The 72,089-nt window shown below is 35.3% G+C and overlaps 2 long non-coding RNA genes across 2 annotated transcripts; both read left to right on the forward strand.

Annotated features, from left to right (window-relative positions):
- The first annotated feature begins 31,413 nt into the window (after positions 1 to 31,413).
- Positions 31,414 to 50,625, forward strand: LOC149784243 (uncharacterized). Its single transcript, XR_016414116.1, has 5 exons — positions 31,414 to 31,542; positions 48,354 to 48,480; positions 48,819 to 48,908; positions 49,750 to 49,946; positions 50,474 to 50,625. It is a non-coding gene; the product is annotated as an uncharacterized LOC149784243 (long non-coding RNA).
- Positions 50,626 to 50,824: 199 nt separating this feature from the next.
- LOC149784244 (uncharacterized) lies at positions 50,825 to 51,497 on the forward strand. The gene is made up of 2 exons (XR_016414117.1): positions 50,825 to 50,934; positions 51,387 to 51,497. It is a non-coding gene; the product is annotated as an uncharacterized LOC149784244 (long non-coding RNA).
- The last annotated feature ends 20,592 nt before the right edge of the window (positions 51,498 to 72,089 follow it).

A 72,089-nucleotide genomic window follows, 5' to 3' on the forward strand; every position in this document is an offset into this window, starting at 1 on the left:
CTTTTGCATAACTACGGTGAAATGGAAACCCATTATTGTGCAGCTATCATTGTTTCAACGAATGAAACTGGAAGCTAACCGAATGTGAGGGTGATGTACAACGGAGTTATATGCCTTATTCGAAATGCGTCTCCCTTCATTAATTAATTGTTATTTAGGTTCGCGCAAGAAAGGTGATTCCAAAATATTGTTCTGACCGTATACGACAATTATGCGAGGTGACAATGATAAATGAGGTAAAATTATTAGAATAAGGTACAATAAACGGTCCAGACATGAGTTATGTTATGTTGTTACGTCCCAAGAAACTTAATGGATTTCCCAAAACAAAAATTAGAAAAAATAATTAACAAATTTATTGAGCTGGAAACATATATATATATATATATATATATATATATATATATATATATATATATATATATATATATATATCTTTATAATGCTTGTAATATGATTGTACATTTTGTGTGCATTAATTTGCTTAATTACTAAATACATTGTTTTCTAACAGACAATCACTAATGTGTCATAAGACACAAATTTAAAATTACTGCTGTTGGATATTCAACGTATTACGTGAAATTTTTAACATTAGAAAAGGCGTTAGATACACCACTTTTACATAAAGGTATTACAGTAAAAGGTTAGTTTTATGAAACTGGCAGCGTGATATTATATGTTGTACACATACAATTGTTAGTCAATTATTATTTGTTGGAACGTCGAATGAAATTAAATTTACCTATTTATAGCAAGCTGCGATTATTAATCGTTGCCCTAAATTGGTACACCTGTGAGGTCTATGTTATTAAAGTGCTAAAACATAGAAGTTTCTTAAAGACGGTTCTATTTTACCTTGTAAATATATATTTTTTAAAATATCTTAAGAATTAAATTGGTATCTAAATTAGTCATCAGAACTATCATATTTTGTATTTATCACTTTTGTTGATTCGAGCATTAAAAATGTCGTCTGATAGTTGATAATACAATTAATGGACGGTGCATTCCACATAGAAAAGGTATAAGTAATTCATTGATAACTGGAACATAATGATAATAAAAAGTTGTGTATGAAGCTAATTAAATAATATGATCTACACAGTGATTCAAAATATACGCTATGATTACAAAACTGGATTTCATGTCCACCATAATATGTTTCAGTATTTCAATGAGAGAGTATACATAAATAATTACAATAACAATAAAAACACATAGTTTAAGATATACAACATGAATATTTCAAATAGTACGAAAGACAACTATGGTAAAAGTGATTATATTGCATTAGGTGTATTACCGTACGGAATAGTGCAAAATAATTAAAAACATGGCGATGACGACGTTGCTATAATACATAATCTGCGATAGAATTAATAATTTTCAGTTAAATAAGTACAATTCCACAAAACAAATGGATGAATTGTTTATGTCATATATTTTATCTCTCTCAACAATATTAAAAGCTGTATTTTCGGCAAATCTCATGTTTTACTATTTAGAATATATTTGAAGATACAATAATGACCCACCTTAAACAGCAGAGGCAAAGCAATCTCAAGAACATCACATGCATCCTCTGCAAATCAAAAGTCATTGTCTGAAAACACTTTCATTGCATTGTATTTACTGATCCGCTGTCCAACAACAGTTTCTTAATGACTGTAAATGTTGGACTGGGAATGAGGGTGTATACAGCTTCCCAGAGAGCAATTTAATATATTATAAACATGCAGCTACAATGTTGTATTAAAACGATAATATCAGGTTTATTTTTCTTAACAACCTCAAAAAATGTAAAAACATGCGAATTTCAATCTGCAAACTATAACGTAGGATAAACATATCATACATTTTGCTATTCATTTGCATTTTAAATCAAGTGATTAAATAAGCAATTTTCACTATTGATTTCAACCTATTTTTATTTTAAATAATATGTTTAGCTATTCCAGTATTGTAGCTCTAAAGATGATAAAGGTTAGGATTTAAATAGCACAGTTCAAATTGTTAATCATGCTATTATTTATATCATTTCAGTATTTATATCTGGATAAATACAATAGGTTGCAATATTTGTAATATAATCTCAAAGGTTGAAGTGATTTATTAAAAAATCGTATATAAGATACTATCTAAATAACGAGTACACACACATGTATATATATATATATATATATATATATATATATATATATATATATATATATATATATATATAATTTCCACCAATATGATAAAGTGACACAATGCCATATTTGTAAATAACCCCATCAATACGCGTGTACCACCACATACAGACAGAACAAACTGGTGTTAAAAATGTAGAGGCGTCAACGACTACATTGTAAACGTCAATCAATACAATGCTTGCAAATTTTTATATCCGGCTGGTAAATATATTAAATGTAGTACGTGTAAATGAATAACGCACAAGTGGTCAAAGATGTGAATGTAATTGCCGCATATACCTTCCGGTACCCCTGCCATAATAATGCAAAATGATTTGTATGTATATCTGAGGAAAATGTATTCTAAAACTAATGTATTTAATTATGGATATTGATACATGCATACCATTATATTTGACATTAATAAATTGAAGAACGACACCATATGCTAAAAATATTGCTTCAAGGGATGTTTTCTGAATGCAATGCATTATTCCTAGTTTTAATTTTCAGAGAAATTTTCAACAGTACATCTTTATGTAAAGCTGACATAAATCTTCGCCATATTAAAATTTATATTTTCTAGAGTGCTCTATATCAGGCAGAAAGAATGCTCCTTATATAACCGTATGGACATTTTCAATTACAATACTAAGATGCATATGTCTTAATTCAACGAATATGTACATTATTACATTAGGCACGCTAAGAACATACGTTCTTTATATTTCTGTTAAATGAGAATATACACTTTACCATGACAAATTGTTTTTTTTCTTAGACTACATTGCTACAATAACAAAATCTGTAATAGATAAATATACGACGTAGTCTCGTCGAAATCTTCACAATGCTTTATCAATGCATTAGTGTCTAAATTATCATAAGTTAAACATATACTCTGTATATACGAAAACGTTCATGAAATAAGGATGTTACTGCCAACTACGACATATTTGACAGGAAAGTATTTTAGAAATAACAGAATATGACTTACCTTGTTTGAGAAGTAGCCAGGAATACTTGTTCGGGTTTTCTGTGTAATGTCGTTTATACCTCTTAGCCAGTAACCTATGTTTCTTTAACCGTAACCAGGAGGCATAAGAGCTACACATGCCACATTAGCTCGTTATCGGTGCGGATTATGTAATATTGCCAGCATTAAACTGAATGCACATTGTTATTGGTATGTCGACGACCCGGTTAATTCCAAATGTTTTAAAGTTTGAGGAGTTCGGGGTCAACATAACTTTGCAAAGTGACCGAAGAACATCACAATCCCTGTCCACGGTCATGTGTAAGCAGTCAATTACGAGTCAATCACCCTAAGCCCAATGATTATGGTGTTGTTAAAATATTCGTGTATTTTTACTGTGAAAGAATAGCTTACATGGATGAAGTATCAGAATATCTATCTGATATATATATATATATATATATATATATATATATATATATATATATATATATATATATATATATATATATATATATATATATATATATACTATTATTTAAGGTGGGTCGTGGGCAGTTTTGTCGTCCTCGGACTGGTATCGTGGGCAGATGGAAATCTGCCCATGAAGCACGTCGTCCTTTTCTGCGCTCTTGCCACAAATATCAATAAAATAAATGCATATTTACGCTGCTGAATGTTAAATATTCGATAAATATTCATCTGCAAAATAAATAACTGCCTTTTTACCTATTTATTTCCATTTTTTCATTAATGAATTGAATTGAATAGCACAACTTGAGTTACCTCCCATTATGTACAAGCATTTCTTGCATGGTAAAAATAGATTGACCCGGAAGTAGTATGTTTCAAATTTACTGCCCATGATGACAGGGGGTCGTTACAAAGAAAATCAAGGGATGGGGTTCTAACCTGTGACAATATAATATGTTAATATTGTTAAAGGTTAGAACCCACATCTGTTGATTTTCTTTGTAACGAGCCGCTGTGCCCGTGATTATTATTGAGAGAGATCACAACTGCCCGGGAACCAGGATGTGGAGTGAATAATCTGCCAATGTCGCCAAAAAGCACCATACATATATACTATTTATTATGATATCTAAGAAGTTTTCAATAATGCTAATTAGTAATGTACATGTACTGTTTAAGGTACAAAACTGTTTTGCATACTTCATAACTTATTTATCTAATAGTGCAAATAATAGGAGACAGAAGACATTTATAAAGAATTAATTTGTCAAAATAAGTTAAATATCAAGATTAGTTTAATGGACGTTTGAAAATTTACTATTAAAGTAAAATTGCCTATTTTTGAGAGAAAAATCCTAATAGTAATACATGTACTTTTATTTAAATTAGCAGTAATGTAGAGGATGCTGATTTATTTATGAAATATACCATATACGTGTGTTTCATGTTCATTACTCCAAAGTAAAATGCCCAAGAACCACCTCAGAAAATCAGTAATGACATATTCATGTAAAACACAAAACACAATTCTAAAAAAGTGTTGGAGATGCAGTTATCAGCTGTGAGTCACATAGCTAACACATGTTGAGTAGCAGACTGGATGCTTGGTATGGTAGGAATTGTATTTGCCTTGTCAGAATAGTTGGTAAAGATTGTAAGAGGACTTCCTGGTTGGAAAAAAGTGAATTTGAGAAATGTATTATTTTTTTCATCGTATGTGTCCTTGTTTCACTTCATTAATAATAATGATATGACTTTTGACAAATCTTTTTGTCTGCGTGACTCAATGCTGATATGTGTAAAAAAAATGTCGAGGCTGCGACAGATGTGTCCTCTGTAGAAATGGGTGTTTATTAAACTAGGTCAAAATTAGGTAGTGTAAAAATAGGAAGTGGAACAATACACAATATGGAAAACGCTCGCTGTGGAAGACATTGGGCGGACATACAGACACATCAAGATGTACTTAATAAGATTCATACACATATTATATACTGTTGTATAGCTCTCCTTGTATGCTTCAGATTTATACTATTAACATTGAAGTTTGTGGTACCGAGGCAAACGGCAATGGTAGATGCACTTATCAAGGATATAAAGATCGTTAAATTCACAACCGATACAGTCAAAAATACCAAAAATTTCATATTGCATTTTCTTACATTTCTACTATCACAGATCGATTTAGACTGATGCGAAACCTATCAATTTATATCAAATTTGTCAAAATCGGGGTTTATTTACTATTGTTATGAGTTATTCACCTGTATGGAAAAAGATCGTATAGGAAGACATTAGGCGAAATGACAGACAAAGGAAGACATACTTAATAAGATACATACACATACTATTTGCAGTTGTACGGCTTTAATTATATGCTTTAGCTATATAGCAATAGCATAGAAATATGTAGTACGATCGCAAAACGGCAATGGTAGATTCACGTAGCAAGGACATGAAGATCGGTAAAGTCGCACCCGATATTCAGTAAAAAGAACAAAACCTTCTATTTTGCATTTTCACACATGTCTATTGGCACCGATCGATTTAGTATGATTAGAAACATATCAATTAAAATCAAATTTTTCATCTGATATCAAATGTGTCAAAACCTTGTTTTTGCGATTGTTATGACTTACTTGCCCATATGAAAAACTTTCGTATAGATCGGATCTAGGCGCACGGACAGACAAATAAAGACGTGCTTATCAAAATATATACACACATTTTATAATATTGTATAGTTTTAATTCTATACATCAGATCTCTGATCTTAGCATCGAAGTATGTGCTACAATCACAAAACGGGAAGGGTGTATTAAAGTAGCAAGGATATGAAGACCGGTAAAGTCGCACCCGATATTCCGTAAAAAGTGGAACTTTTTTATTTTGTATTTTCACACACGTCTATTGGCACAAATCGATCTAGGTAGATGAGAACCTATATATTAATATGAAATTTGTCAAAAGCTGTGTTTGTTTACTATTGGTATAAATTATTCACCTATATGGAAACCGTTCGGATAGGAAGGCATCGGGTGCACAAACAGACATATTAAACCGTACTTAATAAGATACATACACATATCATTTAATGTTGTACATCTTTAGTTATATCATTCAAATCTATAGTATTAGTATTCAAGTATGTGATACTATCGCTAAACGGGAAGGGTAGATGCACATATCAAGGATATGAAGATCGGTAAAGTCGCAAGCCATACTGAGTCATAAATACCAACTTTTTTATTATTAATTTTCTCGACTTTTTTTGGCACAGATCGATTTAAACTGATGGGAAACCTATACATTGATATTATATAAATTCGAAATATATGGTTGTTTAAGATTGGTACAACTAATTTACCTATATGGAAAATGTTTGTGTTGGAAGGCATTTGGCGCACGGAAAGACAAATGAAGACGTACTTAATAATATATGTAAACATGTTATATGCTGTTGTTTAGCTTTAATTTTATGCTTGAAATCAGTAGTATTAGTATCGAAGTATGTTGTAACCCCCCTCCCTTTAGTACGCTACTGCAAGCAGACTTTGTCAAATGCTAAGAGACACTAACTTGCTGGAAAATTATAATTTTAAAAATATTTATGGACTCGTATATTATAACCTTATAATGCGCCTTCATTTTCCATCAGGTAGGTCTCCAGGTCGAGTTGTCATGAAAAACAGGAACCAGTATCGTACATTCTTTTCTAAGCGACTTCTCCGATGGTGCAATGTGTCTATAGAGCGTCCGCCACGGATGCGAGTGGTCGCGTATTCAAACCCCGGCCGAATCATACTAAAGATATAAAAAATGGTACTAGCAGCTGCCTCTTTTGGTGCCGATCATTAAGAGGTTAGTGTTCGGATTAGTCGGCCTGGTGTCAGGATAGTGTGACTGGGTGGGACAAGTTTGTCTTGTGTCCGCTAAAATGCAAAAGCCTACTGAACCAAGTCGAACAGGATACGTATTATACAACTTATTTTCGAGGTTTCAGCACCCCCCCCCCTTTAAATGCGTACATATATTATCAGCATACCTCCATACGCAAGCCTATGCATTTGGGTTACCCCCTCCCCCCTCTATGCGTACATACTAAATGGACGGCCCCTAACCATTCATGAGATGGTATTGATTTAAATTTATGAGTGCGATTGTGATGTACGCATTGCCCTACACAAACACGGGATGGTATTATTCAACCGTACATGTCCACAAAACTATATATATTTATAGATATATGTATACAACCATGGTACAGCAATTAGGTATCTAATTACATAATGACAGTGTAGTGGTTAGCAAATTTGAGAAATATACTTTTTTATTCAGACACCATGCCAGAAGGAAAGAACTAACTTACAGTTTACGCTAAACTAAATTAAATTTGCTATTTTTGTTTCCAGCATGGTCGGAATACGTTTAAATCTTTCATATTAGGAAACAATTTACATTATGGCTAAGTATATCTTAGAAGGAAATAAGATGTTCTTACAAACTCTTATTTTGTTGGTGTATTGGTTACCTCTCAACATATGAACCATTCTTTGCCATCTCACGATTATAATCCGTATGTACTTATGTGTTGTCTCATTTGTAGTATTAATTTTTAAATGTATACTTTGCTTGTAAAATGATCCCACTTTATATAAATGTACAAACACCGCAATCGTGATGTGCTTACAGGAATACATTCTTCTGAGTTCTACTGAAGTCAATTATTCAGTATAATTTGTAAAACGATATGGACTGATTGATAAAAGTGACTGTTTTCATTACTTTGGTTTGTCGCAATATTTTTCTAACACAATACTAATATACACTGGTCACACATGACGCCCCAAAGAAGCAGTTGTAGTTAATTCTTTTTCCCCTGTAGTAATGGGATTTTTACAATATATGGCAGTGGCAGATGTACGTCGATTATCAGACAATGGTCGGGTTTTGCATTATTCACTTATTTCCCTACTTCGAGTGCGGACTGATTGACCGTTAAGCAAAATCTCAATTAATCTCTGCGATTTATGTGTTATCGTTTTGATGCAACGTACGATATTGTCCCCAGTGTTTATTTAATTCCATCATCGTTTAACAAATCTTCTTTTCTTATCCACTCTAAATCAACTTTTGTTGACCAAAGACAATACATTTTATAAGCAAGGCAGAACGCAAAATCACATTGCCCATCCACGAGTACAATGAAAATATGTAAACAAAAATGGTTAATAAAATTCCAAGGTATGTATAATATTGTAATATATTTTGGAGTATGCGCATTTGTTTACAGCTCTCCATTTTAAGGATTCATTATATACTTGCTTGAATATGGGAAGTAGGTGCTGGGATTATAGTCTTTAGACCGAAATAATTAGCCAATTACTAGGGGCAAACGTTACGGAGTGAAGTGTAAGTGAGTTTCAAGATGACATGGTTTACTTTTGGTGAATTCAGGTCAGAGCCGCATGAGTGTCCCTGTCACTCAGTAGTCCCTATTCAAATCTAGTTGCGTGAATTGATCGTGTGACTCCAGGTGCAGTATTTATGACTGGAGATTGGTAAATTATACAATGGAATCAACAGGAAAGGACTGTTCCGCCGTCGGCAGGCGCCATTTATTGTTGCTATGGTGGTAAATATGTTACAAAGTTACAGGCGAAATTAAGCAAAAAATCATGATTTAAATGGCCTAAGGTGGTGTAGTAAAAACGGTTCCCTGTATTATGTTGTTGAGTTGTATAGTTTCACGGCGTGAAATACTGGCGGTAAGTTACGGAAAGTTAACGAAGAGAAGCTTTGCAGTTGTGACCTTGACATTCAATTGGGAAGTTGGGATTTGTGGTCATGTATTAATTAGAGTAACATTGTTGATAGAATGGACGCGTTGGACTTTCCAGTTTGCAGAAGTAGTTGTACAGGATTCCTTTGAATCAGGGGAAACTTATGACTCGTAGCGGGATTCGTGCAAGGGCTTGACATCGCTCGGTCAAGAAACCCCTTTGGTTGATACAATATTTCTTGCGTGAGCATACCGCAAATATGTATACTGGCTTGCACTGTTTTCAGCTATGATGTACGATGTTGAGATCTCAGTCGGTCAGAATATTCTTTAACAATGGTATCTTTTATCCTAACACGTCTTTCAATACGGTTCCATTTCAATAGGGTACCATTTACCCCTTGCAATAAAGTATATCAGTTGGAGGTTGAGGATGAACTAATCGATATTGAATTTCTCTAAGTACTGTTTGGTCAATGTTCGGATCTCATTATCTTGTTATTGCAAAAAATATATATTGGTTATAATCAATTACACCTTTAGTTTTATGATTATTTAGACATTCTATTTAAATCCAGCATGGTATTAGTTAATATTTCGACGATATTATTATATGTGACCAGTACATTTGAACAGGTATGATTCTAAACAGTAAACATAGGCATTTAAACTGTAGGAAAAAAAATTCTACTGAAAAATGTTTCATCAGCATAAAAAACTAAGGATTGTCAAATCCGAGACTAGACAACATTTTATAGTACCTATATTTGCTCTTTTCAGGCCAAGTTCTCACATAATGGCTTGTTTAAGTAGATATTTGAATTCACTTGCTTGTTTTTGTGTGGGTTTTTTTGTGCTCCCACACAAAATGCGCATGCGCGGAATTTAATTTCCGTTGCCATGACGTATAAAAGTTACCGGCCATGCACCAACAGTTTTCTTTTTGCATCAGATTTGCATAACATGATTAAAAGTAGTTATACTTGAACAAAAAGAACCCAAAAAAAACTATCAAGTGTACAGAAAAAATAATTTAATTTCTCGAAATAAAAGTATACATCACTGTTACTTAGCTACGATTTTCCACCTATAGAGGACGCCAGCAGGAAATTTATCCCCACAAGACGAAGTACTGGGTGGGGGTGGGGGTGGGGGTGAGGGGCACCAGACAGATTCCCCCCACTTTTCCAATTATAGTGTTGTATGTGCATTTATCCCCCCCCCATGTGTTGTATGTTTTATATTATGCAAAAGAATTTAGGTAAAAAAAATTTAATTCTAATTTTTAACGGGGTATTTTTTTTAAACTTAGTTTTATCTATAGGGTTGTTCTTCCGAGTAGGTTTCCATCTTTCCATCACCTGACTTGAAATCCCTTCCCTATACTCTTGGTTGACCTTGGCTAGAGGTCGCCTATATCCCGTGTGTGCTATATGTATATATGCTATAGTTTGTGTATGCTATATTTTGCTTCCATGTTGGGATAGCCTATATTTTTTTTCTCAGATCTCCCCAGTAATCTTAGGACCTTATAATCGGATCAAGAATAGGTTTATTTTTATTTATTTAATATATTTTGGAATTTTGGCGAAGTACGGTGTATTATAATTTAATTAAGAAAAAAAAACTTAATGTGTTCTGTGTGCAAATATATTGTGTCATTATTCACATATTGAATTTGTAAATTGAAATCCGCTGTACTCGAGTTGGAGTCCATACACTTTTTTATTTACTTGTATTTCTCCCACCTAGAGTTAGGCCGTCTCAAATTATTCATTGGATTTCTGCCAAAATCTCTAAAAATGGTTGTTCTTCCCCCCCCCCCCCCCACACACACACACAGTGGGGATTTACCGTGCAGTGCGAGAGCTGCACATTTAGAGCGAATAGAATTAGAAGAGAGACTTATTAGATCCTTTGTTTTCGTGTTTGTATGTAAAGTTTCCTATATGGGGTGTTTTCCCCGACTCTTTCATAGCCCCATGACGTCATTATCTCGTACTTTTCCCATATAGTTTCTCTGTCCCGATAATTAAGATTTGTGATAGGTTGCGTAATATAATTAAAGTCTATTTAATTATTTAATTTTAATTTTAACGGATAATAAAAAGAAACTGAAGCTTTTTAGGAAAATTTATAAGAAATTAAAAGGGTGGCGGCTACAGCAGATTCCAATCCGGGGTGGGGGTATGGGGGCAAGGGTTCACTTTGTGGTGGTCCCCTTTAAGGGGAGACTATCCATTGCCCCATCTCCCTCCCCTTCTTTTCATCCTTTGCAGCCCCGTCCCTCCCATTCACAAATCTTCCTAGAAGTTCTTTTTTCTAATTAATTTGAAAGGATTACAAAAAATTGGCCTATTCATTTTTTTATGTTTATGACTTGGTCACATGCCATCATGGTTTTAGTTATGTAATCTATTATTTTTCCTATTAAATTTTTGTTAAAGTTGCCGTCTTGATATAAAATTTGGTTTCTTCTGTATTCTTATTTCTTGGATATCTCCATAATAATTGTATCCTGTCTTGTTTCCTAAACTCGCACTGTGCTATCGCATGATATTTTGTGGAGTTCGCACATTTGCACATGAGATATTTTACATGGATACGTATCATTCTCCTTCGGAGTGCCACTTTACCAGTCAGCCATATGTCGTGTAGATATTTGAATATCAAGCTTTGTATTTTTGGAGAGCCGATGTTGGTCCAGTACCTCCAAGGTCTGTCCCAATTAACCGAGATATTTCCTCCTCTACTTTATTTTTAATTTTAGAGGTTAAGTTTTCCCTTATCCAAGTATATGTTTCCTTAGTTTCAATTCCCCAAAGTTCCTCATTTTCCCTATATTTACATAAAAGTTCCTTTATACTTCTAAAGGTCCTTGGTTTTTCTAGTCTTTTTACCAGTTTATTATTTTTGTAGATGTCATTTATGTTTTTCATGCTAAAACCAAACCAGTCAATGTATAAAGCTTCCTAAGGGGTTTTGGGTTGGATATTTACTTCTTTTACATTATAAATGAAATGCTAGAGAGGAGGCCTAACTCGAATCGGGAGAAACACAAATAAATAAAGAAAGAAAGTGCGGACCCTGACTCGAATACAAACTGCCTCATTTTGAAAATAGATTTTAATGTGAGAAACGCCACACCATAGTCACTCACATAAAACAATAGGTTTTATTTTAATTTCAACTGGTAGTATACCGTTCATCTCGCCGGAAGTCTAAATTGCAAATTAATTCAAAAGCAACTAAATTTATACCAGGACAAACAATTAAATTTGAAAAGTCCATAGAAAAATATATATTTAGACAACAGGGACAAATTTGACATAGTATTGCTGTCCCTATACACAGACTATATAGCATACACACACCATAGCATTGATACACATAGCATACACGGAACATAGGAAATCTTTGGCAAAGATCACTAAAAATCAAGGATATGAAATCTGAAAATGGGAATAAGACCCATGTTTCAGACTACTACCCTTTAGAAAACACTAGGACTAATTATAAACTAAACGTTTGATCAAAATTCCTTTTTTAAAACTTTAAACAAGCACACACATCTTGGGGTATACAAGAGTACATGAAAACACTTTATTTTTTGTGGTGGGGGGTGCATCTGTCTGGTGCGTCCCCTCCCCACAAAAAAAAAAATAAATAAATAATAATACTTTCGTAACCCATACTAGCGAAGATTATCATTTGCAGTCACATTGTATGTTCTTTAAAATAATGATTTTTTTTTTATTTCCGAGATATCGTCGTATAGTTAACCTGGATACAATACAATCTTGGTCCGTTTGCACCTTGTAACTTATCATGCGTGAATGGCAGGCGCCTTCAAGCAATCTGGTGATATTTTCGTTTCTTTTGCGATATTTTTTTTTATCAGCGATACACACACAGTAAGGATGCATACGCATGCCGGCATCCGCTACATTTACGGAGTTCGTTGATATATTTTGTTCTGTAAATTTCGCATGATGAAAAAAGAAGGAATACATTATAACAATGCAAGGTTAGTTTCTTTTATTTTATTTTCTATCAAGTGTTTGTTTATTGTACCGTGCCGGGGTGGGGTGGGGGTGGGGGCACAAATTCAACACAAATTAGTTCCTTTCTTATCTGCATGGAATAATGGAGCAAATATGATTGACGATATTGACTAGTAATAACAAGCTTTCAATTTACACACACGAAGACAACTTGAAAAATAGAAACAAACAATAAAATTAACTGGTAACATCGCACTTGCTCAAGGCTTTGTAGTTACAATGGGGGGGGGATTTTCTTTGCTATTCTTTGGTTAGGCATGACTATTTCGCAGAAATACAAACAAATCTTTTGAGATGAGCATAAAAGACAATTTCTTTTCCTCCATACATTTACGATGCTCTCAAAGGACCCACATATTTAGGTAAAATTATGACCGTTACCAGGCGTTACTGGGTTGACAAGAATCCCAGTAAACTTACGAATTACGCCACGTACAATGTATAAACAACACTTGGCAACTTTTAATGATAAAAGTTGGTGTTTTTATTTATTTACTTTTTTATTTAGTTATCAGAACTCTTTCAGAATAATAATGTAATTGCTGATTATACAGCTCGCCTCTAAGAAGATTTTCGTAGTTTCCAACTGCCATGCATAAAATAAGTTTATGCCAAAGTGATCGTGACCTACAAAATGTTGGCCATTGTCACAGGGCATAACATTCATAAAACAATAAAGAGCATTCCTTTTTGTTCTATCAAAGCAGCGGAACCATAATGAGTTGATAAAACACAAGGATATTTGTTGTTGTTTTGCAAACCATTGCTAATAAAATCAGCTTCAGAAACTATTATTATTGTCCGCCCTAGAGGAAAGATTTTACAAGGTGGAAATCACTGACTGTCAGTATCCCTGGAATGACAACCAGTATGACAACTCTAACTAGTTTGTGCATCAGTAAATAATCTTGAGTAGCCACTGCACCTGAAATGCATGCAGTCCATTCATCGAATACCTCCTATTCATTCATTGTATAATACACATTTTACTTACTAAGAATACCCTATCACAGTATACATGTTTAGTCATAAATCGGGAAAGTTTACACCTGGATATGCATTTTTATTTCTATTTTAACCGTACTGTCATAAAAGTACTTCTGTGGAGGCTAGTGTGTATATGTCATGATGAAAGGTTATGTCATCAATAGTTTTCTTTCTATGCTCTTTACAAAAAATCAAAATAATAAGACTTTCGTTCATCTTTTGTTAGATTTCATATTTTCTTGAGAAATTTTTTAAAAATGTATCTGAAAAGTAAACATAAAAAATACGATAATTTAAAAAATGAAATTTGGGTCTCCATCTAAAGAATTTATATATTCTTAGTTACTACTTAGTAATTTTTAGTTATTCATAAATGATTGTAAGAGAAATTAGTTATACAATGTAAAAGTGCGAGTTTGCTCCGTTTACAGAAGGGTTTACTTGCTATTCTCTTTGTATAATTCTCTCAGCTTTAAACTGCAGATACAGAACATTACATAAGACAGCGAATTTCAGTCTTAACCTAAAGCTTGATGCTGGAGAAGAAGTCACTAAATTACCGTTTCCATAGTTACACACTGATCAGATAGAGCAGTCTCCCGCAGGTATCATTCCCTATAGATGAATTAGAGGCCAAGTAAACTGCCTTCATTTCATGAGCTATACTAGTGTAGTATAGATGAAATAAGTTTTAAATTGCAAAAGTTGTCTCTTTTGTAACAAAGTTGTCTCTTTTGTAACCAAAGCGCAAATCAATAAAGGAATATAATGACATGTAAAATTACATGAACAACAATGAAGGATCTTTTACGAGAGTCGCAAAAGATTGAAACTATTTAATGAATTTCATAAATTTCATTTTGAATAATCTTAAATGTAAGATTATGTTATGTGTATCACATGACAGAAATGATATTCAATAAAAAGCATAAAAATAGGTTACATAATTGACTTTAAATTACATTCGTCATTACACCTTCAATTCATATGTCGTCATGCCGGCATTTGCTGAGTTATTGGGTGTTATTAAACGTATCATATAGTTACGTATGATACTGGAAAATATCATATGGGTATATTAATCATAAGAGGAGCCACATTGGCTCAGTGGTTAGCGTCTCAGACCTGCGACCGAAAGGATGCAGGTTCAACCCCTGCCATCGGATCAAATCCTCGACCTTATTGGAAAATAATGAGATAACAAGTACATTCTACAAAGACATGGAACCTATTACCTCCACTGAAACGTACGAAATGATCATCTAAATTTGCAAAAAGTGATCAGGAGAAGTGCGACCTGTTGAACTCTCAAGTTTGATATGTTACACGTTTAAAAAATTAGGATAAACAGTTACCGCATTTTGAAGTTAGAAATCAAACTTTTATTTCTGCCATCATTGTATATAAACAAGAAATTATTGATGTAATAACTAGTCTTGACCTAAAACCGCTGGAACCAATCCAATAAGTAATAAACTTGTACAAGTATAGTTGAAGAAATGTATTTTCTATTGCAAATACTTTTAAATAAATCACTCCCAGCCAGCGTGTTCCTAACATAGTGCAAGCTAGCATATGACATACCGATGTATAAGAAAGGAGATAAAACACTACCGTCTAAATACAGACTAATTGTTGACTTCGGCTAAATTATATACACTATTCATAAGTCCAACCTTAGAATATACTTCTGGAGTCTGGGATAATTGCTCTATTGAAGATTCGGAAAGATCAGAATAAAGGGGGGAAAATCAGATGGAAGATGCACGGATCGTTCCAGATCTATACCCATTAATTCTTCTAGATAGTCTCTTTATGCGGAAACTGTTTGGTTTGCACAACGAAGGAAAAGGAAGAGATTATGCATTATGTATTCGATTATAAATACTCAAGTACCTAACTATTTAAGCGAACTTCTTCCACAAAGGAGATATGAGGCATCTAATTATCGTCTACGTTACTCTCAAAGTATCACACCAATCTCTACCAAACTTTATATTTTCACACGACCTTTTACCATATACAATTCGTCTTTTGAACTCTCTCCCTGATGATATCCGAAAACCTCCAAATCTTTCTATTTTTAAGAAACGTTTCTCTAATTTAACTAACGGGTCATCACACAAGCAGAAAGACATCTTATTGTAGGTGGGTAGTCACGTCACTTTTCAATGATAAATCTAGACTTAACCAAGAAGTGTGTTGAAAGGTAGAGCGAAAGAGTTGGGATCTTTGGCATTAAGTAAGGGGCAATAGACAAAGTGCTCAACTTCTTCATTATCATAAGCACATGCACACGTGAAAGAGTTAACTAAATTCACCATGTAAAGGTCGGAATTCAGGAGACTACCTGCTTGTCTAAGTTTAGTATGTAGGATATTAAGATGACATTTGTCAGTAGCATAATTTTAGCGTGATGACCCGTTGGTTGAATTAGAAAAACGTTTCTTAAAAACAGAAAGATTTGGAGGATGAGAAACCTATAAATTCATATCAAATGTGTTAACATCGGTGGTTCTTTACAATTGGCATGACTTATTTGATTATATACAAACCATCAAAAGACGGCAAGGGTAGAAGCGGGTAGCAAAGATATGAAGATCGGTAAGTCTCAAGCAATACCGAGACAAAAAAGGCAACTTTCAAAGTAGCATTTTCACATTTATATTGACACGGGTCGTTTTAGACTAATGAGAAACCAATAAATGGATATCAAATATGTATAAATCTTTGGGGTTTTTTTTTACGATTAACATGACATATTTAGCCTTATAGAAAACGATCATGTTGCAAGGATATAGGCGGACGGACAGAGAAATGAAGATGTACTTAATAAGATACATACACATAATTTTTACAGTTTTTTTGCTTAAGTATATGCTTCATATCATTAGTATCAGCATCGATATATGTGGTACCATCGCAAAACAGCAATGGTAGAGGCACGTAACAAGAATATGAAGATTGGTAATGGTAAAGTCGCAAAGGATACTGGGTAAAATATATAAACTTTTCTAGGTTGCATTTTCACACATTTCTGTAGGCATAGATCAATTTAGACTGATGAGAAGCCTATCAAATAATACCAGATTTGTCAAAATCTTTGTGTGCTTACGATTGGTATGACTTATTCGACTTTAAGATAAACGTTCGTGTTGTAAAGATCTAGGAGCACTAACATTCAAATGATTATCATCGAACTATATGGTACCATCTCAAAGCGGCAAGGGTAGAGGCACGTAGGTAGAATATGATGATCCGTTGATGATCCGTAATATCGCAAGCGACACCGAGTAAAAAATATCAACTTTTTTACTTGCATTTTCACACATTTATATATTTCACAGATCAATTTAGATTGATGAGAAACTTATCAATTGATATCAAATTCGTCTAAATCGCGTTTTTAAAAAAATTACTATTGTTGTAACTTATTTGCCTATATGGGCAACGCTCATTGAGGAAGACATTGAGCTGACATACAGACACATAAAGATGTACTTTATAAGATGCATACACATATTATATACTGTTGTATAGCTTTCCCTATATGCTTCAAATCTATACTATTAACATTGAAGTAGGTGGTACCGTGGCAAACGGCAATGGTTGATGCACGTATCAAGGATATGAAGATGGTTAAAGTCGCAACCGATACTGAGCCAAAAATATAAACTTTTTTATTTTGCATTTTCGCACATTTATGTTGGCACAAATCGATTTAGACTGATGAGAAAATATCAACTGATATCAGATTTGTCTAAATCCGGGTTTATTTACTATTGTTATGACTTATTCACCTATATGGAAAACGATCGTATAGGAAGAGAGGGCGAAAGGACAGACAAATGAAGACGTACTCAATAAGATGCATACACATATTATTTACTGTTGTACAGCTGTAATTACATGCTTCAAATATATAGTTTTAGCAACGCAATATGTGGTACGATCGCAAAACGGCAATGGTAGATTCACGTGCCAAGGATATGAAGAACGGTAATGTCGCATCCAATATTCAGTAAAAAGAACAAAACGATTGATTTTGCATTTTCACACATGTCTATTGGCAGATCGACTTAGTCTCATGAGAAACCTATCAATTGATATTAAACTTGTCAACATCGCTGGTTGTTTGCGATTGCTATGACTTATTCGCCTATATGGAAAAGGTTCGGATAGGAAGGCACTGTGCGCACGGAGAGACAAATGAAGACTACTTAATAAGAAACATACACACATATTATTTACTGTTGTACAGCTTTCATTATATGCTTCAAATCTATAGTATTATCATCCAAGCATGCGCTACCATCGCAAAACGGGAAGGGTGGAAGCACGTAGCAAGGACACGAAGACAGGCAAAGTCGAAATTGATATCGAATAAACATATACCAATTTTTTAGTTTGCAATTTTACACATTTCAATTGGCAAATATCGATTTAGACTGATGGACAAAATATTAATTGATATTAAATTTTTCAACATCCGTGGTTGTTTATGATCGGCAGGACTTATTCGCCCATATGGACAATGTTCGTACCGTTCGGATCTTGGCGCACGGACAGACACATGAAGACGTACTTAATAAGATACACATAATATTTACTGTTGTATTGCTTTAATTATATGCTTCAAATCATTGGTATAAACATCGAAGTATGCGATGCCTTCGCAAAAGATCAAGGATAGAGGTACGTATCCAGTTTATGAAGATTGGTAACGTCGCAAAGGATACGGGGTAAAATATACCTACTTTTCTAGGTTGCATTTTCACACATTTCTATAGGCATAAGATCGATTTAGACTGATGATAAACCTATCAATTAATATCAAATTTGTCAAAATCTTTGTTTGCTTACGATTGGTATGACTTATTCGCCTCTAAGGTAAACGTTCGTGTTGTAAAATGCTAGGCGCACAAAACAGACAAATGCTTATCATCGAATTATATGGTACCATCGCAATGCGGCAAGGGTAGAGGGCACGTAGGTAGGATATGATGATCGGCAATGTCGCAAGTGACACCGAATGAAAAATAACAACCTTTTTACTTTGCATTTTCACACATTTATATTGGCACAGATCCATTTGGACTGAAGAGAAACCTATCAATTGATATCAAATTTGTCAACATCGGTGGTTGTTTATGATTGGTATGACTTTTTTGCCTATATGAAAAATACTCTTTGAGGAAGGCATTGGGCGCACGGAGAGACACATGAAGACGTACTTAATAAGATGGATACACATATTATATACTGTTGTATAGCTTTCCTTATATGCTTCAAATTTATAGTATTAGCGTTGAAGTATGTGGTACCGTGGCAAACGGCAATAGTAGAGCAAGTATCAAGGATATAGATCGGCAAGGTCTAAATCGAAACTGAGTTAAAAATACCAACTTTTTTATTTTGCATTTTCACACATTTCTATTGGCACAGATCGATTTAGCCTGATGCGAAACCTATCAATTGATATCAAATTTGTCAACATCGGAGTTTTAAAACTATTATGATGACTTATTTGCCTGTATGGAAAAAGTTCTTTGAGGAAGACATTGGGCGGACATACAGACACATAAAGATGCACTTTATAAGATGCATACACATATTATATATTGTTGTATAGCTTTCCTTATATGATTGAGATCTATAATATTAAAATTGAAATATGTGGTACCGTGGCAAACTGCAATGGCAGAGGCACGTATCAAGGATATGAAGATCGTTAAAGTCGCAACCGATATCGAGTCAAAAATACAAACTATTTTATTTTACATTTTCACACATTTCTGTTGGCACAGATCGATTTAGACTGATGAGAAACCTATCAAATGATATCAAATTTCTCTAAATCGAGGTTTGTTTACTAAAGTAATGACTTATTCACCTGTTTGTTAAACGATCGTATAGAAGACATTAGGAGAAAAGACAGACAAATGAAGACGTACTTAATAAGATTCACACACATATTATTTACTGTTGTACAGCTTTAATTATATTCTTCAAATATATAGTATTAGCATCGAAATATGTGGTACAATCGCAAAACGGCAATGGTAGTTTCACGTAGCAAAGGATATGAAGATCGGTAATGTTGCACCCGATATTCAGTAAAAAGAACAGTCTTTTTTATTTTGCTTTTCACACATGTCTATTGGCAGAGATCGACTTAGTCTCATGAGAACCGTATCAATTGATATCAAACTTGTCAACATCGCTGGTTGTTTGCGATTGGTATGACTTATTCACCTATATGGAAAATATTTGGTTAGGAAGGCACTAAACGCAAGGACGTACAAATGAAGACGTACTTCATAAGATGCATACACACATTATTTACCGTTGTGCAGCTTTTATTATATGTTTCAGATTTATAGAATTAGCATCGTAAAAATGTGATACGATCAAAAAACATGAATGGCAGATGGACGTAGCAAGGAATCGATGATCGGTAACGTTGCAAGCGATACTGAGTGAAAAATATCAACTTTTCTATTTTGCATTTTCACCCATTTATATTGGCACAGATCTATTTAGACTGATGAAAAACTTGTCAACTGATATCAAACGTGTCAAAATCGTTCTTTGTTTGCGATTGGTATGACTTATTCGCCCATATGGAAAACGTTCGTATAGGTCAGATGTAGGCACACGGAAAGACAGATAAAGACGTGCTTAATAAGATACATACACATATTTTATAATTATGCACAGCTTTAATTCTATGCTTCAGATCTATAGTATTAGCATGGAAGTATGTGCGACCATCGCAGAACGGGAACGCTGTATGAACGTAGCAAGGATATGAAGATCAGTAAAGTCGAACCCAATATTCAGTAAAAAGTACACTTTTTTGTATTTTGCATGTTCACACATGTCTATTGGCACAGATAGAGTTAGACTGATGAGAAACCTATATAATAATATGAAATTTGTCAAAATTGGTGTTTGTTTACTATTGGTATGACTTATTCGTTTATATCGAAACCGTTCGTATAGGAAGGCATTGGGCGCACGAACATATATATGAAGACGTACTTAATAAGATACATACACATATTATTTACTGTTGTACAGCTTTAATTATATGCTTCAAATCTATAGTATTAGCATCCAATTATGTGCTACCATCCTAAACGGCAAGGGTGGAAGCATCAAGGATACAAAGACCGGTAAAGTCGCAAGCGACAATGAGATACAAATAGCAACTTTTTTATCATTCATTTTCGCCATATTTTTTTATTGTGTGTGTGTGTGTGTGTGTGTGTGTGTGTGTGTGTGTGGCATAGATCGATTTAAACTGATGAGAAACCTATAAATTGATATCAAATATGTCGAAATCGGTGGTCGTTTACGATTGGTACAACTTATTTACCTATGTGGAACATGTTCGTGTAGGAAGGCATTTGGCGCACGGTAAGACAAATGAAGACGTACTTAATAAAATATATTAACATGTTATGCTGTTGTTTAGCTTTAATTTTATGCTTGAAATCAGTAGTGTCAGCATCGAAGTATGTTGTAAACTCCCCCTCCCTTTAGTACGCTACTGAAAGCACACTTTGTCAAATTCTAACAGGCACTAACTTTCTTGAAAATTATAATCATCAAAAAACTTCTGGATTCGTATATTATAACCTTATAATGCGCCTTCATTTTCCCTCAGGTAGGTCTCCAGGTCGAGTTGTCAAGAACAACAGGAACCAATATCGTACATTCTTTGTTAAGCGATCGCTCCGGTGGTGCAGTGTCTCTACAGAGCGTCCGCCTTGGATGCGAGAGTTCGCGGATTTAAACCCCGGCTGAATCATACTAAAGACTTGTAAAAATGGTACTAACAGCTGCCTCTTTTGGCGCCCATCATTAAGAGGTTAGTGTTCGGATTGGTCGGACTGGTGTCAGGATAATGGGATTGGGTGGGACAAAATGCTGTATGTTTGTGGCATGATGCCACATTGCTACACATCATTATAAACTGTCACAATGCAGACATGGTAGCGATATGATTGCATTTTTTTAAAGCTACGTAAAAAATTACACACACACACACACACACACACACACACACACACACACACACACTTTGCTTGGGTATTTGCTATTTGAAGAGATGGAATCTTGTTCATATTTCAACCGCTTTTTATTAATGATCATAGCTGTGACCAACATATACGATAATAATAATCTCGATGATGATGATGATGATGGTTGCTGTTCATGATTTGTTTTATTACTACTGCTCCATGGTTTTATTATATATCGAACTTGAAAACAGAAGCACTACCAGCAATAAAGCAACTTTGAAAACAAATCGCACTTAGTCGATATAAATATATATTGACATCAAAATGAACGTCAAATGCTCTTGTGCAAATGTATCGAAATGAACTATCACAAGCTGGGTTTTTATTTTATTTTTATAATTATTTTTTTTTTCTTTTCTTTACATTTCTAAACCGAAATAAGTAGTACTTCAAGGCTCTGTCTATGGTATAAATATGTTCATGTACACTTTTCCATTGTAACTTTAAGTGTATAGACTGCAAATACGATGAAGCACAAATCGAGGACTTCGAGTGGTAACATTGGAACAATATTACTACTTCGGTCCAGAAGGATAGCGACCTATATATATATTCCTGCCCACTACCGTGTAGAATGTATCAAACTGTATATTACTCAAGCGCTCTTTGTCGAGCGTGCTGGTGTGTGTGTAAAAAAAATGGAATATAATAACTTTAACTGAAATATACACAATTAAATTATATTTAAAAGTGATGCGGCACCTGGGAGTAAACCAAAAATGGAAGAAACAAACTTCCGGATCGCTACTATCAACAGCAATGGGATATACAAAGCGAAAGCAGACAAAATAGCCAAAGAAACAAACTTTGATATAATAATGATACAAGAAACACACTATGGAATTAAGCCAGAATTCAAAATTTTAGTAGAAGACAAACTTAACGCAATAAAGATATGCAACAATTTTACAAACAATGATATTAGAGTGGGTTGCAACAATAATATTTTTTTCAAAAAACAGGGAGTAAGCTAGTAAAGTTTTGAGGTGGGGGAATTTTTTTAAGGGACGGTTGCTACATGTTAAAATGTTGAATTGCCATATTATAAATGTGTACATGCCAGCTAATAGAAATAAGAAACTAATTTTAAAGAAAACTTATATACCTACCTACAACAATATTCGATGGAAAATCTAATCATAGGGGAAGATTTCAACTGGGTAGGGGACGAAATTGACAGAACGACCGACCTAACAAGTGACAAAATATACCGAACTGAAATGGTAAATTTATTAAATAAACACAATTTATATGACATTCATATAAAACTGAACATTTTAAGAAGAGAATTTACCTTTAACTATAAATAAAACCAGTCTAGCAGGTTTTATAAACTTTACGGGAATTTTTATGATCCATTAATATATATTAATACTGCAATAACCAACCAAAAACTATCAGACCATTTCATGTTCACTATTGACCTAAAAATAAAAATAAATAAAAAAATAGAAAAATATGGGCCAGGACTATGGAAACTAATTAATAAGATTTTAAATGACAAAGAATATGTCGAAATAATAAAATAAAAAAAGAAATTGAAACCTTCAAAAATGAAGAAAATATTAATATAATAATTGATTGGGATGTTTTGAAAAACATAATAAAAAGAATATCTATTCAGTACTCAAATAGAGGGCGGAAAAACAGAAAAAAGACAAACACGAACTCAAATTCGAACTAAGCAAAACAACAAACGACGATGGAGAAAAAAAAAAACGATTGGCAGACAAAATTATAATCGTTGAAGAAGACGAAAATCAGGGGAGAATAATAAGGGCGGGAAAATTTATAGAGATCTACAACAAGGCAAAAAACGTATATAAACGAGAAGAATTTAGAAAAGGGGGTGATACAATTTTAAACAAAAACAAAATAAACAATGTAACCCATACTGTAAATGACGTTATCCTAAATAATATTTCCCAATATTATAAAGAACTATACACCACACAGAACATATACTTCAGCACAATCGACAGCTACTTAAAAAATGTCGACTGTGAGATGACATCAACAGAACATAGAGACCAATGTGATGACGTCATCTCAGATGAAGAAATCACAAAAAAAGTATATCTACACACAACAATCGCCAGGGAACGATGGACTCACCGTGGAGTTCTATCAAAAGTTCCACGGTGAACTGATCCCGATCTTAAACGCTTTGTATAACAATATATTTTTAAATAAAAATTAAATGACTAAATCTAGTAGGGAGGGAGTTATCACACTTCTATACAAAGGGAAAGGGGATAGAGACGAGATTAAAAACTGGAGGCCCATATCACTTTTAAACACGGACTATAAGATTTTAAGTAGGATTTTAACAAAGAGAGTAACGGGTAGGATAAACAAAATAATTATTGTAAATCAAACTTGTGTGGGGAGGGATATACAAAACAATATTTTAAACATTAAAACTATAATTAACTACATAAATGAAACATGTATGATGAGTGTTATGGTACTCTTCGACCAGGAGAAAGCTTTCGACCGATTTGAACAAAACTATATAAAGAATGTTTTTAAAAAATTTGGTTTCAGACCCAGTTTCTGAAATGGACCAAAATCCTACAAACTGGGATAATTTCATGTGTACGAAATAATTTGAAATAAAACGATCAGTGAGACAAGGATGTCCACTATCAATGCTACAATACGTAATGGCAATAGAAATCCTAAGTCACACGATAAGAAACAACCCAGAAATACAAGCAGGGGCGTATTAACCATTAGGCAGACTAAGCACTTGCTTAGGGCACCAGGGCCAAAGGGGGCACCACAAAGTTGAGAAAAGGGTGAAAAGTAATAAAAAGCGAATGAAGATTTGTAAAAAAAAAATTGATAAAACTAGTGCCAATTGATCATAATGTTCTGTTTCTTGATCATGGTACACCCTAGGGTTATCTTCCTAGGTGTACGTGGAAAGGAGGGGGGCACCAAGATTTGTCAGTGCTTAGGGCACCAGTGAGCCTTAAGCCGCCCTTGAATGCAAGGCATACAAATACCAAACCTAAAAAAGAATAAAAAATGCTCTAACATGCATATGATTGCACCAACTTTATAAGAGAGGGGAAATGCTATATGCATCTAGTAGAAGAATTTGAAAGATTTGGTAAAGCGTCGGGTTCCAAAATAAACCACAACAAGCACGAAATCTTAAAAATAGTTAACTGGAGGGGCAACCACCCTGGATTGACCCCCCCCCCAACACACACACACACACCTACTGAGAGACACGGTAAAAGCTCTAAGGGTTTACTTTGGTAAAAAAAAGAAGCTGTAGAAAACTATGAAACCAGACTCGGACGAACAACCCTTTAGATAACACTATGGAAACATAAATACCCCATCAAAATATCTACAAACTAAATTTTTTTATATAAAATTTTGTTTTAAATAAAACATACAACACATCTGAGGGGGAAAGACACAAACATAAAATACTTTTGAATTTTTTGGAAATGGGGGCATATGTCCGGCGCCCCCCCCCCCAAAAAGTGTGTTTGTGTGTGCGTGTGCGTGTGTGTGTTATTATACCCATTACATTACTTGCAAAATATATATGGAGCTGACATTTTCGGCAAGAGGGAGACATACCGATATTCTGCATATAATTATTTTAATGTTTTTCAGAGCGAGAGTATTGGGGCCTGATCTGTTCAATATATTTCTCAACTGATATAGCGGGTATAATAGAGCCCCCCTCCCCCGCCCCCCCCCCCCCCGAGTTCGCCACAGAGCGCTCGTGTAATATACGGTTTAATACAAAATACATGATCGTGGGCAGGAATATACAAATTTTGGTCGATATACATGATCGTTGGTATCTATTCAAACGAAGGCCATGAAATACATTAGCAAATCCCTACAGTATTTAAGGCAGGCGATTACGAATTATTTAAACTACATTCTTCATGTATCACAGATTTTATAATCATTTTGAAGTGGCTGCTTTATCTCGAGGAAACCGAGCGGTAAGTGTTATATAAAACAAAATCTTAATAGCAATTTGATCACTTTTGCGTCATTTGACAGTAAGAATAGTAACAAATAGAGAATAATTTCTTTTCCTACGTTAGGCCTAATACCTGGTATGTTTCATAGTGTGATACACACACACAAAAACCAAAACAACACCAACAACATTTTAAAAAACCCACAAAAAACGAGTGGCGCGCCGAAGCCACGGGCTAAAATGTTTTTTTAAATATTTATTTATAGTATCAATCACAAATTGATATATATCCAGTATTAGCGTTGGAAAAGAAAGTTTTCTTTTTGTTATATTTTTTTAAAAATTATCTCATCCTAGCGAAACACTTTCTGCAAATGACCTTAATAAAGGAAAATAATAAATTAACCTAAACCACTTTGAATGTCGACCGTAACTTGTATTTACACGGCATCATGCGCGGAAGAAAATACCAACTGAACCGGGATTTCAGACAGCAGATGAACTTGATTCATTGAACTTCATTAGCGAATGTACAATCAAACAAATGCAACAGTGAAAAAGTGGAACTATGAAAAATCGAGAATGTTAGATTTGCGGAGGATTTATTCCGAATTATTGTCTGCTAATAGAGAATTCATGTCAGTTGCTGTGTCAGGGATGCCCACACAGCACGCCGTCCAAATGTGAAGTTGCGTCGTGCCATAAATTATCTTGTGTCATGTAAAGAAGCTGCTTAAATTATAGCATTTAAAATTTTCTTCATTTTGTAAGAGCTCAAGAAATTAATTCTGGTTTGAAAGACAAGATGACGGTAAAACTCAGAAGACGTAGCTGTACAGTACAGTTGGTGTTTGAGACATCATAAAAAAGGTAACTGCGTTAACTTCGCTTTTTGTTTGGTAATATGTTGGAGATTATCTTTTGCAGATCTTCTTTGAGCTTGGAGTAACTTTTACATTCTAAACATTTTTATTTGCACTTATCTGCTTAACATGTATTGCTGGGATATCATATAGAATATGAAGTCAGTATAATGGTACTATATTTTAAATATTTGAATGATACATTAATGATAAATGATATAATGATAAACTACAAAATAAATAATTTGCCCATTATCCAAAATATGTTAATTAAAACAAACATTGAATGTAAATTCAGATATAATGAGCAGTTGTAAGAAGTCAGAAATAACATTTTATCAATTGAACCAGTTATGTGTTATCATCATCAGTTGTAAAATAAACACATGGAGACAAGTATGCTTAAATTCTAAAATGAACACACACACACACACACACATATACATAAGGTATTTTAATCTAATACAGAAAAGGTGACATTGATATATGCAGACCAATAATTTTTTTTCTTTTTCAGATACAAATTAAAAAGCCTAATTCTGAGAGTTTCACCTACAACATTCATGATGGGAAAGGGCCACTAATTAAGAGCTGACATATGTGGAAGAAAAATACCATCCATGTTGAAAAGGTCTAGAGGTAATGTGAGAAAACATAATTTATCAATCTGAATTAACATTATTGTTGCTATTTTATCTCAACTGGTCAAAAGGCTAAGTGGGTTTATGTAATGGTCCAGAGTATGTTATTTATTTCACATCCCTTCTGTCTTTCAACAGTAAGAAATTAGCTACTTTGGAGTCTGATCAATTTGTTTATATAAAACTTGGTTTTGGGCTTAAATCAACATCTTGGATAAATCTAATAATGAGCAAAATCCAAGTATATACATGAGGTGATCATGTATAAGATTAGTTGAGTTCTTTTAACCAGCCTAAAAGCCATACTTCCACAATATAGACTAAAATCATTAAGTTGTCCTCGAAGTTTGATGAGTGTTAACCATTAATAATAATAAAGTGATCTTTCACCTGACTGAGCATGTTACCACCGCATGCAGTATTTATGCATATAGTGCAGTTTTTACTAAATTTAGAATACATGCTTATATAAATGAGATCTAGATTGAAGAAGTGAAGATGCATACAAATACACGAGGTTATAACCACTACTGCTGATTCAAGTTTGATCATACTTGGCCATTGGGCTTATATAGTCAAGCTTCACAATGATGCTTATTATGAGTGTGATAAAGGTATGTTAATGAAGTGACCTTGCATCTGATTGGCAGAGTTTCTTACGACTTGCACAACAGTGTTTATGATCAAATTTAGATCTGACTTGTTTAATTATTTGCTTGTATGTCTGAGGCTGTAAGCAAATTCTATGCATATAATGTGGTGGTTCTACATCTCACTAGCCATTATTGCTACTGCTCTTAAAACTATTTCTCATTAATTTTATCAGACTTGGTAAATAGATTTATCTCATCAAGATATAGCAAAGGAGCAATTTTGTAAAAAAAATATTCATTCATATTAAACTCAAATTCTGCATCTGATTGGTTGACCTTGCAAATACTATAAGGGCTCTATTTCTGACAAAAAGATTATTTTGATCTAATGTAGCAGAAATGCTTATATGATCAAAACATCTAACATATTTGATAACAAATAAGAAATAGTTCTTCATGTAAATTTGATAAACATTGATAAATCGGTTCATATCATTAAAAGCTTGGAAGAGTTTGATTACATGCGAGACCTTCACATATTAATCATGCTTTATTAAGAGAATTATTTTTGTCAGGATTTAGTAAAATAGGTAAAATCAATATGGACTGGTTTTGTTATGTGCAGCAACACTAGTTGTTTACTGAGTACTGAGGGAATTGGAGTAAGGCAAGGGTGCATTGCAGTAGGTAACCTGGTTGACTTGATAACAGGATTGTAACACAAACATTTTTATCAGGAGTCTAGCATACATACCATTGATTCACTACAGATCCTGCCCCCATTAGTTACCTTTTAATACATAAAGCATTTGGGTTTTTTATGTCACAAATCCCATAGGGATTAAAATTAACATCATAGGTCTCACTGGATAGTTTTGTATTTTGACATACACCTAATTTTTAAGGTAGAAGGCATGAACCTAATTATCACAAGCCTAGCATTTCTAAATTCACACATAAGCTAAATCTATAATGTGGTTTAGATTTACTTTGAGTTAGGCATGGAAATAGGTTGGCTTGTTAGTGACTGCCTGTCACAGTTAGATGAGCATTGGAGATAAAATGCGTAACTTGATGTGCAAATGAGCTGCCGACCTTTATGTGTGTCTGCTACAGAGGCAAATATAAAAAAATCTAGATGGTTGGGGGGTGATGAAAAGTATGCTAATTTGTTATAGTACTAGTGAACTTTATTCATGCATAAAGCACATACTGATTCTTTTAGCTGCCTTGTCACAGAAAAATATTGAAAATAGCTATTTCTTGTCAAAAATTAATGTAAAATTTAGGAGATGGTGGCAGTGATGGTTCAGTATAGAAACCAATAGCTGCATCAGGAATTAACCTGATTACTGCAGTCAAAATCTCACATGAATGCTTTCTACAAAAATCATTAGTTTGTTTTTGTTAGTATCTTCAGTGTAAAATTATTCTCATTTTTCTGTAATTGGTCATTGTCGGATGAAAATTCACCAGATAGACTGTCCAGTGAGACCATAAAATGCACAATTAGAAAATAAAATAAATTTATTCTAGAAAGAAATATTGCATGCAACTCTGTGACACAAATGAAATTAATGAGAAAACACTTAAACAAATGGCTAACATTACTCATCTGGCTTATATAACTTAACAGTTGGCCATTTCACTGTGGAGTAGTCAGGTATATCTAGTATTGTAAGAACAGAGCCTAAACAGTAATCTCAAAACTTTTATCAGATCAATTGCATACTTAGGTTTGGAAAGTATTACATGGGAATTATGTTAATTTTTAAAGATCAAAATGTACCTGCATGTTTTGACCCTACCAGAACCAAACTAAAAGCTCAGATGTGTGCAGCTGCTTTTGCTCGTCACAAACATAATTGGGAGTATAACTGCTAACCCTACCCTCTAGCACACATTTAAGATCTTTAGAGTTTTTAGATACAGCCTTCTAATTATATAAGTTTCATTACATTGGTTAATAATTAGTCACATGTGATGACACTTGTAACTAATCAAACCACAGCCACTGAGAGCAGACTAAGCACTGATATTTAAATGGTACAGTGGCAATATACAGTCTGTCTGCTGCACAGTTACCTGCCCATTAAACTGACAACACATGAAACAAACTGGACAATTCTGAAAGCCTTGAATTTGACTTTATTTATCTGTATGGTACAACAGAACATGAGTTGAAAAGCTTTTAATGAAAGACCTTGATATCAAACCTAATAATAACTGCAGGAGTTATATTATGGATAATTAACCATTCTCTCAATTTCAAACTGGGCATTCCATCCCATGGGGTTCTAAATGTAAACCAGTGTAACTGATATCCTAATGAACTGTAAAGACCATAGCAGCACAACAGCAGGGAACCAGATATGTCCAGATCCAGGAATCATAGACCAGTTTCAAACTGATAATGAGCCACATAAACATGACACATCTGCTAGAACTTATGTGATGAAGATAACTTAAACTGCATTATTATTAATCCTCCTCCTCCACATCATCATAATTGAGATGCATCATATATGTTTTATTGTAAAATAGTTTATGCGACATAATTCAGTGAAGACCTTTACTGCCAATTTACCAGTGAACCATTTGTTTCAATGAACATATTTTATGTTGTAACAAGGAGCATCATTTAAACATTATGATACACTTATCATACCTGTATATGAAATCTTAATACTAACACTTATACTTGCAATACTACTACTAATAAAAACACCTGCACTGATAATTTGATTATGTTCAATTGGACTTGTATCTAAATGATCACCAGCTGTATGAAAAGACATATTTTAATATATAGATATTGGATGGAATACTAGTTACCACAATTGAATAGTCATATGATAAATGATATATTATTATTTTAAACAATTTATATTTGCAGTGAAACATACTTTTACATTATCTTCCCTTAAATTTCATTTATAGAGCAGTATACTCTGCATTCATTAAATTACTGAAATGGTTAATAATACAACAACAAATACTGCAACTTCCAGAACCACAAAAATCAAAAGATATAAACAAAAACTTCCCTACATGTATCAACAGTTGTCACTTTATAGACAGAACCATGAAGATTTAGGACAGGATGTTAACAAATTAGGTATTCAAGTTAAAAAGAAAAAATTACCAAGTAAGCTTACTACCAAAAAAATCAAACAATAACAGTGAATTTTAGTACATTCCCAGGAAACAGAATATATAATTTTTCTTAACTTGATCTGATACTTCTTAAATCTATAGAAAATGATTCATATTGTATGACTAAAATATTATGTAAACAAAAACTCCATCACTTTTTTCACATGCAACATGCATACCCCAACCCATCCTTCTTGATCATAAAGTATACCAGCATTCCACTATAAGATGGGGAGCTGTAGTTGCTCAGTGGTTAGCTTTCTGGACCTGTGAAATAAGGTAGGTTCAAATTCTACCATCGGACCAACCTGGGTTAGCTACCATGGTGCGTCCTTGGGCTAGGCACTATACTTAAAGTGCCTTGGCACTAAATAACTTACTTGTGTTGCTTTACCATAAAAAGCCAAACCAAACACAAAACAACAACTTTAAAATATGAGTTTTGTCACAACTAAGTAAAGGAAAATCATACTGAAGAAATGTTTTTGTTAATACAATTTAATGGATCTAAAAATCTCTTTCTTCTGCAGGAGTTTAAAATGTTAAATTACAAAGGTCATGGTACACATTGCTTTGTTTGTACACATCAGGCTCCGTATCCCATATCCAGCTAAAATTTTCAGTAGAGTCGGAATAAAAAATATTTTAATCTGGATGATAATATTCTTTCTCCATTCATATATTACACCAGCAAGATTGATCCAGATAAGATTACATTTTACTATAACACTGATGATGAGTATGCCTCTTAACAACTGACAAATGTGGAGAGAATGGAGTTAAAATGAACTTTGATTTCTTTTCAGCCATAACACAAGATGATCATTTATTATGAAAATACCTGAATAAAGTTGGAGTTCATAACCATGACAGTCTTGATATAATATAAATTCAATATATTATTGTTGTCTTGAGGTATAGTTCTGTATATTACAATCTCACACAAGATCAGGGTATATTTTAGTACCATACAGTTAATTCAGGATTGTATTAATACCTATTCTGGTGAATTAAAACTGAATAAGTTTTACTATTTTGGAACCAGTTGCAATAAAGTTTACTACACAAGAGAAAATATGACTTTACTGTAATATCTAAAATGTAAAATCTGCAAACAGAATACTTGCTTGACTTTACACTTCAACTATATCATAATATTTATTTGAAATGAATTTATACAAATGGCATTAAATTGGGTTTCAGACTGGTAATGACAATGGTCACACTGACTTAGACCCAGGGTGGGCAACCTTGTCAACAATTGCCACAAGTGGCAAATTGGGAATGTAAGTTTGGCTCAGTTGTGGCATCGTATGATGTTTTTCACTTCTCATTCACCACACCTGTGGCTACCTTAAATATATAGTTTGCCAACCTCAGACTTAGACAACTAGTAAATTATGAAAGAAAAATGTCATTAAATTATGCTTTTCTGGATTGCTAGATTAATAAGTTATTGTTGACTTGAAGTTAGAATATTATGTCAGTGAAGATAACACTCACAGTGACTTTGACATTTTGAGTTCTTTGTGAAGACATTGGAATTATGTGTATGAAGTGCTAGATTAAGTGCGTGTGTGTGATTTGGGTTTGTTACATTACAAAAAAATGTAATGTAATTTAAAAAATTACTAGTTTAAAAAAACCTCAATCATATCATGGATTAAGTAATGATTAAATTGTATTGCAAAGATCAAATCAGCAAGGATAACACTCACAATGACTTTTTTGGACCTATACTGTATAAGAAATTGAATCATGTATTGCAGCATAAGAAAAATTTCTCATGCATGGAATTAGAGACTTAAATACAGAAAATCAGTACATACAAAATAAACGTGTTGGTATGTGAAGATAACACTCACTTGACAATATAGCCAAGTTCTTATAACAAATGATATAACTATATGTAGTGTGCTTGTAAAATAAGTTAGAATGAATAATAATTATATAATTTAGAATAGAGAAAAGCACATTAAATTCCATCAATAAATATTTTGTGCTTAAATAAAATCTTAAACAAAAATGTACAAGTCCAAAATATAGTTCTACAATGTAAGACATAGCACATGTTGTTTTTGTTTTAGTGCTATGTCTTACTATCCAAATAACGGCCATGTATATGTGTTCAATGTCGATTGATATCGGAATGAGTAGTCCAAGTTTCAGGAATAGCTCACACACTTGGCAGCCTATATCGACACTCTTCCACTAATTTATGTGTAATTAATATACTTACAGTGCTGTCTTTATCCTGGTGGAGTGAAAATATGACACTAGCAAATGGACACATTTTCATGTTCCATTGACATACATTTGAATTTGTAGCAATGCAACGGTAGTCGAGGTACGCCAAATTTTGTTTAAGTAGGTTCATGTGGGGAATATGTTTCTTGAATGAAACGAAACATTGCTTACAGTTCCAATAGGCAAAACATATTTTTATTTGTTTCCTTAAAGAATAATGTTTCAGCTTAACCCGATTTTGGCATTCCTGACTTTCATCGCTTTCCAGCCAACTGAAATTTGGGCCAACAAAACTTGAAAACAGGTCCGGTTCTTTAGTGAGAATTTGAATTTATTAGAGAAAAGACATCAGGGTAAGTAAAGTCTGACAAAAACATTATAACTTTACTTTGTAGAAATGCATTGTTATTGGTTACCAGTTGTGTGTGATATTTCTGAAAATTTGACTTTCATTACACTGTTAGTCGACATCAAAACGCTCCACACAGCACCCTTCGTTAGGCAGTAAGACCCATCAGCCCCCTAACAAAACTATTGGTTGATGTGTCTTATGTTATCGGACTAGTCCAAAATATTGCTTAAAGTTTCTAAACTATATACAGAACAGTAAGAAACAACTTAAAGAAAATAAATAACTTTTAAAAAAGCTCATAGTAATTGCAGTATTAGTTAGAAAGTTGCTGAGCTGTCTTCATACATGCAGCCCACAACACCTTATATACTTATGACATATTGCATAAAAAACCCAGCTTGTTAGAACCTTTAAACAAACATGGGACTTAGTATCGCAAAAGTACATTTGTTAAATCTGCACAATAATTATATATAAAAAATTACCAACTTAATAGTTTACACATTAGTACCTAATGATTTTATAGCCAAGAAGAAAAAAAGTTGATTTCTCATGGTACATGCCTTGTTCACTGCTGCTGCTCATAGCAAGAGTTCGAAACCTGTGTTAAGCTATGCACTTTTACAGTATGATCGAGATACACCACATGACAAGATTAGTCAGCATGTGTTTGTATCAAGTGAAATAAAACAGAGAAAATCAAAACTTAAACACAGTGACATACAGAAACTTAATATTGGTATAAACACATTGAGAGTAGTGAAGTGGGACGATATAGCGTCAATGGGACTTACCATTAAAAACCACCCTGGGATGATATAGCGTCAATGGGAAATTTAACATTACGGAAACCCCTGGGATGATATAGCGTCAAGGGGAATTTAACATGGGAATATGGGACTGTTTAGCGTCAAGGGGAATTGAACAGGGTGGGACTGTATAGCGTCAAGGGGAATTTAACATGGGCAAAAAAAAAATAATCTTGGGCCTATTGAGCGTCAAGGGGAAATATAGCAGGGTCGGGACCCTATTTTAATAAGGTCCCGACCTGATGGGTCTATGGAAATGGAACAGGCGAAAATTGAAACAGGGAGGGGTCTCTATTTTTTATTTTTTTTAAAACAAAAAAAAAAAATAAATAAAAAAAGGGTAGGCAGTGAAAGTCAAGATCTTTTCAAGACCTATGAGTGTCCCTGAAAAGGGCTTTTGGGTTTATGTTAATATGCCCTTAACATAAAGGGCATCTGTGACTTCTTCTTGTCCTTAGGCTTCGCCTGACTGCAGGACCATAGACTAAAACTCTTTTGAGACATCCTTGCCTCTCCACATAGATCCTACGTATCCATAGGCTGGTATCTGTCCTATGGACAACTGTCCACTTGGATCGGACGTACATCGGTATGTCCGTCCTGAACATCATCGAAGACACAAGCGTAGAAGATTGAACGTTGGTCCACATGTTGAGGCGCCGAGAACAGGTGAAGGAATGCAGTGAACTGCACTTATTTATAGGGAGAGAAAGGATTGAAACGGATTGAGTTCATTGATCAATCCAAATACGCGTTACAAAATTCAGTCAGCCCACATCCAATCCAAAGAGAGCAGTCTGTGACGTCATGTGGTCTATATAGATTTGCTAGCACCTGTGCGCAGTCAATTCATGCGACAGTTTTTCAACATGACGGAAACTCAGAAAACGATACATTGGGGTGCACCAGTTGTGGAGACTACCCAAGGGAACCTGGACTTACTTTCAGAAGAGGTGAATTGGGATTTTGTGGATTTTCTCACCTCGCAAGAATTTGTTCCGGAACCTTCGTCACCTTCTCCTTCATTACCGCACGTGGAGAAATTTAGACAGAGACAGAAAGAAGAATTGGAGAAATTTATACAACAGCAAAAGGAAGCGGAACAAGCTTTTCTCCTACAGCAACAGCAGCATAGAGAAGAGGTAAGAAAAAAAACAAGAAGAAGAAGAAGCAGCAGCAAAGAAACAAGGGTGTGAAAATTAAATGGTCACGGTACTGTTAGACATTTTAGCGGAGTTAAGAAGTCTGAAACAAATGTTATCAGACTTCTTTATTATGACCAAAGAGAATACGACCTTCCCGAGCTAAACACTCCAACCCTGTGACTAAGCCTCCCGTGCCACCCTTAGTGATTTCAACCAAATCATCATCATCAACACTACGCAGTCCAGAAGTAGGCCTTGGCCGTGGCAAAGGCTTAAGGCAGTTAAAGTTGATTGCTTAAACTCACCCCTACACCAAAAAAGGCCCTTTTCAGGGCCACCCACGTCTATCGAAAAGAGATAGACTTTCAATTGCCAACATCCATTCAAACTAAAAAAAAAACATTTTACCTCTATAGTACGTGTGTATGAGTGTGTGAGTGTAGGTTCTTATTTTAAAATCAAAACCCAAAGACACTTACCTTTTAATACCTAATTTATTCTTTTATAAATATTTACAATCCAGTTCACAATTCACAACAGAGCACTTTAAAAAGTTCATAAACTTCTTCTGTCTCATTGTTCACTCTCTCTGTTTTTTGAATTTCTTCACCGTCACAGTCTTTTCCTCCTATTCCTCCTCACTTTCTTCTCTTCTTCTTTTCTTCTCCTGTTTCTTTTTCTTCACCTGTTTTCTTCCCCTTCTTCCTCTGAAAAATCCCTCTCTTCTTCTGACTCCTCTTGTTTCTTTTTTGGGCAATCTGGAGACCAGTGTCCTTTTTCTTGACAATAATAACAGGTATCTTGACTTTTGTCTTTTCTAGCCCCTTTTTTTCTTTTTTGATGGTCTGGACACTCTGAAGACCAGTGCCCTTTCTTCTGACAGATATAGCAAGTATCTTGACTTTTATCTTGAAAGGAAGGAGAGTAGTCCCTCGGCTGGTCTGAAGAGAATTTTTGGATGACCCCTCGCAAAGCTCTGATGAAACGTTCGATCTGGGTAGTCTCTTCCATCGTTGTGCTGGGTTTGAGAGTGAAATGAATAGTGAAAGGACAAGACACATACCCTTTTATATACGCTGGTCTGCTATGACTATAAATTAGTCCATGGTGTTTAAACTTTAGTCATTTGACTTTTTGCTATCAAGATGAAACGATCCAATTTATTTGAGAAGAAAGAAGAAGAAAGTAAGAGGCAGAAACGTGCTTTATCGCCTTGTACCAGGGCTGAAGTCTTGGCACAAATTCATGCCAGTGATTTTGAAGAGGACATGAGTGAACCAGAATCCAAACCCTCTAAACAAACTTCACCACCCTTAGTCAACCTTGAAAAGTACTATTCCATTCAAGAGACGGAAAAGCGTCCCTCTAGAAAATTTAGAACTACGGCTTACAAATACACGGTGAAGTTTAAATATTTTAAGTCCGAAGTACCATTAGAGAAAGCAGAAGGGTTCATCACCGAGATGTGGATCGAAATGCTCAGCATGTTTGGCCTCTCCACCCTGTCTGAGCGAAGGACAAGAACGAGTGCATTGTTAAACTTGTCTGCGCACGTTTGTCAGCCCTGCCTGTTATCAATAACATTTGAAGATGCAAGGTTCACAGAAGAAATGTGCTTGTCAGCTGCTGAGATTGTGCCCTACCTGTGGACAAGGCATACTTACCAATAATGCCAAGGCACACCTATGTCGAGGAAAGAAAAAATGTCACATTTGTGCCACATCATGGACTTGGAACACGAATGCTACGTGCAAAAATACCAACCCCAACCAGAGAAAGAGATCGGTCACAAGAAGAAAGGCAATTTCATCTTTTTCGATTTTGAATGCATGCAAGAAACTGGTATTCACATTCCTAATTTCTGCGTGGCTCATCGAGCGTGCGAGAAGTGCATTCAAGAACCTACTTTCAGTCATTGCCCTCACTGCAGCAAGAGTCCTGGAGGACGTGAAAAAAAGCTTTCGAGGACCGAACACGCTAGCCGATTTCACTCGATGGGTCTTACACCCCATCGACAAGACGTGGAGCCAAGGGGACATCGAACGTTACGGAGATTGTCATCGACATGCCACGGTGATGGCTCACAATTTCTCCGGATACGATGGACAGTTTCTTCACAGATACTATACAGAACATGGCACCGAACGTCCTAAAGTCACTTTGAACGGAGCCAAAATCATTTTCATGCAAGTGGGACAAGTACAGTTTAAAGATTCGATGAGTTACTTAGCCATGCCTTTGAGTTGAATGCCTAAAACGTTTGGAATGACAGAAATGGCTAAAGGGTACTTTCCACACTTTTTCAATATGGAAGCCAATCAACACACCGTTCTACCCCATTTGACTGATGCTCATTATTACGACCCTGACAACATGCGTACCGAACAACGAGAAGCTTTCTACGCTTGGTACCAGGCTCACGCCTCTGACCCTTTCGACTTTCAGGAAGAAATGCTAAAATATTGTCGTTCCGACGTGGACATTTTACGGCGTTGCTGTGGAAAATTTCGAGAACTGTTCATGGAACACGGAGGGGTCGATGCTTTGAAAGAAGCTTGCACCATTGCCAAAGCGTATTCCTTAGTGTACCGGCAACGATTCATGCCTGAAAACACTGTGGCTGTCATCAGTCCTCAAATGACCAACTATGTCAAACGTCAATACTCGGTCAAAGCCCTACGCTGGTTACATTACTTGTGCGACAAGGAAGACAAATGGATTCAGCATGCCCACAACGGAGGGGGCGAAAAGACCATCAGAATGCATTCGGTTGATGGTTGGGACTTAGAAAACCCCAAGATTCTGTATGAGTTTAAAGGTTGCTTATTTCACCGATGCCCTGTCTGTTACCCTGACCGTGGCACTAAAAATCAGTTTTTACAACGAACCATGGAAGACTTGTACCAGGCCACATGTCACCGACGCCTAAAGTTAGAACAGGAAGGATACTAAGTGGTGGAAATGTGGGAACACGAGTACGATCACCGTTTGAAAACCGATCCCGAGTTTAAACGCCTCATGGAAAGTTACCAGTTCATGGACCCCCTGAACCCGAGGGATAGTTTGTACGGAGGAAGGACCAATGCCACCAGTTTGCTGTACCAAGCCGACGAAGAGAAAGGAGAAGAAATCAAATACTTGGACGTGTGTTCACTGTATCCCTACGTGTGCAAATATTGTCGCTTTCCTTCAGGGCACCCACAATTGTTGACGGAACACATCGACCTGAAAAACATTCGACATTACGAAGGCTTGATCAAATGTAAAGTTTTGGCTCCCACTGACTTGTACCATCCCATTCTACCTCACCATTGTCAAGACAAACTGATGTTTCCTTTGTGCCGTACTTGTGCTGAAACATGCAACCAAGACCAGCCTTGTCAGCACACCCAGGAAGAACGGGCCTTGACGGGGACGTGGGTCAGCGTAGAATTCTTCAAAGCTCTGGACATGGGATACCAACTGTTAGAAGTGTACGAAATTTGTCACTTTCCCAAGACAGAACAATACCACAAGGGTGACCCCACTCAGAAAGGCATTTTGGCAGACTACGTGGATGCCTTTTTGAAACTAAAGCAAGAAGCCAGTGGTTATCCATCCTGGTGTCACACTCCCGAAGACCAAAAGACATTCAAAGAGAAATACTGGGCACAAGAAGGCATTACTTTAGATCACATCGAGAAAAACGAAGGCAAGCGATCGTTTGCCAAAGTGATGTTAAATTGCTTGTGGGGTAAAATGGCACAACGACCGTGTTTACCCAAGACGGAATATTTGACAGAACCTTCCTGCTACTTCCAGATGATCACAACAAAACTAAATTCATCAAACACGTGGACGTCGTTCGCGAAGATTTGATCTTTGTCAATTACGAAGAAGATCTGGACTTTGTAGAAGCCGACCCTTTTGGAAATGTCATCATTGCAGCTTACGTGACAGCTCATGCTCGCTTAAAACTGTACGAAGCTTTAGAACTGTTAGGGGAACGCGTCCTGTACTTTGACACGGACAGTTGCATCTACATCGATCACCCGAGTCAACAACACCCTAACATCGAAGGAGACCGTTTAGTAGCCTGGACAGACGAGCATTCTGACGACAAGATTCTAAGTTTCGCCAGTGGCGGTCTTAAAAATTACGGTTACGAATACCGGGACAAACAAGGAGAAGTGCACACGAAGTGTAAAGTGAAAGGATTGACTCTGAATTATCGTACCAGTCGAGTGGTGAACTTTGGCGTATTGAAAGAAGCTTTGCAGTCTAGAGAAGATGAACACTTTAAAGTGACCACCTATCAACCGAACAAGATTGTACGTTTACCCACTCACCACATCGTCAGTTGACCCTTGGAAAAAGTCTGTCAAATCGTGTATCAGAAGCGAGTGCGGCTTCCCAATCACTTTACATTGCCATATGGACATGTCGGTATAAAACATTGGTTGTAAGTGGATAGCCACTCACCAGAAGCATGACTTCGCCACAGCAAGAATCAAGTGAGAAACCTGATGAGAACTCCAAGTTCAAACCCTACCATTTTCCAGTCTTCTTACCTGACTATTGTGATTGTGCCCGTCGATTGGACACGTTTCAAAAATGGCCTACGGATAGTAAGGATTACCTTCTTCGCATGTTTTAGCTAGAACAGGATTTGTCTACTTGGGACCTGAGTCAGGATTGGGATACAAAGTACAGTGTTTCGCTTGTGGACTGAAGTTACGAATGGATCTATGTATCTATAAAGATTCAGCTATTCTGGAACATACTCGATGGTCTTTGCACTGCCCTTACCTTTCTATGTCCTTTCCACCCATTACACTATGGTACAATTATGACGGTACCTTAGAGACGGTACCTTCCAAAACTAGACATAAAAAAGGAACGATGTACAAGCTTGAGACTGCATTGCGACTAGTATAAAAAGACTATGGTCAAGATCGATAGTTCATTGTGACTACCAAGACCAAGCGAACAAGATGAATGCTTTCAGAAAAACACAAAACAAGTACAGAAAGGCACAATTCAAGTTTGGGGCTTCTGAAGTGGAATGCGATTGTGAGCCTTGCGATGGGAACGATGCTGTACGCTGTGACCTTAGCGATGCCGTAAAGCATCATGAGAACTTTGTTCTCACTACCCCTATCATGGAAAGTGATGCTGTGCGTGTCAAACCTGAGGGATGCGAAAGCGATGCCGCTCGTCCTCTTGGACACTTTACTGGGTTTCGTTTTAAATGTGGATGTTCACCTTCACGTCTACCCCCCTACGGATGTCATCCAGCCCTGAGCAAACTCCTGTCCATGTCACCCAACCCTCATCGAAACGAACCTGTGAAAGATGAATATTCGTTTCCTGTGTGTTTGTCGGAATACTGCGACTTTGAAAATCGTCTTCAATCGTTCAAAGGAAAATGGCCTAAGTATCTGGGAGGACCGATCCCCAAAGAATTAGCCAGAGCCAGATTTTTCTACTTGGACGAAGGGGATAAAGTCAAGTGCTTCAGTTGCGGTGTGTCACTTCACCACTGGGAACCACAAGATTCGGCCTATCTAGAACATGCTCGTTGGTCACCGAATTGTCATTACTTACCCTTAGTGGGACCGAGACATTGAAGTAACTTACCATGTCGTTGAAGAAGAAACCAGATTGGTTAGGAGTCAAATGTTGGACATCACCAAGACCAGTATTTAAACTTCATTTCAAAAACGATATTGAATCATTACCTAAAGAACTGCAAGAGAAGATTTACAAGGAAGTTTGGCAGGGGCTTGCCAGAGTGAAATCTCAATGGGTAACTGTAGAAATTTTATTCCGAGAAATTCACAAGAGATAAGTGAAAAAAGTCAACCAGTGCGTTAGATTTCTCTGGGTCAAGGGTGCATTCATACTATTATATCGCTTTAGACCGTTTACATCAAAAGAGTTCAATGAGATTCTTGAACGTTACCCTGAATGGCAGTGGTCTGAAATTACTCACTATGTGGATTACTTTTGCTCTAGGAGAAGATTGTGAATTGTACGTTTTAAGTGATGATCTAGGTAATATAAGATTTTAGTCTTAGGGGGATGTTTTCCTTCACGTCCGCGCTTTAACTATAAGAACCCACAGTATTCGTCGTTCAGACTGTGTGATTGACGAGAGAATCTAATCCGAAACCGGCTAAGCTATGAAATTATCTAAATTACACTAATAAATACTTACATAAAATATATATATATCAAATTTGGACCAATGGCGAAGACAAGGATTCGGTCTCTCCGAACTCTCCATTTATGAGAGGCGAGTGTGATCGACGAGGGAATCTAATATAAATCTAGCCAAAAGTATTACAAAATAAATACACTCACAAAACAAGTACCAAATTCTGAACAATAGAAAAGCTCATTTTATCAAAACTAGCCCACTGACTGATAAAACTCTACAAACAAATATCATTAAATTAAAAAACACCTAGTTCAAATACCAGGAAGAAATATACAGGGGGTGGGTGATGGGAAAAACAAAACAAACCTTCTCCACTTCTCCTAACTTAATACTCACCTAACACCCTAACTAACAGCTCCAAAAGTCTATCTTCTACATAGGTGACAGCTAAGACAAAAACTAGATATAACCATATAGTCCCAAAATAGAATGTATAAGGTGGTCGCAAGAATAGACCATCAGGGATCCCCCGTATTAAGACCCTAAACTTACACATATAAGGTAGTCAAAAAAACCCAAAGACTATCAGGACCGGCGGCACAATGCTGCAAATATAACAAATATATAGAATACCACCCCAAAAATTACTTGTATAAGGTAGTCAAAAAAACCCAATGACTATCAGTGCCAGCAGCACAAGGCTGCAACCAAAATTTACAACTAGATAATTAGGACCCAAAAACAATTACTCAGTAAGATGGAAAAAACACCAACTCCATCCAGGGCCAGCAGCACAAGGCTGCAAAACCAATCGACAAATGCTGTCACCTAAAAGCTAACATCGACCTCAATAGACTCTATCTCTCTTAAAAACAGCACAGAGTTTTTATGATTCAAAATTCCAAAGACGGAAATTTAGAACAAAAATACCCTGGATCGGAAAAACCCTGCTAACCTGTGGCAAGACAACTCCGCCCGAGCCTGACCACTTTCGCCCTTTGCGACGGACAGACATCAAAACACATACGTGCAGTGCACGCATCATAAATTAAAAATACGGACTTGATCGGGTCCAATCCCACTAGTCGCTAATCAATGCAAATGAATGACAGAGTGTGTGCTGGGTCCAATCCCACTCAAACAAAACATAGGCCTTACAATCAGATCGATGTGTACACAAAAGTACCTTGACCTGACGGCCCAATCAATTAGTGTTCTGTGAACACAGAAATGCCTGGAGGAAGTGGCTCCATTCCTTCCTCCAAGGAGTAATCAGTTAGGTGCCTGTGGCATCATAAACCAGTGGTACATGCTTAATGCGAAGCGCACGCTACTATAATTCAACTCAACAACAACAACAATCGTTCAGACCATTCCACGGAATAAACAAAGAAGATGGAGGTGACAAAATTATTCAATCTATTAAGAGATATCTATTTTTGGATAATGGATGTTGAATATGTTGTAGGAAGAATAGAAAAGGAATGGAGTGGTGGAGATAGGCAAGACTTGTTAACTAGTCAAGTCAAAGGACTAAAGGTGGCCGGAGATCTCATCGCAGGGATGATAGAAGAAGAAGTCAACAAGTCAAGAGGATTTACTGACCCACCTTATGTCAGAGTGGGAAGTTTGAAGGAAGCACTGGACCATGTCATCCAAGTCGGGTGCTTCCTAGAAAAAGTATTGTATTGGATGGAGTGGCGATACGTAAAATGGGGGTTCGACCAGTTGACAAAAACGGAAGAAGTAATGAGGAAAGTGCTGATGGAAGAGGTAAAGAACATCAAAGAAAGGTGGTCTAAGGAAAGAAAAGAAGAAGAAAATTGAAAGAGAAAAGAAAGCTTTGAGAAACTCAACAATAACTGGATAAGAATACAGGAGAAATTCCGAGCAATAGGTCATCCTGACTGGATGCCCGAGTCAGAAATAAAGAAGAAGATGACAGGAATATTGGTAAAAGTTAGAAGATGGTTGAAGAAGTGGAAGAGTTAGAAGAAGAAGAAACCCAAAGGCCCTTTTCAGGGCCACTCATAGGTCTCGAAAAGATCTTGACTTTCACTGCCTACCCTTTTTTTTTTGTTTTAAAAAAACTAAAAGATAGAGACCCCTCCCTGTTTCAATTTTCGCCTGTTCCATTTCCATAGACCCATCAGGTCGGACCTTATTAAAATAGGGTCCTGACCCTGTTCCATTTCCCCTTGATGCTCAACAGGCCCAAGATTTTTTTTTTTTTTTGCCCATGTTAAATTCCCCTTGACGCTATACAGTCCCACCCTGTTCAATTCCCCTTGACGCTAAACAGTCCCATATTCCCATGTTAAATTCCCCTTGACGCTATATCGTCCCAGGGGTTTCCGTAATGTTAAATTTCCCATTGACGCTATATCGTCCCAGGGTGGTTTTTAATGGTAAGTCCCATTGACGCTATATCATCCAACTTCACTACTATTGAGTATATATTTATAAATCTGAAATGGTTAATTAAAAATAATTATTAGTCAAATTATCAAGGATGCCAGTTACTAGCTTTGATACTCTGTTTTTGTTAACTGAAAACATGTAGACTCAAGCCACATCTATAATGATAATTTCTGGCACTTTCAAGGCTGATATAGCCCTTTAATTAAAACCTGCAAAAATTTTTGACAATTTTATCTGCACACATTGCTGTACATTTTATACACATCTGACTTGCCAGTATTTCTCCCAGCCATTGAGCTACCATTGGCAGAAGAGATCTTTTTGCGAAAAATATTTCCAAATCAAATCCTGTTTGGTTACTTGTAAATCGACATGGAATAGCACAACCCTAGCACAAATATTACTACCCCTACTTCGTGGAGACATTGAGGCTATGACATTGTAGCTACTCAACCTTCTGTCCTATGACCATTTTGAATTTTGCGCTAGATACGGCTGTTACCAAATACCAGTGACTAAACAGTACATGGGTGCTTTCTGGAAAGATTTGCATGCAGTAAGATTGCACATCAGATCCACAATATTTCCATCAATATCAACACAGATTGGGGGGGGGGGCATTGAAATTGTTTCTACATAGCTAAACAGGTTTTCAATGAATTGTTGCTTTTTGTTTTTGTTAGCAGGTATTTATACATTTCTAAAATGAGTGTCCTCTATCACAATATGTATCAATCTTCCTGCAAAAAAGTTTCCCTTGTTTTTTTGCTCCCAAGTTACTCCCATTTTATTCTTGATAAAAGTAGCTACCCCTCCCCTTACATCTCCTTATAATCATTCACAATTATAACCCCATTTAATTTTTCCTCACATAAAGTTATTAGTTCTTTAGTCAACTTATTATGTGTTTCTTGTATGAAAATCATATCATAATTTGTCTTGTTGTTTAGTTTAATTATTTTTTCCCTATTTAAATTTGCTGAGGCTATATGGAAGTTTTTTATATCCATTTTCGCCTCTCCACCAGGTTGTCGCATTTTTGGTTATACGTTAAGTATTATTAGTTTTAATTTAGAATTGAAATATCACCTAGGAGATCAAATAGTAATTTATTAGTCAACATGTAGACCCACTCCATGACCTTCTTGAATCTGTAACCCAGAAATTCCGATTAACTATGCATCTTTTAGAATCATACAATACATTATATAAAATATGGTAATGTATACCTTAAAACAATATTGCATTTTAATCCAAGTTTCCAATTTTGCAAGAAGTTGTCCCGCACATGCAAAATCATCTGCTATCCAATATGTAAACTTGTCGCCAGAACATAAATTCTCAAAAAATTCCCCAGCGTATAGTCTGTTTCGAAATTCTTTAGTAATTTTCCCCCATCAACAAGACGTAAACACATTGCATCCTATTTCATTGTTGTTTCTCTTCCATATAATAGCTTATTTTTTATAAAATGTTAAACTTTACTAATCTTTTTTCAAGATCACTTTAGTTTGCAAAAATATATCTTGTCATTTATTGGCATTCTACATTGAATTTTGTAAACTAGCTATAAACCTGACCTAATTACTCAACTTAACTGCTGACAGAAACAGTCTACAGTAAATGTATTTCATTTCTATAGCTCGATGGATAAACATTACATCTTTTCAAAGCTGTGCACAGAATAGGCCGACATATCATGAGTCAGGAAAACATGGGGGTGGTATCCCCTGTGTCCAAAATTAATATCATTTTGAATAGAATATTCTAGTGACAGTTGCCTCTTTTCAAATGGTAAGCATTGCTTTATTTTATTTTCGTCAATCTGTCAAATTCGGTATGCATTTTGCTTTAATATTTGAGATGGAAACCTTAGGTGCATAGAAATGTCAGACAGCATTGTACATCATGGATGGTGTCCAACATACATTTATGATCAGAAAACAAAATCCCATTGTTTTAGTTATGGCCACTGATTTTAAAAATATTCATCCAAGCTAAATATAATAATAATAATAATAATAATAATAATGAGGACTTTGTATGGCGCCTAATCTTTAGAAGTTCTAAGCGCTTTGCAACATTCGACAACATAAAAACATACACAATGATATGATTACAAAAACAAACACCATGAAATTAGAAAACATAAAAAAACATGCTGAGAATATTTAAGGTAGTTAACATTATTAAGTCTTTAAGTTTGTTTTTGCAGTCAGAATAAGTAGTTTTGAGAGCACTCTTGAATGGGATCACTGAGTCTTTGTGTCTAAATTCAGTGGGCAATTCATTCCATGTTGCTGGGCCCTGGTATGCAAAAGAATGCTGTCCATATGACTTCGTTTTCATAGTGAGAATAATGAGTATATGATTGTCGGAAGAGGAGCGTAAGTATCTTGCTGGTGTGTACACATAGGTGAGGTCAGATAGGTATGTTGGACTAGAGTCTGTCAGTGAAACGTAGCATAGAGAACAAATTTTGTGTTTGATTCTGGATCGAATGGATAGCCTGTGTTGGGTACAGAGCAGTGGGGAGGTGTGCTCTGATTGTGGTACTCTAAGTATGATCCAAGCAGCTATGTTTTGAACTTTTTGAAGTCTCTGCAGTAGATATTAAGATGAACCAGACAGAATTGAGTTTCCATTATCCAGTCTTGAAAGTAGTAATGAACACACAAGTGTTTTAGTGGCATCAACTGAAAGATATCTGAGAATGGAGCTGATGCGTCTCAGCTCAAGATATGCAGCCTTGCATATGTTCATGACATGTTGGTGCAATGTGAGAGTACTGTCCAGAGTAACACCTAGGTTTTGTACTGATTGTGTGAATTTAATATTGATGTTGCTGATATTTACTGTGTGAGGTAAAGGATGTGAATGAGAAAGTCTTTGTGTTGTGATCAGAATGGTATCAGTTTTATCATCATTCATCTGCAGCTTTTTACAAGTCATCCATGATTTCACATTAGAAATGCACATCTCTACACCTTGGATGGTAGCATCAACTTCATTTGGGTGGATAGATTTGTATATTTGGGTGTCATCAGTGTACAATTGGTGAGACACTGGATGATGATCTATGACACTTGAGAGCAGCTGAGTGTACAGAATGTAGAGAAAAGGTCCAAGAACAGACCCCTGTGGAACACCACAACATAGATCAGCTGGGCTGGAGTGTAATCTATTTGCAGACACAGTTTGTGTCCTGTGGCAAGGGCGATATGCAGATTGTACATTGCTAAAAAGACTGTTTGAATTCAGACATGATACAAGCTGGGATCGAACAACCCTTTCTAAGATTTTTTTCATGAATTGGAGATTAGAAACCGGGCAGTAGTTCTTTAAATCGTTATGGTGTAGTGTAAGTTTCTTCAGCAGAGGTTTTACAATGGGAGTTTTGAAAAATGATGGAAATTATGCTGATGAGAGGGAGGTATTAATAACATCAGTTAGTGAAGGCAATACTGGATCTAAGCACTGAAGCAGCAGTAATGTTGGAATTGGATCAAGTTCACATGACTTTGGTGCACTCTAGGATGATTACTTAAGAATGCATTTATTGGTGGTGAGAGACTAAATACATGCCTTGATACTTGTGTTTAGCATTAATTGGAAAGCTGAAGATTAGTAATCTTTTGACATACATATCTTAATTGTACCATTTAATTTGCAAAATTCAATGTAATTTGCATTGGTAAAATGTGTAGCACAAGAAAAGTCATTATGAATCAGAGATAAATCGTATCTCTGTTTTGTCTGGAGCTTGACTAATTTATTGCACATTTCTGTACACTATTTTGTCTTTGATCCAGGATTATTCACTGCATTCGGATGCATTTCATGGTGAAAATTCACCAGCTGGATTTAAAAGTGGTGAATATTGCTAGCGATTGTTCTGCAAACCCTGTATGTCACAAGGAGTCAGTGTATTCAAGGACTCATACAGTATTTACAAGTTCTCATTTATATTTCAGATGAAAATGAAGAACTGAAAAAAAGATGAAAATCTCAAGTGGAAACCTTTCTGGTCAGCCATCTCATCCAAAACCTCCTGAAGTGGAGAGTATTTTGCAGACTCCAAGATTTCCTCTTATCCTGCTGGTATGTTCTATTTAGTTTATCTGGTCTTTTTTCATCAATTGCTTTTATACCATGCCACAATTGGAAATTCCTTATCAAAAGTATGTATAAATTTCATCATTTTTCTGTCTGTTTAATAAGATGTGTTTAAGAGTACTTACTTACACATGATGCTGTAGATATGAGATTAGATGTTTTGTTAAAAAAGAATGCATTTTGTGATATATTGTATCACTGCCTTATATACAGTGGTCATTGCAACCAGTATGCATTTTGTTTACATGCCAAACAATCCAGTCAGATTTCTTTGCTTCTTTTTTACTGCAATTAAGGACTAGTGATTATTTTTATACATTTAGCTGCATCCAGAAGGACAACACCATCACCATCCCCATCCACTCTGGAGTGGAGAATATAAAGATTTCTCTCTGCCAGTTCCTCTGCAAGTAGTAAGTATTGAGGATGGAAAAAAATGTACATTATAGAATAATGAAACAAATACTACAGGTGTTGACTTTTATATAATCTCTTATTTCATTTACAGCTCACTAAGTACGAGTAAGTCAATTATACACTGTATTCATGAATTTAGTTCTCATCTAAGGTAGTAGAAATGTTTTATGTTTGACAAAATGTTGGGTAATTTGTGGCAGTACACTAAAAACACATTTTGTAGCATTTAAAAATGCTTATGTTCAGTGCACGTAAAACTCATTGGTTTGTTGTCACTTCAGTTGATAATAGTTTTGTCATCTTGTAGACATTTTAAATGTTAGTGTTCAATGCTAAGGTCATATACATTGAGTCAACATCAAAATTTGTTTGGAAAATGGAAGATTATGACATGAAAGCACAAGCTCTTGTAGCTTAGATACTGTTATTTCAGAACATTGTGAGATGTTAATTAATTAAATTATAGATCATAAAACATACTGTTCAAAACTTATTTGTGCAAATAAACAATGAATTGTTTTTCATTGATGTGTCGACTGTTCTTCATTCCATTGGTTTTTTTTATTTTCCTTTCTTATGTATATCACTGTTTTCTGTAAGTCAGACGCCTAAACCATCTACATTGAATGCAGACTTTACAGACACCAGCAGTGAAACAACATATCCAGGGAATAAAAACATAAAGGATTATAGGGAAAAGTTTTATTTATTTTCAAATAAACTGTACAAAAACCATGTATTTCATTCCATAAATATTTTTCATTGTTAAACCCATGTTCACTGTACAGATCTTTATAAGGAGTTTATAATAATGATCTTGATCTTTCAAAACTACAGATTTCCAGTTCAATGTACTTATGAAACTGGACACAAATGTTGAGAATTTGTTGGAGCAGCTGGCCCTCCAAGTTCATACACAAGGCCCAGACACAGAATATAGAGAAGAAATTCTTGCAATGCCATGTGATTCAGTGGAGGAACTAGAGGGCCTTTGCCAGAGGTTGGAGGAGAATCCCAAACTCTCCAAGAAGATGGTAAATTGGGGCCTTATTTTCTATTTAAAAAAACTGTTATAACCTTTATTTGCTGTTGTGAACCTCAATATGCATTATGCAAGTTCTATGGCGCCTGTATAATTATTTTTGGGGGTGGGGTGAACATGTAGTGGTCAGCTGTTTTGTCTAATGGATGTAGGCCAAAACATGTTTAGAGATGAACATGTAACAGGTATTTTACTACATGCACTATTACATATTATGTGGCTATTTTAATTCAATCCTTGAGTGAATGTCATTTATGAAGTTAATAGATTCACGGTGGTTAATTTGGTTTATAATTGCTGTTAGTACATTGTGTTGCATAGGTAATGTTATCAAATTTTTTTCAAGTTAGAGAAAATAAATTTGCTTGCAAAACCATGGCAAAAATAACCATATACAAGCATATTTTGTCACATCGATCATGAAATACTACTACTAATAATAATATCAAAATCAAAAAATAGTAATATTATTATTATTATTATTATTATTATTATTATTATTATTATTATTATTTTCAGATATGCTACTTGAGCTCCCTTGGCAGGTTTACAATTGGGGATAGTGTCTGCAGGTTGATGAAAAAGCTTGGAACAAAAAGACTGGCCAGAGTATAGTCCAAAGGGACGTAAAGGGAAAAAAGCATTTCAAGAGCGTGTGATATGTCAGGTTTTGATAAGTAAGTATGGCTTGATTTAAATTGTGTTTTTCATATGACTTGCCAGAGATTTTTAAATGAATTGATAAAGTAACTTGAGACCACATTTCAAAGTACATGTTTTAAAAATATTCCATTGATTATTGCTGTCATTTAGAAAAATGCAATGCATCCTTTGTTGTGAAACTTATTTTAAAACATTGTATTACTCTTGCAAAAGCCTGCTTGAAAAATAATGGCAAAGCAAAGGCAAATGGAATGGAAGAGGCCATATCAGAGACCCTCAAATATGCACCCAACCAACGCAGAATGATAAAAAACAAGGTAATCCAAATGACTCTTATTTCATCAATTTTGGATTCAATTTCGTCTTTTAAAGAATAGTATTTGCAAAGCGGATGCATTTCTAAACTGATAACAAAATCAGCTTATCCTATTGCCCAGGACTATCAGAGCTAGAGTACAGCTAACTACAATATACATACATCTTGTCTGATCGGACAAGTGCCTCCATTTGGAATTTTTATTCACATGAAATATTTGGATGAAATAAATTCATCTTTGTGCAAATTGATTGCACCATGCACTTGCCAGAAATGACAAGTAAGTGCAAAGTTATCTTGTATCATGGCTTAACGATAGTAAGGGAAGCACAAGTGCAGTGAAGAAAATTTCATACATTTTTATAATGCTGATTAACATGACTTCTGCATATATAAGTAGTGCTGAGATGATATGACTTTATTTAAGCATTACAATTTTGTTTTAATTTGCAGGTGCCTGAGCAGAAGAAATAATAGATAAACTTTACAGTAGAGTTGGAGACTGATTCTGATTCATAATCTTAATTAAATCTAGAAAATAAACATTAAAGTCATATTAAAATATCTGTTGTATTGTTTCCTTCTTTCATTTTTCTCTTAAAAACAAATGTCTGAACCTTTAGTCTGTAAATTCAGTGGATTCCTTATCAGCCCATCTACTTTTACCTTACACCATGCTACTTTAAAAAAAACAAATGAATTATCCCCATTGGGGTAGGTCTTCCCAACCCCTCACCCTACTTTGTCAACTTACCTGCCACATTTAAATCTAATGGAAGGCCCTGCTGTAAAGCCTGTTATTAAAACTACCCAACAAGAGGATTTCATACATTTGCAACTCCTAGATGGATGGTAATGTTTTCATTTTTGTAATGTAGATTTGGACATTCTTGCCACCAGTATGGAATATGTGTTTCAGAAACACAAGCAGCTTTCATCAGATTTGCATATAGGTTTTATATGTTGTGAGTATGTTGTAGGAAGTTTTTTTTAATAACATTATACAGCATTCCAGCAAGTTCACCAAATCACATTGCCACAACGTTATATGACATTGCCACAATCTTATGGCAATGTTATTTCAACATATAACTGTTAGCTCTGTTACACCTCTCCGTGATGATGACACCGACAGCCTGGAAGAGGACCCCTCTCACAGACTATTATGAAAGCAAGTTCAATTACAAATTTTATTAAATCTCTCTAGGTATTCATTGCTTTCATGGCCAAATACATGGAAATGGAGGAAAATGAGGGAAGATCATATGATCTGAAGCCAGTGGAAATGGCAGAAAAGTGTCTGTATTGTTCACCAACTACACCTTGTTCTTACAAAATGTGGCTGTTACACATTCCCATGATGATGTCACTGACAGCCATCAGTGAGGAATGCCCCAACAAGCATAATACAAATTGCTTCCATTGTAATTGTTACAATTCCATTCTGACCGCTCCGATGTCATAGTGGTTAGAGCATCCGCCTCAGAAGCGGGAGGTCATGGGTTCAAACCCCGGCCAAGTCATACCAAAGACTTATAAAAATGGTATTAACAGCTGCCTCGCTAGACGCTTAGCATTAAGAGGTTAGTGTTAGGACTGATCGGCCTGGTGTCAGGATAATGTGACTGGGTGCAACATCATACTACATGTTTGCAGCATGATGCCCCAGTGCTATACATCACTATAAACTGCCACACTGCAGACATCGTAGCAATATAACTGAAAAATTATTCAAGCTACGTTAAAAATCCAATCACACACACACAATTCCATTCTATGATCCAGAACCGACACTAATTCCATACTACAGTTCTTGCATTTCAATCCAATTTTGCTTTTGAAATGTAGTGCCACTCGATTCATAATGAACCCATTCATTTCAAACACTCGCAAATACTTACTATTCCTGTCTACAACTGAATAATATCTATATAAAAAAACGTGTTACTGTGTTTTATACAAGGGCATGGACATGCACAAAAACTTGCACCTGAAGCTTGAATAAAACCCCGACTTTGGATAAGACTTTACCCATCGATTACTCCAGCTTGGGGTAAATTCTGATCATGGCGATTTATTATATATCCATTGACTGCTCCAGCTTGAAGGCAAAATCCAAACACATCCCTAAAAAGATAACAAGTATAACTGCTCTTTACCTTCTGTAAATGCCACTTGAGCTTCCTGATGCTGTTGTATCTGCCATTTGACAGAATCACGAACGTGGATATATTTCTTAATTGCCTCTAGTTGTTGAGCTAGTTTAGGTGTATGAAATTCCATAGTGCAGACTCACTTATTATTAATATTACAACAGTGATTTAATTACACATCACCTGTCAGCACACCAATGATAAGTCAGTTATTTTATAACACATCAACAAGCTTGCCCCTTGCACCCTCGCCCCTTTTTATTTGGGCACCTGTGGACATGAATCTGCAAGGCTCAAATTGTCATTTTTAATATAAGATCTCAACATTTTTAAGGCCTTAATTTTAAAGACTGATCGTTAAAACCCACAAAAGGTCAGTTCACCCCAACCCATCTGGTGGATACAAGGCTCAGATCGGCATTTTACGAGGTTTGTTTACCCCTGTCCCTGCTGGTTAGAAGTACATAATAAATACAAAGTAGAACCTTGGTATGCATTTTCTTTGGCCATGTTTCTCATTTCCTCACACTTGTTTTGAAATCCTTATGTTATCAACTGGGTCACCAGCCTTCGTTTAGAGTAACAGCAAGTACATATATATTTAGGTCAAAGGAAACACAATAAAAATGTTTGATTTAACAATGACATATTTGCCTCAGGTCTGTGATCCTGACGTGAATATTAACTGTCCATTTATTTTCTTGGCTTTTCTTTACTAGGAAATTGATTATAGAGATTTCTGCGATGGTGAAGGCAATGTAAAAATTGGTTACTATAACATACTTTTTACGCCATGTTTGAAAAAAAAATCCATTGGAAAGGTTATAGTCTGAAAATCTTCATTAAATTAAGTTAATATAGGGGAAAAAACTTTAAGAGTTCATAAATATTTTTCAGTGCTGAATAAAGATATAACATAACACTTTCTGCTGTGATTTTAATAGTTTCTGGCAGCATGAAAAATTTATAGAACTATAATGTATAAATGTTCTCAAAAGATTATGTTAATATGGGGGGAAAATCTGTTATGAAATAAACCGACAAGATCTTGTATGAATTCATGTTATCTTTAAATATGATATTTGTGTGAAAATATCTGGAAGAAAAAGCAAGATGGTGCCACTCACACATACAATGTGGTTGCCACAGTGACCATATTAAGAAACTTTTTATCACTACTTCTGAATGGATAATTGTGTCAGCGTGTTAACATGTGTACAAAATACTTATGTTGATGTCTAGCAGGTCCTGAATGAGAATTATGGTGCTGTACAGACATCCTATAAGGCCACCAATGTGGCCATCCTGAAAATCTTGTTATCACTACTTCTCCTGAATGAATCGTCATATCAGTGAAAGACTTCTTATGTCTAGTTGGACGTAAATGAAAATAGTGCCAATCTAACCTCCAATATGGCTGTTTTAATGGGCATCTGGAAAACCCTTTCCTTGCTACTTCTCCTAGATGGCTGGTCATTTTGACATTGTGCTTTCACTAGATGACCTATTTGATGTCTAGTTGGCCGTAAATGGAACTATGCATATGGTTTTGATGTCTAGTTGGTCCTAAATGTGGTTTTTGCTCATAGACTTCTAATGGTATTATAGTTGGTTCCTTAATGAAACTGCTGTACAAAATTAAAAGGCCTTCTCGCTTTCTACCAAGTTTGGATACAATTATCTTCACCAGCTAGGATTTCTCGATCCTCTTTTTTATACATCAACCCTTCGCACATGTAGTTAGCTAAAACAGTATTTTGAACAATTAATTGCCCTCTTGCAAATAAAATCCCAAGTGCATGCTTTTACCAATGTGAGAGCTTCTTATATAAGTAGCTAAGTATTCAGTAACTGAATTTCCACATCCATATGCATCAACTCAGAATTAAAAGTTGCAAAACATATACAAATTGGAAAATCTTGAGACATGTGTCACTTTGCATGGTGGGTGTTATGATTTAAATGCAACAATGAGTTTGAATTAGGGTTAATTTCTTTAAACTGTATTCAATCATGGGGCCCTGGGTTATAGAATGGTCTAGGCATACACATCACTCAAAATAATCAACTCTCTCTAGTCCAACCAATGTGTATATATGAGAAAGCTTGCCAGTAGCGTTATGTGTGTTGATTTCCTCCAATAAATATGCTGGCTGCCATGTAAAGCCTATGATGTCCTGAAAAATGGTGTTAAGCTCCATACAAGCAAGCTAAACAATCAATGATGTAATGGAACAGTAGACACCATTTTAGCTAAATATGCCAAGAATTGATTTAGAGACTTGGTTAGTGACGATGACTTAAGATTGGCAAGAGATTAAAAAGATAAAAGAAAAGACCTTTCATGGCACTGTAATATAATAAATGAGGAAAAACAAAAGTTTATTGCATCTGAACCTTTTGCTTTTTCACAGTTTCAATTTAATTTAAGTCATAACGCCCCTTATTTTGTCTTACCAAACATATAGCAAGTTATTACCTTAAGCCCTAGCACTGATAATGCCTCACAAGTAAGCAGTCTTTTATGCAGTCTCAGGTCTGAGTATATGTCTAGCAATACTTATGTCCAGTTTGTTTATAAAATTCTTTCTCACATGGTACAGTTTTCAGAGAGACACGATAAATTCAACAATTGTGGTAATGAAGGGACAGGCATTCTTTATTTATGCACACATTCCAAAGGGACATTGCTATGTTTGAATCAACACTGAACTGAAGAATGGAGCATCAGCTGCATCAATTAAAATATTGTGGCCCACACAAAATACTGCAAGGACTGTGAACTATTTATGAGTGCAATGGGCATGAATTACTGTAGCAGACTGGAGGAAGTAATCCGAATTTATTAATATCTTGAAGCTAAATATAGTAAAGTTTTCATCTATAATCTGTGGAATCGTTTTTGCACACAGTTTGCAGGATTTGTCTTTGGGTCATTGTTTTTCTGTTTCTTCATCTGTCTAGCTTATGGTATCTTGATAAGTCTTATGGTGCAGTGCAACTGCACTTGATGATTACCATAGCCAGTGACATTGTATCAAATCTTCTGGGATCAGATGATTCAATGCAAATTCCACATAACCTATCACCATCCGACCTAGTAAGTTATTTTGCCTAAATAATAATAAAAACAATCTGGTCTGATGTATTGATAGTGTTCTGAATGACCATGATATATTCCCTGTATCTACCCTAGAAAATCCTGAGTGGATCGCTGTTTGGTTTTAATAAACCAAAGTAATCCAATGAAAGGCACTTTGCAGACACAAGTGTGTGTTTCCTGTATGCAGTGATTAAATGATAGTATTATGTCTTTATTTTTTAAAACTGATGATACATATGATCACCTTCAATGTGCAATATTAGTTATATTAATTAACGAGTGGGCAATATTTGAATTTCAAAGATAAAGTGTATGCCACGATAACTTTAGTAGGATGATTTGTCAAGTGAGGTGATCTTTTCTGTTAGAATAAATATTGTTAACTAAACTATTTTCGCAAGTTATGACATAAGAATGATTCAAAGAAAGAAAATTTATTAAATTGAACATATAAAATGTAAGACTGCAACAGAGTCTAGATGAATTATTTCTTCAGAGACATAATCCAGACTCTGTGGCAGCAAAATTATCAAATAGGACACAACTAAGAGACAATCACATTTTCAGTCACAGTGGTTTGACAATTATCAATGGCTTGAATTCATTGACTATGAAGGCAAAGTGATTTGTAGTTACAACAAAAAAAGTTCCCAAACTGTCACAGATTTTAAATTCTACCAGTGGACTTGTAAGTGTAACTGACAAATTCAGGATTTAATCAAGCAAGTCTCATGATAGTTTTATACCTAATAAAGCAAAATGTAGCACAGTATATTCATGACACTTAGGCCAGCATGTACAAAATATTCCTCAGCTTACAGTTGCTAGCACTCCACTAAGAAATGTCATTTTATAATAAATAAAAATGTAATGGAAAAAAAATCGATAAAGTGATTGCACTCTTTAACATAGCCTACTACCTAACTCAATAATGAAAATGATTTGGTTCATTATATTTTTGTGTTTTATGAAATAAATGCATACATCTGATTGAATTTTAGGCAAGAGACTGAATTTTATGGTTAAGTTAAAATGTATGTAGAACAAATGCATTTTCTAAAACCACTTGTATCAGTGTGCATTGTGACTTTTCTTTAAGATAACTCTAAATGGTACTGGGTATATATCATTTTCTTCAACTGCACACTGTTGTCTTCCATTTGATTTGATGACTTACAGCTATACTGTCTACACAGTAGGCCTCAGGAAAAATTCTGTATACTTCAGTTACAGCTGAAATAAGTTTTGCATTAGCACCTGAATCAGACAAAAAAGGTTGTGTTCTGGTGTGTGAATAGAAATGGCTAAAAGTAATACAGACAAAAGCCGTAAGAGTACACAAGTTACACATGAAAACCACCAATTCGCTTGCATGTGTGGCATACAAGTTCAAAGATTTGCTTCATGTTTATTTGTGTACACACATTATTCAACTCATAAGATATTTTAAGAGCTATTTCTCTATTGTATGCATAATTCATTTACAAATATGATTAGTGGGCCACACCGAAGGCCATACTATTAGTTCACTTGGCAATATGGTAACATCAGCTGAAAAGCATAATCATCCATTAAAAGAGCATTATGATATGAAAATTAGGTATTTAGAACATATAGATTTTTCTTTTCCAAATGGAGTCCAAGTAATTATTGCCCAATCCAGGTATAATTTTGTACACAAGTAAAGAACAAAATAAGATAAATCTTCATTTATTTGCAATTGATAATACACTTCTTAATGAATATACACTTTTACATTTATTTTGTATCACTTGAATAAACAATATTTCTTTCAGTTCATTTTAAACTTTTATTTTATATCACTTGAGTAAACAGTATCTCTTTCATTTCATTTAACACTTAGAAACAGGTTCTTCCAGTTACAATAATCAACTTTGGAAACAATAAACAAACTGGAACTTTTGACCTAATTATGTTACATTTACTAGGGTTAAAACAATAAATTCCTTAACATAATAAATTAACAGTTCCAGTTAATCAAACACAAAATCATCTTTTATACATGGTGTGAACTGTTAATATTTACAGGATAAAGCTTATAGTTTCCAAATCGATTGAAGCTTACATGTTGCAGTTGCTGGCACATATCTATTTCCAGCATGGTTTGCATACATTCCACCTTTAATAATTTTGTTACTTCCCCACCACCCCATTCAGTAACAAGTATCAAAAATCAGGATCATTCTAAGGCAAAGTTTGTAACTTGTGTACCACAGTCATCAGAGAGGCAAAGATCAAAACTTTATGATGCCTGTCAAAGGAAGAAAACACTTTGTTGTTTTCCCAAGTTTTGAACCAGTTAACTTGAATTCTCAGACCATCAATTGCTACAGCCCCACTATATACAATTGTTAGGGAATAATGAGAACTCACCTTCAGTTATCTGTGTATATATATAATTTTAATAACCAAGAATACCGCATGCCTAGGAACATTATAGCATTCAATGGTAAAATCAGAACTGAGATGAGAGAATTAAACAAGCATAGTACATGACATTATATATCCATAAACTATTGACTGGGAAAAATACTATAGAACACCATTTCTGCTGGCAGTAAGATGTTGAACCTATATGTCATAAATATCAGGTTGGACATCTAGGACCAGTAATATTCATAATGGGTAGTAATCCCCCACCCCCACCCCAATTGAGAAGGGCCTGATTTGTAATCTCAGCCACCCAACCTATCACAGCCTTTATAGTACTTTAAACAAATATTGAGTAATAGTAAAACAAACTCTGAAAGTTATTAAAACCAATTTGTTATATTTCCATAACTCTGCTTAGTTAACTGTGCAAGCAGACTTAAACATATCAGTGTATGACAGTTAAATTGAGCTATAGCATCGATTAACAGAAGCTACGAATTCATCAACAAGCAGTGAACAATCATCTTCACAATAAATGTCAAACATTAGCATCCATAAGCTGTCAAGACAAGTTGTTACACTGGATATATAATCATCCATTTATTTCAAACAAGCTGTGAAAAACGAACCTCACGTCCGCTATATGTACGCTGGCCATTGCAAAGGATGCTTTAATAGATTAATGTTTATCGTCGTGTCTTGACAACCATTTTGCGCGCGCACACCGGAAAGTCATGCTATATATTTGTTACTTGTGAACGTATTTGTGGGCAGTACGCTGTATATTGTTCCCGTGGGCGCATTCGCGGGCAGAATGCTATATGTTTGTTCTTCGTGAACGTATTTTTGGGCAGTTACTTTGTCAACTTCAACCTAAAGGTCAAAACTGCCCATGAAATTTATATATCTGCCCACGAACCGAAAACAAGAATAGGACTATAACATAAGTATATATACTTATTTTCAACATATACATAATTACTATGTAAGAAATACAACCTATGTATATATATTTTGATTTGAAATGTAAAGTATATCATGTCCTTCCCGTAAACCCACTTTCGGGATGACTGCCCACAACGCACCTAAAACGTGTATATATATATATATATATATATATATATATATATATATATATATATATATATATATATATATATATATATATATATATATCATCATCATCATCATCATCATCATCATCATCGACCACATGACCTAGTGTGGTCGTTGAGGCACTGTGCTGCTGTACATCTGACCAGTTCCCTCCACTTGTCTCGATCATGTACCTAAGCCTGTGTCTCCGCAAAACTTTTCCTGGTCCATTCTGCGATGTTGTCAGTCCACTTTTTTTCTCTGTTTACCTCGCCTTCTGCCACCCTGGACGCTGCCCTGCAGGATTGTTGTGGATAGACTGTTGACTCTAGTGACATGGCCATACCATTTCAGCTTTCTCTTATTGACGGTGGTGAGGAGGTCCTCATATTGGCCTACTTCGCGCCTGATGGTGTTACGCACTTCTTCATTTGTGATGTGGTCCATGTAAGAGATGCCAAGGATGGTTCTGTAGCATCTCATTTCAAGTGACTGGATTCTTCGTTGTAATTCTGCTGTCAGGGTCCATGCTTCACATGAGTACAAAAAGACTGAGATGACTAGAGCTCGCAATAGTCTGATTTTAGTTTTCAGACAGATATTCTTGTCTTTCCAGATGGGTCTTAGCTTTGACATAGCTGCCATTGTTTGTGCTGCTCTTGACAAAATTTCTGCTCTTGATCCCTCTTCAGTGATTATGGAATCAAGATATTTGAACTGGCTCACTGTTTCCAGTTCATGTCCTCTGACTTTAATCTTGGCTGAGATTTGTTTGCCACTATTTGTCATCAGTTTTGTGTTCTCAGCGCTTATCTCCATGTCAAATCTGGAAGATGTTTCATCCAGGTTCTTCACTAAGGTGGCTAGCTCGTCTTCACTGCTTGCCAGCCCATCAATGTCTTCTGCAAAGCGGAGGTTGGTGATGTTACACCCTCCAATGCTGACTGTCCTACAGTGGTTTTCCTGGGCTTTGCTCATGATGCGCTCTAAGTAGATGTTGAAAAGCGTGGGTGACAGGAGACAGCCTTGACGCACTCCCACTGTTGTCTGGAACCAGTCTCCCACAGCACCTTGGACAATTACCGCACTGGTAGCCTTGGCGTACAGCTGCTTGATGGTATTGGTTAACTTTTGACCCATATTATACTTCTTCATTGTGGTCCACAATGCCTCATGCCACACTCTGTCAAAGGCCTTTTTGAAATCTCTGAACACATGATAGATGTCTTGTTGGTGTTGCGAGTACCTTTCGCACAGAACCCTGAGATTGAATATTTGTTCTGTTGTGCTTCTTCCTCTCCGGAACCCGGCCTGTTCTTCAGCGATTATTTCTTCTGCTGGTGGTTTCAGTCTGTTCAAGATGATCTTCAGCATTACCTTACTAGCATGGCTGATCATACTGATAGTTCTGTAATTTTGGCACAGCTGGAGATTGCCATTTTTGGGAAGTGTTGTAATCAGTGACTGGGTCCATCGTGTTGGCCATTCACCTGTCTGCCAGATCTTGTTGCAGATTTTTGTTAGTAGCTCTTTCACTGATTCTCCCCCATTCTTGATAAGTTCAGCTGGGATGTTTTCTACTCCAGCTGCCTTCCCATTCTTCAGTGCTCTTATTGCTGACTCCACCTCTTCTTTGAGAATGGGGAAGTCATCATCATTTGAGGAGTTTGGAACTTCAAGCACCTCTGGGTCTCCTGTGGACTGATGGTTGTAGAGTTCTTTGCAATACTCAGTCCATCTTTCTGCAATGTCAGTCGCTTCTGTGAGGCATTTTCCATTTTTGTCTTGAATGGTACTGACTCTTGGTTGTTTCTGTCTGGTGAGGTCTTTCACAATTTGGAATGCCTTTTTGCTGTTATTCTTTATCAGACTGTTCTCCATGTCTGTGCACTTTTGTCCAATCCAATTTTATTTTGCTTTGCTCAAGTTTTTTCTGATATTCTTGTTTATTTCTCGGTATTTCAATGCCCCTGTTATGTGTCTGGTGTTTCTTAGTTCTCTTCGGGCATCACACAACTTCAGAATCTCTTCTGTAACCCAGGGTTTTTTCTTCGGGTGATGGAGGCCAATGATGTCCTTGGCAGCTGCTGTCATGACTGTGTTGAAGGTGTCTGTCATCTCATTGACATCACCATTCATCACAAGGAGTGGAGCAAAGTTTCCTCCAATTGTGTCTTGGAATGACTTGCAGATGTTAGGGTCCTTCAGTTGTTCAAGGTTGAATTTGAGCCTGATGTTCTTTGGCTTGTTAATTTTCTTCAGCCTCATTCAGAAGTTCATAATCACGAGGTCGTGATCACTCCCAACATCATCACCTGGGAATGTCCTTGTTTTTGCTCTATTGATGCCAGATCGGTAACGGTTTTGAACCAGTATGTAGTCGATCTGGTTGTGATGGGTTCCATTTGGTGAGTGCCATGTCCAGCATCGTGAAGCTTTATGTTGTCCCAGGGTGTTGGCTAGAACCAAGTTGTCGTAGCTTGCGAACTCGAGCAGCCGTCTCCCTCTTTCTTTGGTAATCTCATTGCAAGAAGGTCCACAATGTACTTTCCAGTCTTTTAGAGCATCTTTGCCAACTTTGGCATCCAGTCTCCTTGGACAACGAGGATATCTTTCTTAGTGACCATGTTTAGAATACCCTGTAGTTTGTTGTAAAACTCCTCTATTTCTTCATCATCATGATCGATAGTTGGAGCATAGACTTGGATAATTGTGATGTTAAAGGGAGATGCTTTCAGACGAATGGAAATGATTCTGCTAGATATGGGGCAGCATTCAAGCACAGATCCCTTTATGGCTTTGTTTACAAGGAAGCCTACTCCATTTATGGACTTGTCACACTCTCCACTATAGTATAATATATGCCCATCTTCGGTTTGGTGTTCTCCTAGGGATTTCCATCTAACTTCACAGAGTCCCAGAATGTGCCATGTGTAGTGTTCCAGCTCATGTGTCAACTCTTTTAGTCTTCCAATTTGCGCCAGAGTTCTAATGTTCCAGGTGGCGATGGCAATGTTGTCTCTCGCTCTGACTGTATGCATAGTACCAGTAGCACACTTGTCACCTTCGTCCTGGTGGACAACGGCAGGCGCGGTCCTTGTTGACCCGGGCGACGACCGATCCGGTATTGTAGGCTCAGATTTGTCCAGCATTATCAGTGTGTCTTGGGCAAAATTCGTCTGGCGGAGCCCATCCCTCTCCAGACCAAGGAGTTGCCAGAAGGGGATGTAGTACATCATCCAGCTGCCTTAGGGTCTCCACTCCGGATTTTCTTTTAGGGTTTACTCCCTTAGCCTTTGGCTACCCAAAGCCGACCTGCAAGGCAGCAGGAGACTCGTGGATGGGCGAGTGCGTCCATTTCCCGAGCAGATAAAGCATCTGCCACTATATTCCCATTATCAACTTGAAGTCCAAACTAATACTTTCGTTAGCTAAATGCATGATTTGGTTTCACTGCTAAATCCAATTTTCTTTACCACGATAGAGTATATGAGACTTTTATGTTCTTCAAGTTTCTTCCTTTCTTTATGTATGAATCTCTGCTTTGGAACACAATTAAAATAGAATTAAAAAAATAGGGTCCAATGGCTATGTAGCTCGCCAAAAAGTTTTACCAAATTAAAGACCCTTCAGTCACTCACGTTGACAGGTCGACAGGTGCCTTGTTGTATGAAGATGGAGTCTATTGCCTACGATTATGTTTAAATTCCTTACGACCCAGATGTAGAGTGGTAGACAAGAGGCTTAATACTAGAGTCTGCAAACTTAAAACTGTGTGGCATTGTGACTAGCGATATAAAACGTATGTTTCATATTATATATGGTCACCGCTGTAATTTCATCGTTCTGTCTACAAAGAAGGACATACAAAAGTTCCTGCTAGATAAGTCAAATATATCAAACGACGATATATTGTGAAAGTGTTGCTTGGATTTTTATAAGATATGGGAAGTGAACAATTATTTTTCCAAGTTTCTTTCTTATGTCCATATTTTTTTTTCTGATTTCAAAATGATTTACTTTAGTGTTTATATATACTTTCAGATGAATTGTTTTATTTTAATATCTACTAAGTACAATGTATTCCTGCCACTGTTTGTACTAAGTACTGTTTTGGGATAATTGTTTTTTCAATCAAGTGAAGTCTGGACAATGTCTTTTAAGATACATCAAAACTGTCGGCACTTCCGCTAATTCGAAAAACGTGAATCGATTCATGAGACCCTATACGTGTGTTCTAATGATATAAACTGTAGGAATATTTTGGATTCAATTCGCAATTATATAAATTTGATTCATTTTTATTTGAAAAGTTAGAGAAATAAATTGTTTTGATATGTCCTTGCTTCTTTGTGTTTTTTTTTAACTTAACAACATTATATATTAAAGGTAGATTGAGAAGCCAATGAAAGGTTTAAAGAGAAAAGAATGTATAAAGATATTCACCGTTAGAATCGAATTGTTTTATCTCTAGCTTGTATTCATGGAACGCAACCTTATTGTCTCGTCGAATCATACTGTCCACCATTGAGAACGTCTTCTGCATTACGTCTTCGCCGTCAAGTAGTTCCCGGGCAAATGTTATCGAGCCGTTCGGCTAGATTGTTCTACCAAAACTAGATTAGAACACGGATACTACATTGTATTGTGTTTTAGCTGTCCTTTGGATAACTGCGATGAAGTGGCAACCCATTATTGCGCAGCTATCATTGTTGCAAGGAATGAAACTGGAAGCTAACCTAATGTGAGGGTGATTTACAACGGAGTTAAATGTCTTATTTGAAATGCGTTTCCCGTTATTAATTAATTCTTATTTAGGTTCGCGCAAGAAAGGTGATTCCAAAATACTGTACAGACCGCAAACGACAATTATGCGAAGTGACAATGGTAAATGAGGTAAAAGTATTAGAATACGGTAAAATACACGGTCTAGACATGAGTTATGTTATGTTGTTACGTCTCGAGAATCTTAACGGATTTCATAAAACAATAATAAGAAAAATTAATTAACAAATTTATTGAACTGGATACATGTTTATATATATATATATATATATATATATATATATATATATATATATATATATATATATATATATATATATATATAATACATGTAACATGATTCTACATTGTGTGTGCATTAATTTATTTAATAACTAAATACATTGCTTTCTAACAGACAATCACTATTGAATGATGATACACACATTTTAAATTACTGTTGTTGTATATTCAACGTTTTACGTGCAATTTTTGACATTAGAAAAGGCGTTACATACACCACTTTTACATAATGGTATCACTAGTAAAAGGTTAGTTTTATGAACGTGGCAGTGTGATATTATATGTTGAACACATACAATTGGGTTATCATTTATTATTTTGTTGTAACGTCGAAAGCATTTAAGTTTGCCTATTTATAGCAATCTGCGATTATTAATAGTTGCCCTAATTTGGCACACACGTGAGGTCTTTGTTATTGAAGTGCTAAAACACACAGTGATTAAAAATAATTTCAACTTATTTTTTGTTTTAAATAATACGTTTAGCTATTCCAGTATTGTAGTTCAAAATATCATAAAAGTTAGGATTTACATATCACAATTGAAATTGTTAATCGTGCTATTATTTCTATCGATTCAGTATTATATCTAGATAATTAAAATCGGTTTCAATATTTGTAATATATAATCTCAAAAGTTGCAGCGATTTGTTTAGGAAATCTTACATCAAATAATATCTAAATAACGAATACAGAATTATATACACATGCCTCCTTAGCTCGTTATCGGTCCGGATTATGTGAAATTGTTATTTCAAATCTTTGTTACAGGGAACTCTTCAAGCAACACAAGGCCAGTGGATCAGGTTCTCAACTGTTGTTTCCAAGTATTTATTGCAAGCGTTGATTATTATAAGTTTGGAATTGTTGTATAAATATCACACATGTTTTCATGGTGTGAGTTCTTCGACTAAGAAACGTCTATTAAATTAATGAATAATGTAGTTATGTGAAAATGGTTCTCATTATTCTTCAAAGGTTTCCAGTTTCATTGTTTATAAAAGCTTCTGACTCAATATATATTCGTGGTCATTCTTACCACAAATAGTATCAGTTTGCTTCGTGATCGTGTTCTCTTTCTACCTGGATCCCTTGATCAATCATAGCCATTATTTACGTTTGGATTCAATTTTCAGATGAATCCTGTAAGGAAAGTAAATTTGTCCATATTTTTTTGGACTCAGGTTTATGAAAAGAGGTTTAGGTATATGTTTTATGTGCTTGAAACTAAAATGAGTACGTTAGTTATAGTCTGGTAGTTATCTACAGAGATAACAAGTGAATACAATAATAAACGAGTTAAACAATGTAGTCTGCTCCAATGGGGTTATTCAAATTCGTAAGTGTACATAATTTGCAAGTGTACATAAAATGCGTGGCAAAAGTGTATGAAAATTTCAAACTCATATATGATTTATATGGGACTTAAACTAATAATTCCATGAGAAATGTGTGTGTGCTACAATTGGATTACATTTAAAACTCGTATAAATAAACACATACACACAAGTGTATTTATTAATTCCTTGGCACTTTATACATTCTCTACCAATGTCTGTGAAACTCCGCGCCACTTGGGTGATTTACTAATTCCTGCCATGCAGCCCAACTGAAGTTATCATTGAGAGTCCATTTCTTAGAAACGAATTTCTCATTGACTTTAGAGTCATTGAAAATTTGATCGTGACACTTAAATGTAGATCGCTTGAGGTTTAAGTCATCACGACCATCATGTCCTTTGATGAGACTACTCCGATGTTCCTCTAGCATTTTTAATGTACACCCATTTCGTAAAGAGTCTAATGGAATGACAATCAGTCAATACCTTTTACCTGTTTACTGAATGTTGTTGCTTCCAAACACAGATCATACAGAACCTTCTATCTACCAAGATTATGACCTATTCACGGAAATCGGAACAATCAATGTGCAAATACTGATATTAAATAATGGAACAGTTTTATCTAGACCTTATTTTAGAATGGTATGACGCTATCATTACAATCTTATCCTATTTAGCCATAATCATTGTGCTAAATATAGTAATTAGTAATACATGTGAATATAACTGACCATTTTTGCAATTTCATCCTGATCTCCAATTCCATGTAATTGTATTTATTCATCCATTAGTAACTGCCTCATTTCGATTTTTATCAATCCATATCAGAAACCTGAATTGGTCCTTAACGCATGTTGTAAAAGTTATCCACTCTGTGATAAATGCACAACATTCACGAAAGTGGACAACACTTTAGCGCTATGGAAGAGGTACAATGTTATGTTATTAAATAGTGAGTGACCCGAAATACATCGGTTATGATACTCAAAAGAGTGTTTTAATCACGGTATTTGTACAAAATAGGATACAAAAAATAGACGTTTCAAGCAAACCAATGTTCTTTATGTCATATATAAAAGGGGGAACATAAAGAACATACATGTCATATATATCATTTACCAGAGACGAATCAATTCTTCTGCATGATACTTGAAAATCTGTCTTAAAGTTTCAGTCACTTATGTTCGAGAAATAACAAATATTTGTCACAGTATATAATCATATATTCTATTTTAAATTCAATATTTTTGTAAACAATAGCATAATCATTTGGCACTTCGGGAGTCAGACATATCAGACTCAGTGCAAAAATATCGAACACATGCCTACATATTCACTGATGTCACTGAATATCCTGTCCCAGGATTCCACGTGTTTACGACACCCTCTGACGCTACACGTCCAATAGCGACTCTCAGTACATTAAATATCAGGTGAATCTCTAACGTTGTTTTATCGACGTTGTTATACCTTGAATATGTAAAATGTGTCTGTATTAATCCAAAGGCACAAAGTGAATGTATGTCAACTGCTTATTACAACAGGAAAAATGAACATAGTATGCGGTAGTAATCGATATCAAGTCACCTAGTTCCACTGTTGGTGAAAACTCAAAGAGTTTATAACTATACACAACTATGTATAGGATCTCAGAACCAATTTCATGACTACCACTGATGGTATAACATCTTAAATTAATCTAATCTTTGACGAAATTATGACAATCGCATCTGAGACATGAGGTTATGCATTATCATATGAAATGCCACCAGGCCAACCTAAATCTGATAATATTTATGACAGCTTTATGTCAACCGCATGAAGTCCTGAATTGACTGAGATGGCAGAGCTGAGTATATTGCATTTTCTGTTAAATGTCTTTTAGTTTTCATTGAATTTCTTCTTATATTTATACCATGTCGTACATACGTTAATTTTTATATTACTTCATGTGACGCATGTGTCTTCTTAAAACATAAATGTGTTATATTCACACATGTCACAAAACAGTCATGTATGAATATTACTCCACACTAATAAAAGTTCAATAATGCTGATGCAAGTTTGAAACACGTCATACTAATTGATGTTATCATTGATCAGATCTTGAACATAAAGGTAATGCTATGGACTATATTTACAATAATCTGCTGCATTGCAGCATTTATTTCGTGGAAACTCTCCTCAGAACTTATCATCGGTTTTGTAATATAGATGTTGACAACAAATTCATGCGTCAACACACGATATGGTTTTCTGTCCATGATGGTAAGCAGTGACTGCAAAATAAGCGTGGCCTCATTATTAACTTATGTTGCGTTGCTTCCGGCACGAGAAGTAAGAATAGTGTCATCGAAATCGTTTGAATATGTGATGAATAATGAGACATAACATTAATAATATACAATTAGTATCACATAATTAGGCAAAACCATAATTATTTGACTATTTTTCTTTGAACATACGTACAACATTATCTAGGGTGAATAAGTGTTTTCTCCAGGTAAGCAACTGTACTAACACGTACCTCGCTGGAAATTACTTGCGACGAGGGACATTAAAAGCATGATATGCACGGGTATTTTATCCTGACTATTACTCACTCTCCTATGGATTTAAGGAAGATCAATTTCTAACCGCCACTGGTCGTTTTGGATCACGTCAAGGAGTGTCTCCATTGTTCTCAAGCCATAGGGGTAAGTGTTAAGTTTATATTTCATTTGATATGCGAAGCTTATTCGGTTTGCAATGTCGTATCGCGTAATAATGCATTTATTACAACGCAGATTTGAACTTTGAATTACAAGTTGCTATTAGAGGTTAATGTATTAGCATATATCTAGAGATTTTACAGAAACTATTATTATGACCAGTTTGGTTTTATTGTAGCTGACTATGACTAGAGCTGACTAGATCTGTTTAGAGCTGTCTGGTGTTTCCAGAGTATTTAGGGCTACGTGCTGTCGATACGTATCTCCAGAAACTTCAAAAAGTTCAAAACACAGCTGCTCGGATCATACTTAGAGTACCACGATAAGAGCACACCTCCCCGCTGTTCTGTACCATACACTGGCTATCCATTCGATCCAGAATCAAACACAAAATTTTTTCTGTGCTACATTTCACTGTCAGACTCTAGTCCAACATACCTGTCTGACCTCAACCACGTGTACACACCAACAAGATACGTACGCTCCTCTTCTGACAATCGTATACTCATTATTCCCACTATGAAAACAAAGTCATATGGACAGCGTTATTTTGCATACCAGGGCCCAGCAACGTGGAATGAATTGCACACTGAACTTAGACACAAAGACACAGTGATCACATTCAAAAGGGCTCTCAAAACTCACTTATTTCGACTGCAAGAACAAACATAAAGACCTAATAATGTTTCCTGCCTGAAATATTCTCAGCATGTTTTTTATTTTTTAATGTTTTTCTAATTGCATGTTATTTGTTTTTGTAATAATATTAGCATGTTTCTTATCTTATAGGTGTTGTCTAATGTTGTAAAGCACTTAGATCTTCTAAAGATTAGGCGCTATACAAAGTCCTCATTATTATTGTTATTATTATTGCTATTATTATTATTATTATTATTATTATTATTATTATTATTATTATTATTATGTACGTATGTCTGGTGGAGCCACGGACGTAGACGTAGCTAATTAGAAATGCTCTATGTTCTCTGTACTTGTATATACGTATGACTGTATGTGGTGGAAGGGGGCGAGCGGCCGATCAAAGTGTGGGCCAACCCAAGGACTCTGTGAAACAGTGCGGTTCATCAGTTTATGAACCGTAAGACTATACAAGGGTCAGGAAGCATATGTGTGGTCCAATTGTTGTCAATTGGGTACATTTTTATTTACATAAGATTATTTGGAATCTTAGTTGTGTTCCAAGAGATTATGTGAATCTCTTACAGTTTATAATATTATTTGAAACACATTTGAATATCGTAAGATTATTTTGAATCTTAGTCGGAGTCCATACTTGAGATTATGTGAATCTTTCTTGTAGTGTATAATAATATTTGAAACGTATGTGCAGTCCACGAAGTTTATTGGATCTGTATTTCATATTGAATTCATATTTTTGGTTTACTTTCAATGTGTGAATGTTTGTGTAGAGTGATTGGGTCAATCGTATGTTGAGAGCGTGAGAGAATCATTGTATTTTTACACCATATATTTTTCTTTACTAATTCATTCCATACACTTCCATCTTTCACATATTGTGTTTGTCTTATTCATTTAGTCAAAATAAAAAAAAGCCACTCGGTTTCTATTCTGCGACAATTAGTACATTGGTTTTGATGAAACCTTATTATTTTTTATGTAATTCTCAACTATATTCAGCAAAAACCCATGGACCTCTAATTTTGCGTGTTTTGTTAACATTATCAATGTCCTTAATGGTCACATATTCCAGATGCACTGTCCGTGCACTGAACCTGACTAGCTCAATTTTATACTCTGTCTTGTATATATCACGTGGACGTACATAACGCGGGATGGTCCTAACTGTATTGAACCAGGTCATTGCATTTAGACAATTAAAACGGTTTTAAACACCAATTTGGACTGTGGATGTCATTCACAATTTGTTCACCAAAAACTCATATAACTTATGTCTTGTTTTGTATATATACTCAACGTCCTAAAGAATTGTTAGAGGTCACAAGCATCGAGCTGTCCGTGCACTGAACCTGACTAGCTCAATTTTAATAACAAAATGTGGCAGACGTCAAAACTCATATGATCAGAAAACAGACCACAAAACCTATTATTTTGGCACATGGAAGAAACGCACAACGTTATCCTGGACGTAAGTTACACGCAGAGCGTTATATGATGGACACCTTCCTTTTGCAAGCAGGGATAATATACACCTAATTACTTTGTATGTTACTGCTAGTCATTGTACAAGGAAAATACTGATTAATGATAGTTTTTTAGTTTGGTGTCACAGTAATCCATGTAGGCCGCGTTTATTCTGATACAACAGTTGTCAAATATTGCTAGAAACTTATATTTAATCTAAATTGTATACAGAGAGAATGATAAGACTTCGCGACTTAACATTACTGATCGAGACCAAACAAACTCACAACACAGACCTCAAACAAACTGATATTTTCAATACAATATGAGGAAATTTGATGCATCCCATTTGGGTCAATTTCATCTCAGAATGGTACAATGAAAAATGAAATTTAATATGACAACCAAAGAGAACATGTTCTGCAGACGTGCTCATGTTAGCTTTACCGAAATAGCTATTTTGCAGTTTCAGGGAATACTTTCATAACAAAATGCATTATAATTGTATTGCAATATAAATATAAGTCTCCATTTTGAGATTAGCATGATCCAAACATTCGAGACTCACCTTGACTTAATTTTTTTCGCGCAAGTTTTATCTGCAATCAATCGTCTTTTGTTTATCTTCACACTTTCATCATTCAAGCTCAATTTCATGCTACACTTGAAAACTGGAATATGTGAACAATTAAAGCTATGTTCTGGCTTATATTGTCGCTATCAGTGATATTATACAATCGGAAAGAGACCTGTAAGGATAGGTAAAAGTAGTTTTGAACTAAGCAATTATGACGAGGCTGCACAGGTCATAGTATTTCTACATCGACAGAAAATTTACACGACGATAGTTGTTAAATGACACAATACAATATTTCCTCTCCAATAGAAAGCCCATGGAATCACCCTAACACTCAAATTCAGTATATATAAATAGATGAATATTTAAAATGAATTTCTTATATATATATATATATATATATATATATATATATATATATATATATATATATATATATATATATATATATATATATATATATATATATATATATATATATATATATGTGTGTGTGTGTGTGCGTGCATATATATATATATAATCTGTGTGTGTTTGTGCGTTAGGTTTGGTGTGTCTGTAATTACAATGCAGTCTAGAGAAATCTGTATGG

The sequence above is a fragment of the Sinohyriopsis cumingii genome, chromosome 14, assembly GCF_028554795.1.
Source record: "Sinohyriopsis cumingii isolate HCF-2022 chromosome 14, ASM2855479v2, whole genome shotgun sequence".
In the NCBI taxonomy this organism is placed as follows: domain Eukaryota; kingdom Metazoa; phylum Mollusca; class Bivalvia; order Unionida; family Unionidae; genus Sinohyriopsis; species Sinohyriopsis cumingii.